Consider the following 72089-nt stretch of genomic DNA (forward strand, 5'->3'; position numbering starts at 1 on the left):
TTCAAAAAAAGCTAAGGAAGGTTGGTCCCTGTTCGGGTTTGTACAGTTAGTACAGGAAGTCCTGAACTGTTGCTAGATTGGGAATTTGAAAAAAAAAAAAAATTCCAAGAAAGCAATGACATACCACATCTATATCATTGCCGAGAAAATTACATGGATGTGTCCAGGTAATCACCAACATAAAGCTCAACTAAAGAGAGACTTTATTCTTGATGATGGTGGTGGTGGTGATGATGATGATGATTCTGCTTGTAGGAGTTTCTACCTCAGGTATCAATAAATTTTGGAAAAGTTTGAGTATTTTCCAGCTCAGACCCCAATTTTTTGAGGCTGACCATAATTCCTACAAATTGAGACAGAACCCAGCTTTGCTACCTCTTTGTCTTATGACAACAAGGAGTTGGTATTTAACAAACATTTAGTTACTGGAGAAAAAAAGGAAGAAAGAAATCCATGCCAAATACAGATCTGAAAGCTACCCTTATTACAAGCCATCATGACGATAATTAAAGCTCCTTTTAAATTTAGATGTTCTGATACTCTAATATTCACTAAATATAGTTTATGGCAGGAGATTACAGTTATAAACAGACTCTCTTTATGATTATAATTGTTAAACAATAAGTATTCTTTGACATCTTATCATCTGAAAAATAATAATTTATTAATTCTTGGTAGGTTCAAGATTATCCACCCCTTTCTAGTTTACTCTAAATGAATACCATCATTAAGTCATATCTCTTGGTTTTCTTATAGACGTATTCCTTTTAATCTTTCCTGCTCAGCTAGCTCAAGGTGACTTACAAAACACAGTCATATAATAATATAAGACCAGCAAGTTATCAGCAGTGAGTAATAAAGCAGCCACAGGAACTGTATTCAAATAATAGTCAGCCAAACATGTTTCTGAACAACCATGTTTTAATCAAGCTCTAGAAAAATAAAATGTTGGGATCTTTTTATCATTTCCAGTCCTCAAAATTGGGATTGACCATAAAAAAAGCCTGGTATTAAAACTTCTTAACTCCGCAGGTCTGATATCCGGAGCAATGCTGAGAATTTAAGCAAGGAGGAATATACAGAAGAAGGTGGTCCTGAAAATAGCCAGGTGACAAGCTGCTTAAGGCTTTTAAGGCCCAAACAATTATTCTGAAGTGAATATAGAATATTCCATTACAAATCAACCAAAATATGACTAGCTTGATCACAATGTAGTCTGACACCTCTTAGCCATTAATCAATACTCTCTCCTCTGATTGTTCCCAACAAAGTTGAAATTTTCCAGGCCAGACTTCAGGCTCCTTAGTCCCCCAATTAATTTAAAGGGAATGACCTGTTCATGTTATAGGAATAGATGCTCATTAACTGCAGGACTGGCCCAGATTCATTGCTGTTCCCTTTCCCCACTCCAGAAAATCAACATCTGCTCCTCCCTCCACATTTGTTCTATTCCCAAACAAGACAATAATCAGAATAAGAGTACTGTATTTCCCTGAACAATGCGATAACTGGCTCTGATCGGATGATCTGGAATTAAAGGCAAAATGATGACAGTGAATCAAATATATAAATGAAGTAGCTAATATAAAAACATGGGGGTTTTCTTCTTATTAACAATTATACAAAACAAATAGGGGTATTTATTTGAAAACAGATATAAATAATGAACTCCTTGTGCACCTAAATAAACAGGGACTAAGAAGGACAGTTTAATTCTCATTCAAAAGTGGTTGCACTCATAGCAGCGTGTTCTTCTTAATAATAACATGGAGTTGATGTGTAGTAATTTAGAGAATGCTCAAAATGCTTCACAGAAATGATCTTCCTATTCATTACAATCACCTCACTTGCTCTAGATTTTGAAGAATGCTGGCTTGTTGTAGGGCCTGCTTTCTCATCAGGAAGACTGGCTGTCAGAGACAAAGTAAATCCAAAGAGAAAGGGGCCATTTTACTATTGCTTCAAAAAGGAAGACGTTTTCTTCTGAAGGCAACTCTTCCACATGTTTCAACTCCTTGAACAGGAATGTTGGGGATTGAAGTGATTCTGCTCCAAATGATTTGTGTCAGTAGGCACTTCATGTCCTGTTGATCTGGTCTGATTAGAGTCTTCATCTCTAGGAAAAGATCCCCCTTCAGGAACTGATGAAATATCTGGATGAGTAACTGCTGCACAGCACAAACAAACAAAAATGAAATGAATATTATGGTCAGTGACCAATACACAAACATAAGTAAAAGAAAAGTTCTAATATATATAAGGGTTCATATACAGGGATGTGTTAAACTTTTTTAACTTGGAACATTTTGAGTTCAAAACTTTTTCTTTGTAATTTGAAAGGTCGTTTTGAATTTGAAAGAGTTGGCTATGACGATTCCAGAAATTTGTGTTTAACTCAGTATGGCTGAGTTTCAAGCTAAAACATTTCTTTTAAATTGAAATTGAGCTCTTTTGAGTTTTGAATGTTCCCAAAATGGTTGGAACCATTCATTTTTAACCCAAGAGGGAGTGTTTCAAACCCAAAACCAGGTGTTTCAGAACAACGTTTTGCACATTCCTACTTATGTATGAAACTGAAGCTGTGGGTATCATAAAGAGCTGATATTTCAAAAAAAAAATTGAGGTTCTAATTCACATTTGTTTACTGAGCAGAGATAGAATGTACATGGCTTTTTGAAAGCATGGATATTTATCTTCAGATCGCTATATAAGTGGCCTGTTTTAACACTAGGGATCAACTGTGCTAGAGAAGGGGCAGAACTGATTCAGTGCCCTATACCACTGAACAAAGGACTCACAGAAAAAATAATCCAGTTCTGGATACATCAAATACCATGTTCATGAATATGAGACAAATATAGATTCCTCTGGCTTTTATCACCCCATGCCATAAGCGATCTCTAGGTTGATGTAACCCTTGAGAAGAATCCAGTCCAGTAGATGCACTACTTCATTTAAGAGAGCTACCAGCTTCATTTTGTAACTTCTAGATTCACTCTCCATATATAGTATTTATCACAGGAGCCTATTTCAGTTACATATTTAATTCAGTTCCCTAAATTGAGGACAGAGAACCAGTTTGGTGTAGTGGTTAAGCACCAGGCTAGAGACCAAAGGTAAGTTCTAGTCCTGCCTTAGGCACGAATCCAGCTGGGTGACCTTGGCCAGTCCCTCTCTCGCAGCCCCAGGAAGCAGGCAATGACAAACCTCTTCCAAATCTTGCCAAGAAAACTACAGGGACTTGTCCAGGCAATCACCAGGAGTCAACATTGACTTGAAGGCATGAAAAAAAAATTGAGGACAGCAAATCTAATTTATAAACTGTAGCTAGTTCTATCAAGGCAGATATTTGTAAAACAATTTAAACCATATAGAGTCTGATTATATCCACAGTACAATTATCCTGAACTGAACAGGCTGTGAAATATGAGAACAGATTTAAACAAAGTGAGCTCCTCTATATATAGATTTCCTATACACATATGACACTGGGTTACCTAGAATGGATCTGGTCATTTTGCCAAACAGCCTTATGATCCATTTTGTTTTTGTTGTATTGATTGATTGATTTTTGATACTGATATTTCTTTTGTTTGTTAATTTTATATCCTGACTTTCTTCTACAAGCTCAGGGTGGTATATACAACTTGATTAACCACAGAATCGCATACAGTGTAAGATTTCGTATATGGAATGGCATACAGTCGAAGATCCTGCCTGCTAACATTTCGGTGCGCTCCAGAATAAGATATATCAGTCAGAGTGGGGCTTCCTTCAGAAGAGATAACTTTACGCTGTAAAATTATCAGCTCAACCTGGTGGTTATTCAGGTAGTCTCCAAAGGCAAAAAGAGAGAACTGTAAAGGAAATTATCTCATCTTGCTATCCATTAGCTTGCCTTGTTAATGATCTACTGTTAATCCGTTGCATTTTTTAACCTAATGGAATGCTTGAGTCTGCAAGTGCCTAAAAACAGGTTTAAGCCAGTTGATGATGTTCTCCTGTCTTCAAGGAACAGAGTACTTTTCTTTTAATAATAAGAGTTGAACATAAAACCACTGCTGTGGTTGTTTAGAAAACATACGGGTAAAGTCTTTTGCAATTCCACCGTCCCTTTCAAGGATTCTGTTAAGAGATCATAATCTGCTGGACAGTGTAACTTCCAAAAAGGAGGGACATGTCACACTGCAAGACAGAAAATATGTGGCCCCGAGGACCAGGATATAAAGTTTGAAGATGGGCTTGCTATTCGTGCCTTATGCCCTTCTCTAGCCAACAGGGAAATGTATATCATCACAAAAAGCAAATCCTCTTTGACATCCATACTGGCTCTTTGAAATTAGTCTTTATGTTAAAACCTGTATTTAACAAAGCATTTGGAGAAAACGGTGTTCCTCCAAATTTCTGTTAAATCCAAAGTTAACAAAAGTGATCTACATCAAATGACATAAATTGCATCATTTACATCAATGATGCATTATGCATGATGGCATTATGCAAATAACAGATCTAATATTAGTTAAGTGCCTACTTTGGGTTCTACAAGTTTGTTATTTCAGAAAGATGGCTGGATGGAAATTTTGTCCGTTGTGCATGAAGTCTGCTAAATGAGGGTCTATTCAATATACACTTGATCTTAGCTAAAAGGCCAAGAAACATTTTTATGTAGCTCTTAACTATGAGAATATAACGATTTCTTCTTGGACTGACAGCTGTTATTTTTTTCACCCTTAAAACTGCAAAACTATGTTTGGAAAGTTATAGGGGCAAGAATATGCCGAACAGAACTGCATCTAAATACTTCTTACTGGGACAATTTAATAACTCCTGCATTATCTGCTAAACATGCTTTTTAAAGTTCCCTCTGGAAACGTTAGGTTAGTCTTGGGTAGAACTGACTGTAGCTGTTGTGTATTTGACTGTTCTCATCTTCATGTTTATTGATTTCAGTGTACTGCTGAATTTTCTACTTAAACGCTTCTTTGGAAACATTCAAACTCTTTTACATCCTCAGAGAATACTGAAAAAGGAGCTTCTGCAGTAATCATGGTTTAAATTATACCTCTCTTTACAATGGCCTGTTTTAAAATTTCAGTGCATCAAATGATGTAGCCCTCTGAAACAGATGTATTTTTATATGGTGGCTTCAGATATAGCCACACTCAACAAGGCTTTTAGCAACCAAAGAGTCTGTGATGTCTGATGTATGCTCTGTTTTGTTTGATCATGTTAGGGTCTGTTAAATCAAGGTTTTACTATATTTAGTCTAAGATCTGATTAACATGTCACTGTTACGGCAAAGTCCTAATGGAGTTGATTTAGTTTTGCAAAGAAGCTTGTTGATTCCAGTCAGGCTGGTTTGTAAACCATGGCTTACTCCTGAGTAATGGATGTTTTATTCCACAAATCTTGACTTTTTGTCAATTTATTTAGTTCTCTTCCAATCTGATTTTTCTTCACTTAAAACAGAAGCCTCGAATTAGCTTTTCCCAAGTCATCTTTTCTAATTACTAAAACTAGTTTGAATTCTTTTTGCTAAACTTTAGATTGAATACTAACGTATGTAATGAAATATATGAAGTAAACCTTCTAATCTTTCAGACCTTTTTCCATTTGCATAGTGATACTAAATAATTACCTGATGGAGACCAGAAATGCTGAATGACAAAACCAAGCAACAAATAGGCAAATAAGGAGCCCAAGTAGTAAATCTGCAATGAAATAGAAGTTGGTATTAGAGCCACAAAAATCTCCAGCATTTACTCAAAAGAGAATGGATGTCTACGCACCAGATCAGACTGCAAAATGTTGTTCGACAAAATCCTCAGGCGTAGATAAAGCAAAGCTAACGTGCACGGACTAACCGATTCTTGGTTGCTGTAATTCCAGCACCTATGGAAAAATCATTAAACAAAGTCCAACCATTTGTAACATTTAGGCTTTATGTAATAAGGCTGCCCTGGGCTTTGGATAAAATGGCAAAAAGGCACTTTGGAGGATGTAGCAATTGTCAGCGACTCTTTAAGGCAGCTACGTCCTCTCCTGAATCTTCTCATGGTTGGTCTCTGCAGCTGCTGCCTGATAATAAAAAAAAATGCTAAAGGCAGCTTTGAATTTAACTGGGGTCATTTTAGCTGCCACATCAATGGTATGTCACTGTCTATGTTGGTGCCACTGGCAACAAAGGTCAGATGCTCTGCTACACAACAAGACCCAGCAGCAGGGCAACTGATGCCTTTCCAAAGGACACAACCCTTCATTAAACTTTCTTTTCCATATTATACTGCCCATTATATGTATTTGTACACCCAGATTTATAAAATGTATAAAATCCCTATTTAATTTTGAAATGTTTGCAATTAAATGATAATTTTCTGCATTTTTGAACCAGAGATCCCTCCCTCCCTCCCTCCTTCTCTCTCTCTCCTTCCTCCCTCCCTCCCTCCCTCTCTCTTTTTCTTTTTTTGGGGCCCCAATATAATCCTGGGACTTTGATCAAATCTGCTTTAGTATTTGTTGTAGCTTCTGCCATGTTGAAAAATAAAACAACAGCTTCTAGAGGCAAGTCTCTTTCAAGTGTTTGTGCAGAAGAAGAGTTGAAGGCTTCGTTCACACAACTCATTTGAGCTAATCAAGTTTGTGTGTTTGTGGGCTACAACACACAAAAATCATATGGCCTTGATTCACACACACACCCAATATTAGTCAGCTTAGTATGTTGCTCACATGCGATCCCTAGTCTTTAGCTGATCTAGTCATGTTGTATGGACACAGCCTTGCCTGCTGATTCCATTGCTGTGTGCCCAAGGTGGGGGAATGTTTGATTAGAGACTCAGAGACAGCTCTTTCTCTGAGTCTCTCAGAGAATTTAGAATTCTGCAGAAATCAGGTTCTAAATCAAAAAGAGGGTCAATATAATTGACATGTGTAGAATGTTCTCTTTGGATTCCCCACTGGCACCTGAAGTCAGGTAGGGAATGGCGGTTGGTGGTGATGGTAGCAGATACAATCCTATTCTTTTCCTTTGTGGAGAAGATCTTCCAAGAAGATCCAAACAAATGTTTGGAAATTCTTCAGGGAGGATGATTTTTTTTTCTCCAAGTCTGGGGTTTCGAAACCTTCTGCTTTTAGGGAACTATTCTGCACTGATTTGCCTGCTGATAAAATTCCATGCATAGCAAGGGAGCATTGCAGGAGCTTGCTAGTCATCAGATTGATGAAAACAGTGTTGCAGGGCAAGTTGCACCCCTTTTGCATTGTCATGTCTCCCGTGGGACCTGTTCTGAGGTTCTCAGTTCATAATGCAGAACAGGACAGCTTTCCTTCTTTTTGGGGAGCATGTTGGACTTAATTCCATTATTTTCTATGTAGCATCTAGAACAATGATTGGGAAACTCTCAGGAATTTCCAAGGTTGTGGGCTACACTAGGAAGGATAAAATATTGCAGAAGACAGCTTCCACACTGTTGCCAAAAACCCAACATGGACATGTCCACAGAATCACCAGGACACAAGCTCATTTTGAATAAAATGTGATCCCTAATTTTTCACCCTCTTTTATACACCACTATAAACTTTCTACTCTGACTTCAGCATCTGCAAAAAAGAAAAGAACAAGAAAAAAGAACAAGAACAGACCTACCTTTCATAAAGCTCTTGACGAAGGGACATATTTTTGGAGTGGATAGTGCTGTCAATTTCTAAATGATCTAAAATATGACCTGGGATAGAATAACCTTCTTCCAGAAGAAGAGCCAAATTAAAGAATCCCTGGAAGAGATAAAATGATGATTAACTGGACAGTCCTGCTGGCATGGTTCCCTTCATATCCTGGAACTAGATTGGGTGACTGAATCTACATTTGGCCTGCTTTTAAGGGAATGTCTGCTTTTTTAAGAAGAGGGTCTTGGGGGGGGGGGGCGCAAATCCACATTAGCTAAGTAGGAAATTGACAACCTCTGCATCTAAGCCAGAAGTGTGAAAAGGGGGGAGTCTGTGACAAGCATGTCTGTCTATAATCTGTGAAAAGCATGTGAAGAGTGACAGATGTTGATTCTCACTTTTGCCTGGTATGCAACAAAGAAAAGAACAATTCAAATCATGATCATTCCCTGGTTTGTCCAAGGTTCCTCCTATAAGCTTTGAAATTGGGCAATGAAATTAATAAATATTTCTCAAAGAAGTAAATGTTATTCATCACCCAGAAGGGGGCGTGTGAAAAGGCATGAAATGGAACCTTTTCCTCATGTTTCCTTTTAAAGAGGCAAAAAAGGTGCACTAATCATGAAACTTTAAAAAGTACAGAAGAAAAGGAAGCCCTAGATCAGCGTTCCTCAACTTTGACAACTTGAAGTTGTGTGGACTTCAACTCCCAGAAGTTCCCAGCTGGTGGCTGGGAATCCCTTAAGCAACTGGTGGCTTGAAGGTAGAACAAATGGTTTTTTCATTTATGACTTGTCAGTGTCCATAAAGATTTGTCTCTGCCTGGACTCTTATCTGAAAGCTGTTTCAGAACTAGGAAGGCATGACTGGGTTGATCCTCTAGGCTGTCATACTTCCTGGGATGGTAGGGACCTGCAGAATGCCTTCAGGGCCTTCAGATATTGAGCAGGGAGATTCCACTTGGAGCGAATGTCCTGATGGGAACAAGGGCCAATGCATCTGTTGGAATAGCTGTAATGAATACAATCAAAACGGGAAAAGATGACCTTTTAGGTTCAACCAAGGCTTGGGAAGTCTGAGAGTATGGCCCACGTGTGAGTCCAAAAGAAAGATGAGTGAGCAAACTCAAAACTTGTCTATGTGGCTGTACTAATGCTATACAGTATGGGAAATTCAGCTGTTTAACTCTTGAAAAGTTGAAGACATTTTGTAGCATTTCCTCTGGATTTGTGGATGGAGAGTTTTCCACTAGCAAGAACTCCTGCTTTCTCCTACTCCTCAAAGTGCCATCCTCTTTCATCAAGCTGTGGCACCACTGTCCTCAGTTACTCTGAATTTGACTCAGCCACCTGTCCTATCCAACAGTGTGAAACTGCTGCTGAGAATTGAAGAGCAGATCCAATGCCTGTCTGTAAGGCTCATGAGGAGTGTCCCCACACCCACTGTGCTTTTGGTGAAGATCTGCAGAAAGAAATATCTGAGCCAGAAACCGCACAAGACTCCAGACTTTCTTCTGTTATGTCAGGCAACTAACAAAATGGTCCTGCAGGCATATTTTTAGTCTGCACATGTCATCAAACCATCAATCTTAAATGGAACTGATTGTACAACAAATTAAATTTTTTCACTTACATTATTCTAAGCATCATTTATAGATTCAGGAAATACTGTAATGGGTTTAAGTTCAGTTGTAGGTTTAGTATTATAAATGTTTATAATACTAGTTTATACTAGTAAGACTATCAAACAGGCTACTGGCCTAAATTCTTTATTGAACCTGTGCACAGTGTATCAATCCAGTTCCTCACTATGCAATGCCCATTTCAGTGAGAAAGAATGCAGTTATCATTTAGTTTGCCCTTCCTTCCTTCCTTCCTTCCTTCCTTCCTTCCTTCCTTCCTTCCTTCCTTCCTTCCTTCCTTCCTTCCTTCCTTCCTTCCTTCCTTCCGCTAGCAAATTACTAATGGGCAGAAAAGATCAAACAGTTTACGAGGGTATATTTGGTTCAAATACCACTCTGTTAATGTCAAGTTATTTATTATTCTTGAACCATTCTTAATGGTGCAAATATCAGTTATTGTTCAGAATCTAATGAAGAATTAAATGTCTTGCAGCTCATTGATTTGAAGAGGGGATTCCAATCATTTTGGAGGTAACCTGTATTTTTCAATACTACTCAAATGGCACCCATGAACACATCAGTCCTGTCCCCTCTGGAAGCACCCACATCTGGTTCAGTTAGATGGGATCTGGGCAATTTTGCAGCACTCCAAGGGACTCCAAAGCCCCTGAATTTCATGCTTCATGTCCTGACAATCTGTTACCCACCTGCGCATCTCCATTCAATGCAGCTTGTGCATACATACGTGCTGACATATCCAAGTTTCTGGACTGGTTCTGATAGCCATAATAGTAAAAATCTCCTACTTTCAAGTAAGCTATGGAAAGAAAGACCTATGTTAAAGATTGAAAAATGGGGTGGGTTTTTTTTGGTTATATTTAACTCAGGTTATGATTTAAACACTAATGCCTAGAACTTGCAACCGGCAACAAACAATCAGCTTATTTTCCACAACCCCACAATAGTCACACAGCATTATTTTTAACAAGCTGCTATACATACCAAATGAGGGAGCGTTGCTTTGAGAAACGGAGAAATTATAGTACTTCCAAACACAGTCAGTAGTGAAGTATCTTTTTATCAAGTTCTGGGAAGTTTAAGGGGAAAATAATGACTCGCTGTGACTTACAAGAAAAAAAAAGAAGAAGAAAAAGCTTTGAGAATATGTACTTACCGGTTTCTCTTCACAGAGATGTGCTAGATTTGTTTGTGATACCTCTATTCCTGCCTCTGCAGAGAGAATGTAATACAGTAGAGCTTCATTCCTAAAATTGGAGAGAAGATCAGAAAAAGGATAATTAAACTGAAGGTAAGAAAACTTCAGAAAATGTTGGAAATGTTGGCTTTCCATGAAAGCAGATAGGGAGATCAGAAGATCCTCACATGGTTAAAATGTGTGCTATACAACATTCCCAAGGTCTACCTACAAAATGCAAGAAAGTCATCTACGTAGAACAAAACCCAGAAAAGTAAAAAGAAGAAAGAAGAAAGAAGAAAGAAGAAAAATGCTGCTTTGAATTGCCATAAAAAGGGGTCAGCCTAGACACTGACCACAAGAAACCAATTTTAGGTCATTCCAGCATCAAATAAACTTTGGGGAGAAAGTTCAAAGGGCAACGTGGTCTGTCAGAAGAAGATCAAAGTATCTGTCCCCAAGTCTACAGTATTCAGCTTTTTTTTGATCCTGAAAATTATTTCAGACTGGGCAGGGAAGTGGTTGCAGAGATGTCTTGGGAGAGAACACATAGATGGAAGAAGGTTCAGCTTTTATCTTATCTTTCCACCTCATTTTGTGAACATCCACAGGCATTTTTGGCACTGCTTTAGAAATAGATCCCTATTTGTGTAATCTCATGCTATTGTTGTGTCCAGGATCTGAGCTGATTTATTACCAGGTGTATTTCTGCAGAACTTGTAGGTGGGCTGTTCTCCCATTGCTAGGGCCTTTTCTTTTACTCCACCTTCTGGCTCTTAGCAGCTGTTTCTAACTCTTACTTCCCCAACATACTATCATTTCATTATCATAGCTTGTAAGGGGGTTTTAAAATGCAATACAGGAATGGCATCTTTGCAACCAGGTTCCCCTCCTAGCAACTGTTCAAATCATTTTTGTGTGTGTGTGTGCAAATGATCAGATAAATGCACATAACATATGCTGAAAACATGGGTGCAAGACACTCATAAATAATTTTAATTCCCTTTTGTGTAAACTTGGCTACTTCATATTCTGAAATAACTCAAGGATCAGGATATTGATTTGATGATGATGTTGATGATGATGATTTGCTGCTCTTATATGTTTTTGGTCAGCTAGGGAGAGAACCCTGATTGGTTGATGTTTTTCCCTGCTTTTTGAAGTCAGCAGAAATGAAGATGCTCATTGGAAGGTGGACATCAACTTGCTTTGGGAGAGATTAGGGTTAGGAAAACAGTACAATATGGAAGCTTCTGTAGGTTTACATCAGCAGTGTCCATAACAAGTCATGGCGATGTCAGAGGATGACCTGCATGTGATGACATCATGGTGCTGACATGCTTACGTAATAATGTCATGATGTCTGACCCAAGTACATAAATCATTCAAGTGATGGCATCATTACATACTTGATATTTGCTGTCCTTGCCCACTCTCTGTGGACACTTGTGACTTACATTGTGAACTTGATTACCTTAACATGATATTTGGGCCAGCCTCTATGATTGACAAATCTATGACAAATTGTTCAGGATGTTTAAGGTATCATTTGCCACTGTGTAGTCTTTTGAAAATGTGGTGTGCTGATGAGAATTAAGAACATGGGGATGCTGATAAGCTTTAAAAACAACACCTCTTTCTTGCTATAATGGAATCTCTCTTTCCCACATAATAATCTGTGGATTATTGTTGTGTATCAATAGCTACATCTGCTGGTCATTTTTTAAATAGAAGGAACAAATGGAAGCTGGTTTAGCTTTGGTTTATCTCTCTCCTGCATTAATATAGATTCTTCCTACAGGGGATTTATACAGCTTTATTCATAAATTATCCCCAAATTGTTTTAGGGACATACCTAGCTAGAGTAAGATACATTCAATTTGAGCTATTATTAAAAAGGCAAATTTTATTTGTTACATTTCTGCAACTGTGGAGGTAGAAATCCGGATTTTCTGAAAATATACAAATGACAGAAAGGATAAAAAGGTGATTTCTTCTCCTTAATTTTGACTAATAATGTTCCCAAGATACAGGTGATGACCTCTAATTTTGAATGGGATTTCAGTACTGAGGTGGGAGAAGAAGAGTTATGTCTTCCCTTCGCTTTTAAGCTAAACTTGCTTTTTGACACAGACTATCTGCTGCACTGAAGAAAAATATGCATTTACCCATCAGCATCTTGAATAGCTATTTGCTAAAAATTAAGAGAGATCTATGCCTCGTTTGGCCTTGAGATGCTACGTTTTATCAGATTTAATAATTTGCCATTAATGAAAAATGACAGGTCTGCTGGGAGTAATAGGGTTACGTTAAGAATAAATAAAAAATGATTCTAACTTAGCTGTCATTCAGTGGCTACTCCATGGCTTTCCATTCCATATTTCCCTTTTTTTCTCAGCTCTTATCAAATGAGGTACTGGGAACACAACTCACAATATTAAAACACATTTTCCATATACAAAAATCAGGAACAACAAACCTACCAAGACAATTCCAGATATGCATTGAGTGCTTTTTGGATGACATGGCCTAAATAGCCGTTCTTTTCTGCCACGTATTTTGCCCAGCTGTAAATCAAAGGAGTAACATTAAAACTAGAGATAGGGAAGTACCATTATGGCTGTACAGAATCTGTCCTCCTCTAGTCTTGAACATCCCAATGGGTAGACATGGGAAAATCATCTCAGGAGCAAGCAATGCCTCTCTCTGGTGGGGATGGGTGGCTGAAGTGTGCTCTCTCTTCCACTATACTCTACCCTGTGTGTGTGTGTGTGTGTGTGCGCGCATATCAGTGATGCCCAACCAAGGTTTGACTTCACCAACTTTTTTCATTTCCCCCCCCCAACATAGTATTGGAAGGGAGAAACTGCTGGTGACATTGTGGAAAAGATGCCAATTCAACTGTTCTTGTTGGGAAATGAAATGGAGGATAGATGTGGTAGTGTGATAGTGTGAGAATGATGACTGACAGGCAGAAAAGTGAGATACTGTTGAAGAAAGACTAATCCCGGAGGAGAAGGAGGAGGAGGAATATTGGGACTCTTTTTCTGCCTCCAAAGCATTCTCCACAAATGAAATTTCTCCAAAACAATGAGGAGACACTAAGGCAGCCTGTTTCAACCTTTTTACCCTGGAGGAACCCTTGAAATAAGTTTCAGGTCTCAGGGAACCCCTGCATAAAAATTGTAAAAAAATATAACAAGTTCACAATCCAATTCCCTTTAACCTACACAATCCACATTTTACAATATTTACAACAGCAGCAAAGCAGCGAGCCGGCAGCTGAGTCATGACACATAAGAATTCCCACCTCTACGAGTGCTAGCATCGCATGGAGCGTGAAGTTCAGAAGTGGGATGTTTATTTATTTATTTATTTATTTACTTACTTACTTACTATCAAGACCTCTTGCAGAACTCCTAATGATCTCTAAGTTCCACGGAACCCCAATTAGAAAGGCTACACGAAAGCATAGTATACTAACCACCTAATACAGATTAAGGTCAACCAAGCGGTATTTTTTGCAATCGTTTGCTCCTTTAGTATTACTCACATGACTGCTTTTTCTGGATCCCTGGGAAAGCTTTGTAGATTTCCTGTAATGTAAAACTGAGAGCAACGCAAGGTCCCTTCCATATGACCCTTTTCTGCTGCTTTATAGAAATAGCCAGCAGCAGTCGTCTGCCGAGGGGAAAAAAAAAGATGTTGAACAGGTATGCATAACTTCCAGCTAAATTAAAAAAAAAAAAATTAAAATAGTTTAACAAAGGTTACTAGCTGCAATTTGCACATTTATAGTTTAAGTGCATATCTGAGAAGCCAGAGAGGAAAATATTGTTTAATATTGAATCAAGGCTATGATCGCACCAATAATAAGGGAAGCCCGCTTGTGATCCTTTGCTTACAAGACAGTCTTGTCCAAGGCTGGAGATTAAGAATAGATTTTAAGAAAATCAGAAGTGTTTCTCCATCATTTCCAATATTTCATTTCTTTGCGCCATTATCTCCTTTGCTTAAACGGATCCTGCAGGCTGTTTCAACAATGCAAATCCTTCCCTAACCTAATTGGATCAAAGGTAGGGATGAGTTAATTCTATCTAGAAAATCTTAGGAGTCCTTTCAGGAAAATAAATAAATACAAGCAATTGACATCCCCTAGGCTTAAAACCTTGCCTTTCTTTTTGATAACTGCAGCAAATGCCCTCAGAAGGAGAATACAGTTTCCAAAGGCCACTTTCTGGACACAAGGACTCTGCCATTCTAAGATAAGCATTGTGCCCCTTTGTCCCCATGACGTTGCATGGCTTGTGAAAAATCTGTGCAAGTTCAGCTGACTAACTCTCGACTCAGCTGCCTCTATCTTGCACCTGGAAATGCAGAGTGGACTGTTTTGGGTGGGTCAGGAGCTCCTGCTTTGTCCTGCTTCCTCCACCTCAAATCTCCCCGCTCCAGAGAGGAACCCTGATGCCTCCCTGATGCTGCTTCTGTGGCTTTGGGGGGCACTTTTCCTGCTGTCCTGCACAGAACATTCTGGTGTTTCTTACCATGAAAAGAAAATGCTGCAAGAGAAAGTCACCCTCTTCAACACAACCTGCCTTGCAGAATTGTGGTTGGAGAAGGAAAAAATGGGTGGAAGGGGCACTGTGTCTGGTGCCTTGAGCTCCTGAGGGAATCTAAGCAGCAAACAAATAAATACGATGGAGCGCAAGGGGTGCAAACATGCTGTAGAGGGTATGAAGGTTAAAACTGGTGTCTCTGTAGGAATGGCTCAATTTTCTCTTATCTGGATTGATATCTGAAGGTTCGCTGATTAACTGAATTTGATGATGGGCTGAAAGCAAATAATACTAACAATGCAAGTTCCAAAGTAAGAACAGATGAGAAGATGAAAGAAAAGAAAGAAATCATATAAGTCAAGTCAGTTAAATTGAAATAAGTTCTCCTGTCTGTGCTCCTGCACTCTGAAGATGCCGGTCACAGGTGCTGGTGAAACATTAGGAAACAAAACTTCCAGAACACGGCCACACAGCCCGGAAGACCCACACCAGCCATCGTATGCTGGCCGTGAAAGCCTTCGACAATACATTGAAATAAGATATCTAATACAGTGATAAAACATCAAGATCTGTAGACAGCAGGTTAAAGAATATGGCTAACATCATCATCATCATCATCATCATCATCATCATCATCATTGCAGCATCTGAAGCTTAAGAATTACAACTGGAGGTCTTCCTGGAGTCTCTACAGTTTTGACAAAGGAATCAAAGCAATCAGAAAACCCATCATTTGGTACTAGGCCTTTCCATTTCATTGCCCAGAGTGTAGGATCTTCTCCATGGGAAGAAGGCAATGTGAGCTAACCCCCGCATTTTTTTTTTCATACTACATTTTACTTTTATTTCTTCTCCTCTTTGGTTATTTCATTCTAGCTTTAGCACCGTTTTACAGACGGCCTCTTGTTAAAGTCTGGCTGTGAATTGTTTATGGGACAATTAAAAGTTTACACTCACCTGATTTCTACCAGTAATTCCTGGATACACTCCATCTAAATGCAGAATACCAAGATTGAAGGAGGCTTCTGGATTATCCATGGCTTCAGCTTTCAGCCAATATTTGGCTGCTTTTGCATAATCTCTTTTAAAGTTATGATAATACCAGCCAAGGCCATTCACTGCCTGGGGGAGTCCCTGTTGGGGGAAAAAAAAAAAGGAGTGTAAAGGACAAACTGTCACGCAGGTTATTCCTGTTCCAACATCTGCTCCACCAGCATCCAAGCCTTATAAGAGTTCATCTCAGGGAATTGTGGACAAGATAGATTTTAGGACAGTTCAGAGCACAAAGCTAGTCATAGTCAAGCCAAAAAGACAGTGAAAAGGATTTTAAAGCATGCCTTTTTGGGAGAAGAATGAAACCGGTTTGCATGGACCTTCCAGATATTGCATCTACTTGCAACACTTTTGCAGAGAAGCATCTTGGTTAGTCCACTACGATGGAAACAAAGAGACTTTTGGCAGTTCAACAGCAGGGTAGTTTTTACTCCTAAAGAGCTGTGTCGTTTTGATAACACAAGAATCCCCACCACAAGATGAAAAGGAAAGAGAGAGGTCTGAATTTGACCAGACACAGTCTCTGATAGAACAATCAACAGATGTCGCCTTTAGTTTTTACCTTTGAAGCGGCTTTTTTCATCAGCTGTAGAGCAAGACGTCTGTTTCTTTTCACCCCTTGGCCCTAAACAATGGGAAAAATAGTTTCCAAATGTCTTAGGCCTCTTTTTCACACAGGAAAGTGATATAAGCACTTTCATTTATCAAAAACGGAAATATTCTGTTTATAAGAGTAGGATGTAAAAGGTACTCAGACTACAAGACTATTTGTTTTAAATACATCCAGAAGAGAAATTAATTAGGAGTGACTCTGAAGTGGATGATGGAAGAAGATGGTCTTGGTCAGGTGCCTGTCACTTTTCATCCAACCACGATTCATCCTGTAGGAGATGTTAGTTTTCCACTGCAAAACCGTTAGTTTTACTGAACACAAACACAGCTTGATTCATTTGTTGATGAGTAAGTTGTTTTTGCATGATGGAGCACACACCCTCAAAGTATCTTTGTAGTTAATGGCATGACTCACATGATTAGAAGCCAACATGAGTAGTGTGCCAACACCCTGAAGATGACAAGAGACATGCTAAATGATACGGATGATGCAACTAGCATTCTTATGGCACTGAAAACTGCATTTACCACCAGTGAAATTTCTTTGTAGGCCGTCAACAGAAAGGACTTAAGGACATACATGGGGTTCAGCCCAACTTAGCAGGAAACGCCTTGAAAGAACATAATTTTAATATATTCCAGACGCAGAACTGTTGCAGAACACGTATAAAGTCACTTAAGAAATAGATGGAGGTAATTCCAGCAGCTATTTAATGGTGAGAAAGAATGCAGGAAATCACATAAATAGATATAAAATGGACATCAAGAGCTGTGGTTGAAGCAAAAGCCTGCCTGCCTGCCTGCCTGCCTTCCTTCCTTCCCCTCATTCCTACCCTCCCTTATAATATCATTATACAATTAAAAAAAAAAAAAGGAAAACACCCCAAAGATATTCATTTTTAAAAGTTAACCTTACCTTGAATAACACAATTGAATAATCAAATAAAGAGACTGGATCTTCATTTTCCAAAGCGCCTTTTGCATACCATTCTACAGCTGCCTTTACATTTTTTTCCACTCCTTGTTGGCCCCAGAAAAGCATCTGTCCTAGACGTTGCTAAAGCAAGACAAAATGTTCCAATAGGACATTGTTAGCCTTGCGAGGTAGTCCAGACAAGAAGCATCACCAGGAGTACTAGTTCTGTCTTTATTGTAAGGTGACATTAACAAAATCTTGCAAGTCTGAAAGTATTTCTCCCCTCCTTTCCTTTTACTCTCTGGATAACTAGGGAGGGTCTCTTCTGAAATGTTTCCCACAACCTCCCTCCTTCTGGGGGCTGAGACATCTTTTTCATGCCGGTTACCCATCTGCGGCTCTCCCTCCTGTCTCCCAAGGTCATTCCCACATATCACTACAAAAATGTATAGGTCAATTATGGATGTTTCACAAGTATACACATGATTTAATAGGACCAAGAGAGGTATTTCAAGTAAGCATGCAATTAAATTAAATTAATAATCAACTTAATTTTAATTATTTACATGGCTGCCCATTTCACAGCGGTGACTCTATGTCATTAGAACTGGCAATTTAGATCAATGCAAGAAGCCAACCAACATTCAGCTGTCATCTGCCTTCCTATTATGTCAATCCATGTACTCTGGGATGATAGACAACAAGTTTTGGTCTTCTTCTGTGTGATATCTTACCTCTTCCTTCAGTTTTCTCTTCTCAAGCCTAAACATTCTCAGTTCCTTCAAACTCTCTTCATAGGACTCAACTTTCTAATCCTTTAATTTATCCTCGCTGCCCTTTTCTGAACCTGTTCCAGTTTCTCTGAATCTTTCTGAATCCTTGTGCATAGCTGATTTCTGTTTTCTAAGCCAGTTTTCCCAATTGAGAGTGACTTTGTTCTTGCAAGTGTGTAGAGTACTGCAGCCTAAACATTCTTCCAGAAGCTGGCAATCCTGCATTTTGGCTAGCCTTCTGTATGTTGATGGCTCAGCCAAATACGTGCGCTGGAAGAATACTCCTGTTTTGGTCTAAATTCGCTCAATTTTGGCCAGTGAAAGTAAGTACCATTGAATTCAGGCCAAATGGGAAAAAAAATGCTATTTTAAAATGTATGGATTCAGTTTCACCTGTGCAGCTGAATTTCCTCTTACTGCTTCATGTTTCAACCACATGAAAAGATCCCCATTTTCTTTGGTCTGTGCTTTTAATAACTCATCATTCTGAAGCCTGATTACTTCAACAAATGCCTAAAACAAAAGAGACAAAGAGAGAAGACATTAAACCAGTGTTTCTCAACCTCAGCAGCTTTAAGATGTGTGGACTTCAACTCCCAGAATTCCCCAGCCAGCCTAGCTAACATTTATAACATAAAAAATATTCTTCTTTCCACTGAAGTTGAAGCTACTAATTCTGCAAGCTCGTTGCTCCAGTGGAAATGAGACAGGTCCCACTGCAGAAGAAATCTTGCAACCAAAGTTTTGCAGTCCTTCCTCTTGATCTCTACCACATGACTTCCCACTCCAGGAAGTCCCCCCTTATCCCAGACACAGAAGGCCACTATACTGTGGGGTCTTTGTTTCTTCCCACCATCTTTCCTTGTTGAATAGTCGTTCTACTTCTCCAAGAGTGGCTAGCTAGAGAGAGTAAGGAGGATGACCCTGATGGAGACAGGCACGAACTGTTAACTAGGCAAAAGGAGCTGAAAACTTTTTAAAGTCCAGAGCAATGGGAAAACATTTGGAAGCGACTCAGGAAGATGCCTCCCTAATTCACTGAACTGAAAGAAGGAGCAGGAGGTCCTGCTCAGACTTGGAAGATTCTATCATTATAGCCAATCTCAATAGAAGTAGTTTTAGCCTTCTGGTGGAGTTGATTTCCTGGTCTGGTCAATCTAGTGGGGTTGACACTGGCCTTGGCTAATTTTCTCTTTCTTCCCTTGCAGCAAAAAGCTAACACAATGAGGTGAAGAGGAAGGACAGGGATGGGTGTTAGCTGCTTCCTCGTTTGGGCACTTTCCCATCGGCGAGCTGGAGGAGGTCTTGCTTCTCACAGGGAGGGTGAGGTTACAACAGTTTGCTGGGCGTTGTGCAGCAGAGCAAAAATGGTGATCCCAGCTATGGTGGGCAAGGCCACTCCCCGTTTTTCTCAGTCTGTTCTCAGCTAACCCCAAGGAGCATCTACTTGCTGTTGCAGTGCTGTGTTGCACAGACCAAGTTCAATCTCATGTTACCCTTTAGTAGCCAAGGATCACAAGAGATGAGAGAGCTCCAACCAAAGATGTGGTTGCTGCTGCAAGCCAGCACTGGAGGACCATTCTTAGATCTAGGCGCATGTTTTCCATCAATCCACTCTTTCATATTTTTAATACAAAGGCAAAGTCTCCCTTAAGCCAACTCAATTTTTGGTAACTGACTACACTGATTGATTGATTGATTATGTGCCATCAAGTTGGTGTTGATTCTTAGCAACCACATAGATTTTCTCCATATGATCTGTCCCTAACTTGGTCCTTCAAGTCCTCAAATGGTGCACCCTTTGCCAGTGTAGCTGAGTCCCTGCCCCTTGCTGCTGACCATTCTCTTCTTCTCTTTCCTTCCACCTTTCCCAGCATTAGAGCCTCCTCCCAGAGTCAGGTCTTCACATGTGTCCCTAACCCTAACCCTAACCCTGGTCACTTGTGCCTCAAGTGAGATCTCTGGGTTGATTTGTTTGATGATGCATTTGTTTGTTCTTGTGGCTATCCGTGGTATTCCCAGGACTTTTCTCCAACGCTGAAGTTCAAAAGGGTCAATACACTTTCTTCCTACTTCTTCGAAGTCCAACTTTCACTTCCATTGAGTATCACAGGGAAAGCCATTGCCTAGACACATTGCAGCATCTGAATATCCTTTCCAAGGTCTTCATGGCTACTCTAACAAGGATAATATGCAGCCCGTTTCTTGACTGAACTAACTATAAGGACTCTTGTGTATTATTCCCTTGGCATGAATACAAAAGTGGCTTGTTATGGAATGTTTCTTTGACTTTTCAGTCTGGCCTAAATCCCTGGGATTTCCTAATACAGTGGTACCTCGGGATACGAACGTAATCCGTTCCGTGACTCTGGGCGTATCCCGAGTTGGTCGTAACCCGATGCAAATTTCCCCATGGGGTTCAATGTAAATCCGGTTAATCCGTTCCGCCCTCCAAATTTGGTCGCACCCCGAAGCAAATTTTCCCATAAGGTTCAATGTAATTACTGTTAATCTGTTCTGGCATCCGCGGACCACACGTCAGGGGTGGGAAAACGGCCGGGCGCCGCACAGCGCGGCGGGAAAACGGCCGGGCGTGGCGCGGTGCGGCGCGGCGCGGTGGGAAAACAGCTACGGACCACGTGTCAGGGGCGGGAAAATGGCCGCGGACCACGTGTTAGGGCGGAAAAATGGCCGTACCCCGAGGCGGAGTTTGCACATCGAGGTAAATTTTTGCGGCCGGAGCTGGTCATAACCCGAAAAGTTCGTTAGTAGAGGCGTTCGTATCCCGAGGTACCACTGTAGTCTCCCATCCAAATACTAACCAGGTCCAAACCTGCTTAGCTTTTCAAAATCAACCACAGATGGTTTGGTGCTGCCATCTAGCCAGGTGAAATAATAAGGCATCCTTTAAAAGAAAGAAAAGGCATTTGTCTTTGACAATCCATGCCTCCTGCATAGGATACCATTTAATTCTTTACAACAACAGCCTTTCAGTGTATAAAACCAGTGAATTGGCCAGAGCTTCAATGTTTCTCAAGAATAATAACTGTAGTCTGAAACAGACCTGCCTCCTTCTCCTTTCTGACTGGCATCACTCACTGAAGTTGTTACATGTCTTTTATGAACAGAATGAGACACATTTAAATAGTAGTTGGACTTCGATAACTCCTAGAGTGGATGAATATTTTGTAAGTTATATCAACTGCAATAACTTAATCTAAAGAGGAGTACAACATTTTAGCAATGCATTAAAACAGTCAGGCAGGAGAAAATTTCTGACAGAGGCAATTCTTTTACCTGATCTCCTTCTCCAGTATGTTGATCACGTGATGTCTTTAGAGCCACATCGCTATAGTAAGCATATGAGACCTCAAGATCCTGTGGATAATTATTAATGCCTTGGTAGTGCTTATAGCCAAGGTTCATCAAAGCCAGCCGGTCACCTTGTTGAGCTGCAACCAAACTGTAGAGCAATCCCTGGAAGTAATGAACCAATTGGAACATAAACTTACTCATCACTAGTGACGCTTGCAGGTGAAACCCAGAAAAATAACATAATGTTATATTGCAAGTAGCAAACTCAGAAGCATAGAAGTAGGACTCTTCACTATTGCCTTGGTAGGTAGGACTGCCGAGAGTTACAATTCAATACTATCTGGAAGACCCCTGGTCCTTCACCCCTGTTGTAAACGCTGCCTAAAATCTTGACTGCAGACCTTTGGAAACGGAGTATCAAGACTGATTGTGTCAGAGTCTGCACACTCAATCCCAAAATTCAGTAAATCCTCTGGAGACCAAAAGTTCCATCAGAGATTTCTTTATTCAGGAGAAGCATACAGCATCATAGTTTGTTGAGTCTAATTCTACATAGCAAAGCCTTGTCCTTTTAAGCCCAACTTCCCCCACTTCTAGGTTTCTATTCCCGCTTGCAGCTCCTCGCGCCTTGCCCCGGTTCTCACACCTCCTGGCCTTGGATGTCTGGTTCAAGATAGAGATAATGGCACCTGGTCTCCTCTTCCCCCCTTTTTATGGCAGGTCAAGCAAACGGTTAGAATAACATTCCCAGTATTTCACTATTGATCTATGGTTAGCAATAAAAGCAAAAGTATGGTTAGCAATAAAAGCAAAGTAAAAACAATTGAAGGTTCTGGTTTGCGTAGATCCTGACAGATTGTTCTGAAGGCCAGCCTCTTAAGATCTGCCAGAAAAGGTACTGAGTGCTACAGCGATGCTTCAAGAAGACCTGGGCCGTTTTTATTTACTTTGGGCTTGGAAAGGAGTGAGAGATGGACATTGTTTCTCTAAAACAAATCTTATGGTCATCCCCCTATTGATCAGATTGGGCCATATCAGACGGAATGGAAATATTAAGGTCTAAGGCCACCTTATAAAGAAAGGAAATTCAAGACAAATGCCTCCTTTCCTGAAAATGCTCAGCACCTAGAAGTGAGATGCCCATTTATATATCTATACCTATACCTATACTTACAGCTATATCTATATCTACAGTATGTCATCCATCTCTGTACCTCTCTCTCTCTATAACCACCACTACAACAACATTCTTTTGCTCTTCTGTCACTTCAGGTCAAAGGGTAAAAAACTGTGAAACTTGATTATGTAAAGACTCCTTCAGGTTCAGCTCAACTCCTGGTGTGTTTTCTCAGCAACAACATGAAAGGGTTTGCTGCCATTGCTTTCTGGGATAAGTTTCAATTCCCTTTGGATTTTCTGGTAGTCTCTCCCATCCAAATGTTAACCAGAACTGGCCCCACTTAGCTTTTTTGAAGTCAGCCAAGGTCATCTGCTCCCTGCAGTGGCAAAACTGATAGTCAGGGGCAAAAATAAGACAAAGGCGCAGCAATTGGTCTTGCAGTTCAGTTCAAAACTCTGAAATGTTGTGTCACCAGACTAAGAATGAGATAAAGCTGGTGAATTGTCAGATTTTGCCAGTACCCTTGTGCAAGGGCATCTGGGGCAGGGGGGAGCAAATGATGAAAGCCGTATTGAATTACTGAGACACAAGCTCCGCCCCTTTTGTACACGTCATGATGTTGCATGCATGGACTAACAGTACAGCATCATAACAGTGGTTCAGTCATGTTGATGAAAGCAATGGATTGCTCAGATGCCTCTAATCCTGGAGCAAAATGCAAGCGTCCAACATCTTACCTGAACTGGGCGTGGAGATATGCCTAGTCCGATTTCGAAGATGACACCAAGAGCATAAGAAGCTCTAGAATATCCACAACAGCTGGAATCCATCAGGGCCAAGATGGAAGAATTGATATAAAGCAAACCATCCACTCTTGATAAGTTTTGAGCAGCTGCTTCAAATAACCTGCGTCCAATTTTGAATGCTATATCCTTCTTGTGTTCAGATACTAAAAAGGTAAGATAGAACATATTACTAAACCTGTGAGCTGTGAAAATAAATGATGATTGGCAAAGTCTCCTTAGAGTCACCTGCATACGGTTACAGTGTTGTTTATCCTGAGATGAACTCCTAGCTGGTGCATTGAAAGGTCATGTTTGCTTCAAATCAAGCTTGACTCCTGGTGTTTGCATGCACACATCACTGTAAGTTTTATAAGTGACAATAAGAAAGTAGTTTGCTATGCTATCCTAGGGAATATTTTTTCAACAGACCTGGCTCTTCCTGGTTGTCTACCATCTAAATACTAATGAGGTCTACCTCTGCTAAGCTCTTGGAGATCAGCCAAGATCAGTTGGTGATGCCACCTCGCTGGGTGCAAGATCTAGTTAACTTTAATTTTCTTCAGTCTTCCTCTTAAACAGCACCAGGGCCTATTCAAGAGAGAGACTGATTAAGAACTAGAGAAATTGTTCTAGACTTACGCCTAGATCTAGACCTAGACCCAGTTCTACTTAGCATTGTGAAGTGGTTGTGAGCAGATAACAAGTTCTGCCTCTGGGTATTAAAGACAGAGAAGCATTTGAGAATATTTGGCAAGGGACTCCAAGTATGCTATCAAATATTTGTTTCGGAGTCAGGTTTGGGGACAGAACTCCCCACCCCAATAAAAAGATTATAAATAACAGCTGCAGAATGCTCAAGTGATCAGGGAGGGAAGGGTCTCCTTGTCAATGAAGTGGGAATAACAGTCAATAGAACTTTATAGAAAAGGAGAAGATAAAATCCATTTGACAGAGGAAAATGGGAGAGGAAGGAACAAGAAAAGAACATTCAAAAACTGTAGTGTGTGTTATATCAATGTCCTGTTTTCTCCCCTCTTCATCAGTACAACATCCAACATTTCGGACATTGTCATTGCTGGTTCCACTCCTAATGGTAGGATTGTGGCTTCAATGTGATAGAGTCTCATGTCAAGCCAGTAAGACCACAAGGAGACCACTGGGGATCAAAGCATACAGGCTGTCCCACAGAGAGGTAAGCCCTGGCTTATATAAAATCAGCAAAGAGTCCCAAGAAAGGCAGACAACATTTTTACTCGTGTACATGATATGCCATCCAACGTGCACAAGAATGGCACCTTTGCATAATCCAAGGCTGTACCATAATTCTCTTGGAGCTGCTGGGAGACAGGCTGTATTTATGACAGTAAACATCAACATGCACCCTTGTTTCTAACCCCGGGTTTCTTAAAATATGGCCCGCTGACAATTGGAGATCCTTCGTGCATGCAAGTGGCCCTTGAGATCACATAAGAATGACAAAGCTAATACTGAGCAGACTGAGATTTGATGCAAAAGTCAAATCAGTGATGGCACTGGTAATGGAAAGGAAGGAAGCCAATAAATAGGTAAATTAAATGTCCAGTCAAGAACATAAAGACAGCATAGGTTCAGACCAAAAGATAATCTAGTTCCTCAGGGGTTATCTAGATGCCTCTGAGAAGTCAACAAGCTGGATATGGAATCTAAAGCACTCTAGTGGGGTCTACAGGGCAGGGCAAGGAGAGCAAATAATGAAACCTGCATTGCAACATCAAACATAATTCAAACCACATGCACATGTTTGGCCTTTTTTTTTTTTTTGGGTCATCCTGGTCTGTATCAGAGGTCTCTGCAAAACCCCTTCTTGCTTCTTCTACTACCACTGATGACCTCATCCTCCAAGAATGTCTGCAATCAATCAATCCACTTTCAAAACTGTGTGTGTTGGTGGCCATGTTTGGAAATGTTGCAATTGTGACCACCATCTTGAGTACGTGGCATATTGAAGAAGTACATTACCTTCTGGAAAATGTAGACTTGTGTCCTCCATGCTGTGATATTTTTCTCTTAGTTCTTTCCCCCAGTCAAAAGCAGCACACTTCAGAGTGCTTCCATATTTCTTGCTCAGTTCCAAATAATAGTTGTCAAGAAGGCCTGAAGTAAATTACCATAAAAAAGAAGAAGAAATGGTTTTCTTCAATATGTGATGCCCCAAAATAGCACTGCCTGAATAAGAGTGTAGGCAAGCCCTATGTTAGCTGGCAAATGTCAGAAAATAAAACCACACAGATTTCAGAATGGCCTCTAGCCAGGGTAAAAACATAATCTTGAAAATTGTAAAAATAAATTCCCAGGCAAACTTATAGCAAACCAAGTAAGACAGAGTCCCTGAATTAAATATACCTAACTGTCCTTATATAACTAACTGTCCTTGAGCTGATTTAAAAATAATTCCATCTTCCTGTAAGCTGTTGTAAAGTACTCTCATAGAATTCTCAATATCTTTTTGAGATTCTTCATGGAAACCATAACAACTAACATTGCACAAACAAGCAACATTGGTAAGTGAAGGTAATATAAATGTTTACCATTCATCTTTCTGCAAAAGAAAACACAGCAATGCCTGGTCCATATATAATGAATGGGGCATTTGGCAAGTGAGAAAAGAGGAAAAGACCAAATCATAGGTGTGTTGTATATTTTCCCTAGTGGAGCAAACAGGAATTTCAGGGAAGGCAACCGATTTAAACCAGGAAAATGAAAAGGGGAGAAGAATTGACCCCTATCACTGGATCACATCTCCCATCTGATTTTTGCTTTTAGGTGAAGCAATTCTCTTTTGCATCAAACCTAGTTGTAAAATCAAGTGTTATTACTTACATTGTTGATTTTCTTCAAAATATTTCAGTGAGAATCCATACTGGGATACTCCCCTCTGGATATCAGCACACCTCTGATAGTACAGCTCAATTCTTTCTGAAATTTCTTTGTTGGAGAATGGGTTAGAAAACTGGAGGGAAAAAAATAGTGTGTTCATTTGATAATATTGGCAATTTAAGAAAATAGTAATTATAAGCATTGTCTAGCAAATACTTTCACTTTTAAGAAAAAAGTTCAAGTATGAAAGATAAATCAAATGGTTCAGATTATCAATAGATAAACCCATCATGAATTATGTTAAAAAAGGGAAGAGATCTTTGATCACATGGCTGGGACTATCATGTTACTTATGGAACCCTTCCCTGCAGACATCCCTGGTCTTTAGGGATACTAGAAATACTGACAATGTTGACCTAGGTGTTGAGTTTACACCAGAGAGATTATTTATTTCTGCTACTAGGAGGAAAGTATTGGAGAAGATGTCATTCCATCTGAGAGAATAAGCAATTGTTTGGATGGGTGGTCCAGCCATAGACCTAAATGCAAGGAGAGGTTTTGCCTGGCCATAGACCTCAACATGGAGGAAGAAATTATATATATATATATATTCTGTTTTATTCTGCTTAGTGAAGAAGCCATAATGTCCATTAAAGTCATCAGCAGTTCCAGCTATAAATTATGCTTGTCAAGCAGAGACTGGTGTCCATCTGTCTCTACATGTTTTCATCTTTCATATACTCACCCTTTTGGTCTCTAAGTTGTTAAGACGGTAGTATTTCACTGATCCAAAGTATCCTTTGATTCCTGGTATGTATCCACTGCCACCAAAAACCAAATACCCATCAGTGTCATCAAAATAGAAATCTTCCTGAATACTAGAAAAGGAGATAAATTGATCTTTTAAATTTCCAAACTTAGAAACAGCCAACTACGGAGTTTAAAAGGAAGGGCAGAGGAGTCCCATGCAGTGATGCATCTGTAGAGTGCAGGATTGCACAATAAAATATTGGCAGCTTTCTGTAAAAAGAAAGTACAGGCAAAAGTTCTGTAACATCATAATTTGTTAATGCTGCAATAATACGGTGGACCACGTGTCCCAACCTTAGCTAAATAGTAAGTTGGAAATTATATAAAGAAGAAATGGTCTAACAACTAACATGGAATTGTAATAAATCAAAGTAATGTATGGGCTGCTGTCTGTCTGGTCTCTCAAAGGTCTAGTAATACTTGTAAGAAGACCCTTTGTGGGTTGGCACTATGACATGGGTTCTTCTCAAGCCAGCCATCTTCACTCAGGCCCCATGGACAGAAGGTGACATTAGCAAGATCAACATTTACTGATCTCCATGATTCCTTCCTGTAGATTACTGGATAGTGTAATACTGGATCAGAAAGAACTTGGCTTCTACCAGGGGCATTTATCCAAAGTACTTTTTGATTTTTTTTTTAATACATCAAAATGATCAGATGTGCACCCTGACATCATCCCACAAACACAATTACATATTTACATCATGTTATTTGACACAAGTCCAAAAAATACGATGTCATCACTCAGGTGTACATACCTGAGTGTTATGTGACAATATAAATAAAATCTAATACATTATCAGATTGGCTATATTTAACCAAAATTGAAGGGTTGTAATATTTTTCCTGGTGAAATCATTCCAAGACAGCTGAATGTAGAGGTTCATCAACAAAGACTGTCAACATAGGGACAATTATTATGAAGGCATGATACAAAACTATACTATTGCTCTGTAATTCTCCATAATCAAAGAAATGTAAAATGTAAATAGGTCAGTGATCTGAAAAAGAAAATCCAGTTATAAAAAAATACATGGTACTTATATGAATGGAATTGAAATTGGTCTTACTTAAAAGTTTGATGTTGATAGTTATTCATATTCTTCCCAACAGTGGTTATGTCTATCTGAAAGAAAAGGAGTTAAATATTAGTTCTGAAAATGTCCATGTTACAATAAACTAAATAAATACAAGTCAAGTTTTGGCCTCCAAATTCTTGTTATAGTGTTTAGCTGATATTTCAGGACAAAAATTAAACATTCACAATCCTATAGATAGATAAGATGTCCTCCTTACATTTTTAGAGGTCATCTCAAATTTACGCCCTCTCTATGAACATTGTAAAATCTGTGCCAATGCAGTGTATTACAAGCACACTATAGATTCATGGTCTTGCTTGCTGGTGGGAATAAATAAATATCTATTAAGCCCTTCAAGACTTGAGAAGCCATCATCTAAAGCAGGGGTATTGACAGGCTGTGGTCAAGAAAGTCAAGATGGTGGCCACAATGGTGCAATTGAAGCTGTTTCTATTTTTTATGCATAGTTCAGGTGGAACTTCAATTGGACCATTGTGGCCACCATCTTGACTAACACCCTGTATATATCTCTGATCTAAAGGAATGCGTCTTCTTGGTACAAAGAGAATGACAATCCCACAAGACAAGAGATAAAGCTAGCTGTTGTGGAATATTGAGATTTTGTGTGGAAGGGCTGGCACCAGAAAACATTAAATAAAAAAGAAAGAAAGAAAACACTAATAATAGAGAACCTGGAGCATTTCCATTTTATCTGGCAGTCCACTCAGATGTTAATTTTTAAAAAAATGGTGATGTGGGTTGTGTAGAAACCAAGCCTTTCCCAGCACAGATGTTATGGATTCTTTTCAGACTGCATATATTTTTCACTGTTTACAAAACTGAGGCAGATGGCAATAGGATGTGTGTGGATTTGATAGTGGCTCCCAGTCTCACTGATTTTTTGAGAGAACTCAAAAAGCAAACCTGCTCTTGATTCAAACTCAACTCTTGGTCATTAGAAGGCCATAGTCAAACATTTTTCTTGGAAGCAAGTTGTCATGGCTTCATTCCAGGTTGCATTTTTTAACTTCTCAGTCTAACCTAGGCCCTGGGATCCTCAGGTGGTCTCCCATCCAAATACTTAACAGGCCTGACCTGGTGCTGTCACCTTTGAAAGAATTGCATAGCCTCAAAATAAAGATATTCCTACAAAGAGATGATGGGACCAGCACTGACACCAGGTAGCTCAGTATCTCAGCCTTGTGGCCAATGGTAGATATACAGTCTTGACTCAAATGTGCAACAAATATAAGCAGGATCTAAAAACAGATAGAAAGTGATAGTGCATCTCACTCTACAGTACATGGGAAATCCAAGAGATTTAATTCACTGATATACTACTGTTTTGCATTTTCAGTTGAAGACAGGGCAATAAATGGCTAGACCAAGGTCAATAAGCCCATTTACAGTGTGCTAAATTTCAAGAAGCAAGAAATAATGTGACTTTGAACATACGCAGACTGCTTTTCTTTCACCATTGAGCAGTTTCCTCACCTCTCTCATAGAAAAAACAGTCCGCAGTTCAGTTTCCTACAATTCCCAGAATTCTTTGGGGAAGACAAGACAATGGTGCCAGTATGAAACCAACATAAGCTATAATATAGCTGCCTGTTGTTTTCTTGTAAGATGACATTATTTTAAATGTAGATGTACTGTATGTAAGGTTTATCCTAAGTCAAGAACAGCTCGGGCATTCCCTTCCTCCATACCCACCACCCACATTCTCCAGAAGAAGACTTTTTGTGTTCTCTAGAGAGAGAGAGAGAGATACCTCTTTTCCATTAAGGGAGAGATCAAGTCGAAACCACTGCTTCAGAGGAAGGCGGAAGGTGGTCTTCACTGCAATGTCTCCTCCTTTGACAAGGTGCCCTTGGATGTGAAGATAACCTGAAACATGGTCCCCAACACATGAAGATACTGAGGTTCAAAGTAGATTTCTTATTTATAAACAGTTGGTCATTTCACACACAGAGTCTCTTTCCAGCTGAGTTGGATTCCTGGTAACTTTGTGAACACATGTAGTTTTCTCAGCTGCATGTCCCAAAGTAGATGTACTGCTTTCTTCAATGTCCCAGTCTAGCCCTCAGTTGGAATTCCCTGGTAGTCTCCCATCCAAAAACTAACCCTCTCCAACCCTTCCTTAGCTTTTGAGGCAGATAAGGTCAGCCAGGTGTTACCACCTGCTGATGCATATAAATACACAAACATGCACACATGCACACATACACATAAATCAAAGCAGTACACGTGCACAGATACAAATTATATACTTATATGCATGCAAACCCAGCTACACCCATAGATGTACCCACATATACATATATGCACACTGTTCCCATCCAAGGGGCTAATCTGGGCCCCCCGCTTAATGTGCTGCAACCTTAAAATAACCAGCTGCTTCCATGTTGACTACCAAGTCAGCCTCATATCTAAAGCTACATAAGGACAATTTGGGGGTGGAGGTACTTGGCAAGCCATGACCTCAGGGACTCTTGAAAGGCTTGGTCAAGGTGTGAAAGAGTCTTTCTGCAGGGGTGTCTATCAGCAACTACACTATTTGCCATGACTGCTGGCGGCCACCAAAGATCTCTCACGATGATGCCCTTCTCCCCATAAAATGCATGTCAAAGTGAGTCCATGCATTTTGGGCAGGTTATGTGAAACCCTCCATCTACAATGTCCCAAAGATACTGGTTTCAGTCGTCTGGATGACTGTTTCTCCATTGATATTATAAACCTCTTGAACAGAAATGGGATTCTGTTGTCTGAGAGAGTTCTTAAGAGGTTTGGAACATTCTTTCACCTACACAGTGGCACGTGATTTCTTTTCTTACTTTCTGCCCTTTGACTGAACCATTTACACCAGGAGTTCTTAATCTTTCCATGTCAGGGACCCCTTTGAGAGTCTGGTGCAATCTACAAACTCCAATTATGTTCAAATACAGTCATCAAAAGTTTGGAAAATAACTAATATGTAATATAATAATATGTATAAAAATAAATTTGTATTTTTTCCCATCCAAGTTCATGGGCCCCTGAAATCTATCCACAATCCCCCAAGGGGTCCCTGGATCCCAAGTTAAGATCCCCTGATTAACACTGTCTACCCAACCAGTGCAAAACTCATGCCTTGTGCCCCAAATTCTTTGCATTCATTTCAGTGCACAGAAAGATACTGTAAAAGAATCAGTATCTTTTGCACCTATTATATTCCCCATCCATATCAAATCCATGCTAGTTCCTTCCACCAGACTGACTTTCTTAGGAAGTGTTTTAGGAAAAAAATTGAATTACATTTGCTTTGTATCTAAGACAGCATTAATTCAGTCCACCTGGCATTTTCTGCCTCTTACCTTCATTAGTTAGAAATACAGCAGGGGTGCCATACATTTCTCCCGAATCAATGAAATACAGTATGCCGCACAACGATCTCTCACAGTAACGCAGTAAATAAAGCCAGACCAACAGAGTAAAGCTGTACAAGCACAAAACACTGTGAGAAACAGCTTACTAACTACTGAGACTACCTGAATATTATCCAATCAATTCAAAGCAGGGGTAATGTTATTTTTGTCTCTTCGATTAAAGTGAACAATGCCCACTGAGATGTTTCCATTGAAGGACATCTGTAGATAGAAAAGCAAGGACTAAGGCTGAAATGGAAAAGGCAATGGTTCTTCACAAGCAGTGCAGTGAATAGCAATGTCCAAGACATGTTAGGGACAACAGAGAGAGTCTTAGCACCTTAGTGGCTAGAGCAGAGAAGGAGCCAAGCAAGGAGACACAGGGCTGCCTACATGGGAAACAGACACAGGAAGTAACATATGCCTAGGACTGTTCTGGAAGGAGATGGCTAGCTAGAAGTTCTGAAATCCAGGAGCACATGCCAAGTTGCCCCTTATACAGGAAGTGAAATAGGGATGAATGTAGTAAGCGACAGCATGATGCCAGCTTTACTACTAAAGCCCCATAGAAAGGAAGAGATAAGCATCCTTGGCTGTTTTCAGGAATGGCCTTTCTTTTGGCTGCATTCACACAACACAGTTCATCAGGTCAGGAAAGGTCACTAAGACAACACGCAAAGTTTGTTTTTATTGTTAACCTTAAATTAACGGTTAACTAGTTTAGCTCGTTTGATGTAACCAGGTTAAGTGCGTCATGGGGAGAATTGTATGCCTTCCTTCTCTTTGGATCTATGCCTCTTGAATATGGAGATACATATGTGTTTTAATGCTCTCCCTAGATTTTTCTGGAGTAGAGCAGAAAAAGGTAATTTGGAAGAAGGCTATGCTGAGATCTTGACCTGCTAGATCTTCATTGACAAGAAACTAAGGACATGAAGGAATCTCAAACCATCAGATCTGCCTTCAGCGCTGTGCAGCAGTATGGTCACCTAACATTTCTGGCTATTTGATTTTTCTGAGGGTGGCCCAGATGAATTTCAGTGCTCATGGACTGAGCAAGGGAACCCTTGACCTATGCAGTCTGCCAGACCAAATGGTCAACAGAACAATGAGGAATCCTACACTCAACTTAGCCAACTTCCCAGCCTGGAAATTATTGTGCTTTCTTCAAAAAACTTCTTTTCACACCTGACATAAAATCTGATATAAAATATAATTTAAATGGGAAACCATTCCTACTCTACAACTGAATTCATGGATTTGTACACATCCAAAATTACGGTTTTTATTTATTTATTCGATTTTATAAGCCCCCCAACTCCAATGGACACTTTTCTATCTCTAGAATCTATATTTCAATTTTACAGGATAACCAAATCAGAACAAATTCTTAGTAATAAGGATGGGATTTACTATGGTTTATAATTCTACTCAGTAACGTATGCTGTATTGTATTATCGAAGGCTTTCACGGCCGGAATACGATGGCTGGTGTGGGTCTTCCGGGCTGTGTGGCCGTGTTCTGGAAGTTTTGTTTCCTAACGTTTCGCCAGCACAGCTTCAATAAAAAAGAGGAGAGTCTAAAAATCAACAAAACCTGGCTACCAATCCTGAAAAATACAGCCTGCAAAAGGTCAACGAACTCAGCTCAGCCACCAGGACATGTGAACAGTTCACACAATGAACATACTAATCACCCCCAGCAGCCACTCGTTAACAACTCAATAGAAGAAAAAACCCTGCCTAATCCCCAGGAAGATACACACGTATTCTGACACCAAAACAAGCAGCCACTCGTTAAGCCAAACCCCCCACCCCCTACCCCCCCACACACACTCCCTAATCCCCCCCTTCAGATCTCTATAAATACCCACAAAAGGGCCACATCACCCTGGGCACAGAGAGAGCTGCTCCTGTCTGTGCTCCTGTCCTCTGAAGATGCCGGTCACAGATGCTGGCAAAACGAAACGTTAGGAAACAAAACTTCCAGAACACGGCCACACAGCCCGGAAGACCCACACCAGCCATCGTATGCTGTGTTGATTATGGTTCTTGATATGCATTCTTGATTTATTGCTTAACAGTGCTTTTTAGTCTTTTGAAGCAAAGTAATATACAGTATTCAGGTATTCATAACTAGCTGATAATATACTGGAAAAGTATAACCTCCATAACATTTTTAAATCCCTTCTTTATTCATCTGTATTTCACTTTTTCATTCCTGCTTCCTACCTTTATTTTCAGGGTTGTTTATTCATCTTCTTTAATGGCTAATAAAGATACACAGACATATTCAAAGAAATGGATTAAGAGATGATGAAATGATAAAGACACGCCTGGACTCAATCGCAGCACCTTGGCTGCTTCTGGGCAACATTATGAAAGTAGTTGGCACTGCTTTTATCCAGATGTTTCCAGTTTCCCAGTCTAGCCTACAAGCCTAGGATGAATCTCCCAGCCAAGCACTAACCAGACCTAATTCTGCTTAACTTTTTGGGGAGATGAGCTAAGGTTGGATAGGCACTGCCACCTACTGTAGATACTCTTCTGAATTTTTTTTAATTACTTCTTGAAATCACAAAGGCAGACATTTTGATTCTCAGAGATATGAATGGGGTTCTTTCCCCAAATCTTGATTCATCTGGTTCCTATCAAAGGAATTTGGGTAAACTTCCAAAAAATCTTGACGCTGTTTGTCACTATTTCTCTCTCTGAGACATGGAGACACAAATGTCCTTTAGAGAAAGAATGTTTCTGTTCACGAAAACTTACTCAAGAACAGACATGTCCTACTAGTTCATTATTAACTAAAAATACAGATATAGAAGTTGTAGCTCTTTACTTATGTGTAAGATTGCACAGAGGAACCTTTGGCTCAAAAAGATGGAGATCGAATGATCTTGCAAGAAATATTAAATTGAAATTTCAATATGAATAAGAGAGCTTCTTCCACACTATTTTAATTACTGATGTTTCTTCATCCACAGTATGGAATTCCAGTAAAATCTTTATCAGATGATTGTTGAATTCTTGGCATTGTATTAAAAAAAAGTATACAAAAATAAAGGAATATATATTGTTGAATGGCCTGAAGGAACTTGAATTAAGACCCAAGCAGAAGCCACTGTTGGATCTACAACAAAAGATGATTTATCATGAGCTAGATTTAATGGAAGTAAATGAAATCTGCAAGATCAATTTTGTCAAAAATATTTTGAGAAAGGTAGTAAGCCAGACAAAATGTTGGTCTATTAATTGCAAAAAGAGCAAGAAAAAAGAATTTTTACCTCAGTTTCTGCAGAGGAGGTGATGAACCAACTTGTAAGACATTATTCTCATTTATATGGAAAGCAGAGTATTTCAATAAAACACAGGTCATGACATTTACAGAGCGACAAAAAGAAGCACTGAATAAGCCAATCGTGGAAGACAAAATTGGTTTACCGTTACCTTGTTCTGGGACATTTTTCAATAGCTTGGAGTATCCAAGTGGCCTCCCATCCAAATATTAACCAGTTCCAACCCAGCTTAGTGTCATAGTAAGACTTTATGAGTTATAAGATGAAGGGCATTTTTTCCCCAAAAAACTGCGGGGAGTAATATCTTCAGAAGTTACAGTTTTTTTAAAAAAATCTGGTTGGAATCGCCTATTTGGTAAGACAGAATTAATGCTCCCAGAAAAGCAATCAAGTTTCTTACTAAATAAACATCCTCCCTACCATACCTCTCTCTATATTTGCAAGAAGCCCTAAAAAGGTAGGCATTAAAAAGAAAAACAGCTTCGCTATTGCCACATCACCCAGTTCTGTGCTCTTAGGTCTGAAATCTTGAGAAGAGATACAGTTGAAAGCAGATGAAAAAGCACTATTTTTCAAACATTCATAATTTGTTATTGTTCAAATTATGACAGCAAATGCTTTATGGCTTGTGCCAAAGCAGAAAAAGATGCCAGTTGGTGTATTCCTAAACGTAATTAAAGCAGAATATTTTTACTTTGTTTGTTTTACAGCTCTATCAGTAGGGGAGGGCTGGTCATAAAAAACTCCAATTAAATTCTTAGTCCTTTTCCTCCCCCTCTGAATACAAAACACCACCTTGATACCCTTTCTTTTCAAATCAAGCAAGGGGGTTGGATTTCTCACAACAGCCATGCCTGATTAAACTCCTGTAAGATGGCCATTTCTAAATCAGCTCCATCAAGTTGGCTAAGCATACACGTCACAGGATAAATAAGGGTGCAGCTTGTACACATTACAGAAAAGAATAAAAAAGAACATTAGAGGCTTATCTCTGCTCCTCTGTGCTTAATGGTTTCCAGAATACAAGATCTGGGGATGGGGAAGGCCCAAAGAAGTGTTCAGTTGATGGGGTTGATTGGGTTAAGTCCAATCCCATGTTTATAACAACAAGGATTAACCTACAAAAAGACAGGTGGACTTTTTCTCAAACTTATGTTGCTGGAGAGAAAAAGCAAGTGAATCATGGAGTAAGAGGGGCGAATGAGGAGAAGACAGGTCCAGTTCAGGTTCAACTTTCCACCCAACCACAGGACTTCCTGGGTCTTCCTGAGGCCAGATGTTGTTCTAACTCCAACCTACCTTACAGGGCTGTTCTCTTGGCGATAAAATGAGAGAAAACCCTCATATAAGCCATGTCAAGGTTTCAACGAAATGGTGGGATGCAAAGGAGGTCACCATCATCATCTTTGGTTTGATGCAGCAATTTTATTGCTATTTATCCTGATGAATGAAGGGGCATGGCTTGTACATGTATTCAACCAACATGCTGATGTTTAGCAGGTAGACATTGAATGCTGCTGAATTGCATTTTTTTTCCCAGTTGCATGGCTATAGATGCATTGAGGTCCCTATCCAAGCCCTCTCCAGCCTGCCTCCAGATCTTTGATTTCAGTTCCCACAGCTCCCTGACCAAAGCAGCCCCCCTCCCACAGCCCCCAAGCTCAAGTCCAGCATGAATTGAAATCCACCAGTGCTTGGTTTGGTAAAGTGGACACGTGTACCAATTCCAGCCCAGCACCACAGAGATGGAAGAGGCCATTTTAGAGGAGAACTTGCCAAGGTCAAGGAACTAATTCAGAACATCCCTGACAAATTGCTGATGGATGCTTCAGGGTTAGGCTTATCCAGAAAGAGAGCAGTTAGCTGTTCAATTGCGCTATCTGGGAAAAAGAGGTTCAAAAAAGTCACAGAGACCCCATCTTGATAAATTCACATATGCATCAGGGTGGGAATCTTGCTTATTCAGTTTCCAAGACTCTATATCCTAACCCAAAGTTTCTCAACCTTGGCAACTTTAAGATATATGGACTTCAACTCCCAGAATTCCCCAGCCAGCATTCTGGCTGGGGAATTCTGGGAGTTGAAGTCCATATATCTTAAAGTTGCCAAGGTTGAGAAACACTGTCCTAACCCCTTAGTCCATGACCTTGAACCTAATTAAAGACCTTAATTAAAGACTCCCTCAAGTTGAGTTCAACTCTCAGTGACTTTATAAATACATCCAGGCTTGTTTGTCATAATCTTCTTCTAGGATGTTTTTCAATTCCCCAGTTTAGCCTCAGCCCCTAGATTTCCTCATGGTCTCTCATCCAAATACTAACCAAGTACAACTGTGTTCAAGATTTCAAGAAGTCCAGCTAGCTATATCTGTCCAAAGATCCAGATTGAAGGATCTTCAGCAATGCCTCCATTTGAAGAACTGGGAATTATCAGTCATTGAAATATGACCTGCAAATACTACAGGAACCTTGAGAAGACTACTGTTAAGCAAATCTACAATGGGTTTCTAATCTATTAACTGCTTCTAAAATGGAATCAGACTCAGCTAAGCTGAGTGATAGTGAGCAAGAAAAAGAGAGTGAGAAAGAAAGAGAAGAGAAATCAGCAGAGGAATTATACTTTAATAGGTAAACATAATTAAGTTCAGAATGCTTTAATTATTGGAATTTGCTTACGATGGATAATGAATGTGATGCTCCCGGATTGCTTCAAGTTCTCGGTTTTCAAATTTCTGAAATTTCTTCACAATTCCTGTCGCCTCTCCACTGGATGCATATGGGAGGTTGAGGATTTCAACTACATCTGTAAATTATGACCATTCTGAATTAGCCAGAAATTGCAAAGGATCATATATATCCTCTGTCACTTTGACTGGTTTCCCTGAAAAACTTCCAACAATTCTTTTGCTAATATTCTTATTAAATTCTTTGGTAGATATGAGGATGTATAGGGGAGAAAACCATATCCCTCTAAATGAGAAGATTCCCCAAGATTGGAATGGGTTATTAGAAGATGGTGAGTAAAATCTGAGTTTCCAAAATTGTGAATCTATTTATGCTTAGGAAAAGTAAGAATCCCAGACTGAGTGGGCTGAAGATTCTAGCCCTGGGCAGGGCGGGTTGCAGGGTTGGGGGTGTCAAAAAAGTCAAGATGGTAGCCACATTTGAAGCCCCATCCCTTTTTTACATGTGTGGGTTACTTGGCACGGAATTGCACATTTTAGCTTATAACTATCCACATTCAGCAGTCAAATGCCTGTGAGGGTTTCGATGAGATATATGCTGTTCTATGATCTGGTATAGCTACCGACATTTCTACAAAATCTGGGCTCCAATGTGAATTTTGTTTTTGACAGTGTAGTTTAATAGAAAAGTGTAAGGTTAGTTCACCGTGCACAGAGTGAAGGGCACTGCTGCCTTTTCATCGGTTTTATAAGTTTGGAATCTGAACTCACAGTCTGATCCCAGCTTGTTCTAACAAACCACAGCATAGAAAGGCTACTGTTTCCCAACTTTAGACATAACAGAAAACTTTGGTTTGTTTAAAAGAAGAAGTAAAAATTCCAATATTTCCCTTCTGGCTGTGAAAAAGGGGAGGGGAATACCCAGACATCTGAAGCTTATGCTGTTCTTGTTATTCAGTTAATGTCCCAACATGCCAGATCTAAACTAGTGGCAACAGGATAAATCTGTAGGGAAATGTGGCAACTTTTATTGAGTGGATTTATCTGTGATGTAGTCCTCTTTCCCTATTTTATATGAACAGGAGAAGTATATTGAGAAAGATCAGACTGTTTTGGCCAGCCTGTGTATACTATTTCTCTCATTTAGAAGAGATGTGATCATTGCACTAGGAAAAATGTCAGATAAATGCTGTAAATTAGTTCCCCTACGCCCTGCCCCATCTATATGCTTGCAAACCCCATATTCAAGATTTCAAATAATCTGAATATTCAAAGGGGTGAATATTTCAATACTATTTTTCTCATTTAGAAGAGATGTGATCACTGCACTAGAAAAAATGTCAGATAAATGCTGTAAATTAGTTCCCCTACACCAATAGCTGCAAACTCACAATGTGGTTGCCGGCAAAAAGAAACCGATTCACCCATACCGTTCTCGTGGGGACACCGAGGTATCCTGTTCGCCTGGAGTTTCCACGTATGTTCCATGCTCCATGTCAAGCATACTTTATGCTCCTTGTACGGACGTTCAAAAGGTGGAACTGGGTCCAAAAAACTGTAGTCCCGTGCAATTGCATGCCAGTAGCTTTCTGCTTGCGAAGCACGGGGAAGCGTTGCCTCCTTATGAGTAATCCAGGCATATAATATCACCCAGTGTACAATTACGGAGCGTTTGATAAGATAATCGTCTCTGAAAACCATACTACTTGGAAACGTCAAGCTGACTGTTCGATTCTGACTGATGTGGAAGAGGTGATCCCCTTCCCACTTTTTCTTGTACACTGACACGGTACTCTTGGATTCCAACGAAGCTACAGCTTCTAGGGTAATTATGCAAGGCTTTGAGCAAAAATACGCAACTGAAATCCCAGCACCATCGCACAATCTTTTGTTCCAAACATTCAGATGAATAAAATCCTCAGAAACCGTCTCGTGCTTCGTTTCAGGGGCTACTGGCGTGGTCAGCAACGTTTCCCTGCCCAAAGTTACCCCACTTTTCTAGGGAAGAAAGAGAGATGAAAGATTGGCTATTGCTTTAACACTCCAGAACTGCTCATACAGGAGTTAATTTTAATGATCTGTATAGAAACCATCCTCGCTTTGATTTTTTGCAAAGTTATAGGGTGCTTCCAGGCTAGGCGTTTAAGTATTTATTGATACTTTATTGATAGAACTGGATGTTACTGTCCTGTGTTCTCTAATCACTCCATCTGTTCTTTTTTGTAGCATCAGTTACAATGGGAACCAAATGTAAAATGTCTTTGGACTGGTGGCACTAAACGCCCTTTGAAAAACACCAGCAAAAACAAACAGATATGGATTCTATCTAATAAACTTTAAAAAAGTAGAGTTGAGCTCAGAACCTAATGATTACAGTGCTTTCTTCCAGAATGTTTCTTCCAGTCTAGCCTATAAGTTGGAATTTCCTTGTGGTCCCCCATCCAATTATTTACCTTGCCTGAGTCTACATAACTTTCTAAAATTAGCCAGTGCAACTAGGTGTTCCCTCCTGCTGTACTTCAATGCAACTTAAATTAAATTAATATCTTCCAGGGGTTCTTTTCCAAATGCTTTGCTATGGAGGGCAGCGGGGGAGAGGGGGTTTGTCTGAATCTTGTCAGTTTCAATATCTTTAAAAAGCAACATTTCTTGCCTTCAAGGTGGCAAAAGTAGATCCGGGAAAGGATGATATGGATTCTGAAATGAAGAGAGAGCTAAAGGAAATCCAAAACTACTGTCCTTCTGAAATGTCACTATTCCAACTTTAACATATACACTCTGGGGTTTCAGAAGCTGAATCATCTGGCTGCAATGTTTAATTTTCTAACTGACGTATAACAAGCATGCATACAGTGACTGTAGCTTGCAACTCTCTGAATGAAATAAGTGCTTTGCATCACAGAAACGATGATCCGATGAGTATGTAGTTTAAGTGCTAGCTTAAATTTATATTCCAATATGTATTTGTTTATTACCTTAATTTACATATCTCCACCTCCTAGTACCCTAGGCATCTCACAGAACAATTGACCTGAAAACCTTTAGAACAGCATAAACAACCAATAAAATAATAAAAATACTTCCCCCAGAATTTAGCTGCTTCCACTGCACCACTGCACCCTCCATCCCTTTAGAATGGCATCACCTTGGCTACCTTTCAGAAGGACAAACAGGGAAGGCTCTGGACCGTAAAGGTCGTAACCAACACTCTGCATTGGACTTAGAAGATCCTCCAGAATTGGTGTGATTCTACTGTACCTAGATGGGCCCATGGCAAATACGCAGCCACATCCTGAACCCAACTGAAGGTTCTGAATTGTCTTCAAGGGCAGCCCCAGGTAGAGTAATTTGCAGTAATCAGGCATGAGATGAAGCTCTGGATCTAGAAAAAGGCAAAGGCCCTCTTGTCCATGGCGTCCACCTGCTTTTCCAACAGCAGCTGCGAGGACAGGAGGATCCTCAACATGTGCCCCTGCTCATTCAGGATTAGTGCCACCCCATCCAAAGCTAAAGAAGAAACCACAGTTCTTTTGAGCAACACCATGTTGCTCGGATTCATCCTAAGCCTTTTCTGTTCCATCCAGCCTCTCACAACCTCCATGCAACAGGTCAGGATTTCCATCACATCTCCTGCTCAGCCTGAGATGAAGATATGCAACTGATATCATCAGCAAATTAATGGTGCCTCACAAGGAACCAGCAGATGTTTCTCCCAGCAGTTTTCTGTAGGTTTTAAAGAAATTGAGGGAGAAAGCTGAATCCTGGGTCACCTGTACTACATTTCTGCTCCCATTAATACCATCTGGAACTGCCCACTCAGAAAGGAGTGGTACCCTTGTAGCACTGTGTCCCCAACTCCCAATCCTTGCAGGTGGTCCGTGGTTGATGGTACCAAATGCCATCAAGAGATCAAGCAGGACAAGGAGGGGGGCACCTCCCATCTAAGTCCCATGTCTCATCCTGGACCTGGACTGGAAGAGGTCCAGATAACCCACTTCATCCAAGGTCCATATTATCTGCCCCACCACTTCTCAGCAACTCTTCCTAAAGGAAAATTGGAGACTGGCCAATAGCTGGGGGCCGTTCCCCCAAAGCAAACCTCTAGCTCACTGGTGCCACTCAAGGGTCAGCTGAAGAGTTCACATATAGGCTTGGACAATGGTAGCCCTTGGCCTTCCCAGCACCTGAGGATTTCTGAAACTGATGTGGAATTGACCCAGAACCCAATTCAATAGAATGATGGGTTCCCTCAGTTTATAATCTGCAATTCCACTGCCATGTTCCCTGAATCTTACAGGGCTCCCAATGTCACTGTCTTCCACCATAGTCCTGTCTGTATGTGGGTGTGGGTGGGTTTCCTTTGCTTCCAGTTGGGGGCTTCTGCATGATCCAAGCCAAGATGGCAAGGACAGTCTGCTTTGAGTTCCGTTTGACTCCTGGCAACTTCACACCGATGCTCCTATCGTTTTCTTGACAACTAGACGGAAGTACTTTGACACTGCCTTCTCCTGGCATGTCTTCTGAATTTCCCTGTCAGACCAGATCAGCTGGGTGCTGCCACCTAGCCGGGCAAGCTAAAGACCTTTCTTCTCAGAAAGAAAGAAAAAAGGGTGCTACCCCACGGAGAACCTGAGAACAAAGGCCCGAAATCAAAGACAGTGTCCCTGTTCTGGGAAGGAGCCGGAAGACTGAGCTGTGAATGACGCTGACAAAATAAAACTCTTGCCTGGGAACTTTGTCTTTGTACATGATCACCACAGCGAGATCATTGTATGCGCGAAGATGGAAAGATTCGGCATCACCCCCAGTGGAGGAATCGATGGTGAGAAGATGGAACTTGCTGAGATGGCCACATGGACTTATTTGAGCAGAGGAAAGACAAAAATCTACGTTGATTGCTGACTGGAAACCCCTAATGGACTTTTTGCATAAAACAGATAAAAAAGAACTTATGATTTATGGTTCTGATGACTAGAAAAAACAGACTATAGGACAACAAGAGTCATGTTGTAACCATAGAGCAAGAGGTAAATTTATATTCCTGCTGATAACTGCTGTGAAGAATATCGGAAACTGCTTCTTTGTATCTTTTTCTTTCTTTGCTTTCCCACTTTTAGTTCTTTCTTTTATTTCTTTTTTCTTTTTCTTACTCTAATATATTAGTTTCTATCATTTTTACCTTCTTTTTTAAAAATTTTAATAAAATTATATAGAAAAGAAAAGAAAAGAAAAGAAAAGAAAAGAAAAGAAAAGAAAAGAAAAGAAAAGAAAAGAAAAGTCTTGCCTGGAAGCAGCACCCCCACCCCCCGCCCCCAGCCCCGGTAAGGGGGAGTTAGTAGTCCAGGGAGAAGGAGGTGGATTCTGCAGCCAGAATTCACAGAATGGACCGAACCGGAGGGGACAGGACGGGCGAGAGCAGCGTGGTGCCCAGCTGAGCTTGGCTGCCGGCGGGGTCCGCTCCGCGCACTTCGTGGGGCTCGGAGAAAGCCCGGGGTCCGCATTCGCACGACCCACGAAGTCCGCGCTGAGGGTTTCTGGCGCCCCTCGGCGGAGCGGCTCGGGCGGAGGCAGCCGGCTCTCCCCGGCTGGGGTCGGCAGCGGGCGGAAAAGGCACCGGGGCGCCGCGGGGCGACTCACCCAGAGCAGCAGGCAAAGGCGGAGGAGGGAGAGGGGGCCGGCGGCGGCGGCGGCGGCGGCGCGGTCCATGGCGATGCCCGCTGCTCGGTGACTTGGCACGGCCGGCCGGGAAAGCTTGCCCGGGAGGAGAAGGAGATCCTGCTTCCTGGACATGGGGAGGAGGAAGCTGGGAGGGAGGGGCGCAGCAGGTGCGCAGCCTGGCTCAGGGCCGGCCCGTCTGGTCCTCGCCCTTCCGCCCGCGGCCCTTGAGCAGATGCCCTCTGAGCTTGTGCAGAGTGGCCGTCCTCTCCTAGGGCAGAGGCTGGCGTCAATTTCTCTTGGGGGGCAGTGCCTTGGCGTGGAAAAGCGGGGTCCCAGGAGAAGCTAGTCTCCCCACCCCCAGTTAGCATCTGAATATTTGGGGGGGGTTGCTCCCTCCCTCTCCACCAGTTCTCCCTCCGGCCCATTCATCTGCCTGCTGCAAACCGTTTGCAATTGACTGGCCTGCTCTGAAACGGAGGTTGGACGGAGGGCACGCCTGACTACCTCTTTGGGTTAATTGAAACAAGTTGCCTCCTGGCACTGCATTCTTACAACACAATCCTCCTATTTCTTCATCAAGGAACAATATTTATTCCCTACCCTAATCAGCTGACTCTGCCCAATGCACAACTTTTTTTTTTTTTAAGCAAAGGTCCTATCCTCTGAACCTCGAAAGGAGGAGAAACTTAACTGGATTGGCAGAGTCTTAACTGGATTGGCATGTGAAAATGCTATTCTGATTTTTTTGCTACCATAGATTAGCATGAATTTCTTCCTGCAAGGTCCAAAAAGGAGACTGCTTTACTGAGTCTAGCTGACCTTGGGTGACCGTGAAAAGATTAAGCATGGCTGGGCCTGGTTAATACTAGGATGGAGACCACCAGGAGATCCTGGGGATATAGGCTAAAGTGAAAAGTATATTCTGGAAGAAAGCAGTGGCAAACCACGCACATACTGTTGCCATGAAAATGATGAAGTTGCTAAGAGTCAGGCTGGACTTGAAGGAATCTTGATGCTGGCTGGCATCAGAGCACAGGATAAGCAAAGAGACAGAATGTTATCCTCGTGAGAAACTTGTACATGGATCAGGAAGTCCCAGTATGGACAGAACATGGCCCACGGACTGGCTCCCGGTTGGCAAAGGAGTGAGACAAGGCTGTATACGCTCCCCTTATTTATTCAGCCTATACAGTATGCTGAATATGTGTTAAGAGCCGCTGGATTGGAAGAAGATGAGCAAGGATTTAAAACTGGAGAAACAAACATCAGTAACCTGCGTTGTGCTGATGACACTATCCTGATAGCCACAAATGCAAAGGATCTGCAAGGTCTACTAATAAAAGTCAAGAAGCATAGTGACAAAAATGGGACTAAAATTATATATAAAGAAGTCCAAACTGATGACAAAGAGCCAGTTTGCTGAGGTGGTTAAGGCATCAGGCTAGAAACTAGGAGACCGTGAATTCTAGTCCCTCTCTCTCAGCCCTGGGAAGGAGGCAATGGCAAGCCACTTCTGAAATCTTGCCAAGAAAACTGCACGGACTTGTCCAGGCAGTTGCCAGGAGTCGAGACAGATTTGAAGGCACATGTGGACAAGCTAATGACAATAGGTAGAACAACCAGCCTTAGGATCGACAATGAAGATATCAAACTGGTGGAGAGCTTCTGCCTTTTAGGATCAGCCATCAACAATAAAGGAACCAGAAGTCAAGAAATATGCCACAGATTAGCATCTGGCAGAGCAGCCATGAAGGCCTTGGAAAAGATATTCAGATGCCGTGATGTGTCTCTACCTACAAAGATCAGAATTGTGCAAGCCATGCTATTCCCTGTGACACTCCGTGGAAGCAAAAGTTGGACTTTAAAGAAGCAGGATAGGAAGTCTGTGTGTGTGTGTGTGTGTGTGTGTGAGTGAGTACACACACACAATAAAATATAATTTTTATTAAAGACGTTTTTCCACAAAGTAAAAACAATACAAATTTTAAGTCAAAGATAAAAGAAATAGAGAACAGTAGTAGAACAATGAAAAGAAATAAAGAAAAAGTGATTGAAAAGAAAGGGGGGGGGAAGAATAATAAAGAAGTGGCTTCCAATCTTCTTAACAGCAGTTATTAATACATTTATATTTTACCCCCTCTCTCTAAGGTTGCATCAAAGTTTCCTTCCTTCCATAATCTACCCTTTCTAATCATCAGATCCATAAACCATCAGTTCATTTTTTTTCTTTTTTCAGCAAAAAGTCCGTAAGGGGTTTCCAGTCACTAATAAATGTAGTTGTAGATTTTTCTCTAAGCAAACAAGTTAATTTTGCCATCTCTGCATCTCCTTCACCAAGCAGGATAGGAAGAACTTTGGCGTTGGAGAAGACTCCTGAGAACACTGTGGATAGAAACAAACAGATTGTTGAACAGATCAACCCAGAATTCTCACTTGATGTACAAATGACCAAGCTCAAATGATCGTATTTTGGAAACCTTATGTGAAAATCCAATTCCCTTGAAAAATCCATCATCCTGGGAAAAGTGAAGGGAAAGACCAAAAGAGGACATCCAGCAGCAAGGTGGATGGACTCAATTACAATGGCGATGGGGGCACCATTGGAAGACCTGAAGGGTGAGATTGGAGACAGAGTCTCCTGGAGAAGGTCAGTTTACGTGGTCCCTAAGAGCTGACACCAGCTTGATGGTACATAAGCAAGTAATCAGGAACAAACTGGATTCTACTGGAATTCTACAAAAGGCATAAAAGGAGCAAGATAATATGAAATATTATTTTGCTCTCAGTATCAGTCTGGGTATAATTATTATAGGCAATTGACAACATGAAGGACAAGCACTGACAGACCATTGACAGAAAAGGGAAAAACATGCCAACCCCTTTGGAACCACTTGTGTACAATAACTGAAGCATTTTGACAGAAGTGAAGTAATACACATGACTGCGTAAAAAGTTTATCTGTCCCTCCACTCCACTTCACTTACAGATTGGAAAGTGGTATCTTAACTTTTAGCTTTTAACCTGAAGATTTAATATAAAAATATCTTGCCCCTATTTTCTTTCAGATTAGACCCAAGTTGAAGACCAAAAAAAGCTTCCTCGCAGTCATAGAGAAGATGTTGTAAGATTTGTGTGCAGCCACAAAGTGTTTTGCTACTCATTAAGAAGTGTATGAGAAATCCGAAATGAAGAGATCTTCCTTATGATGGCCACACAGACTGTTTTCCATTTATGTAGGAAGGGTAAATCTCATTTGAACTAATTCGCCCATGTAGACTTACTGTTAGCTTCTAAGGTGAAAGGTTCTGTTTGGACATATTTGGGCTCCCTTCCTGAAAATAACGTTTGAAAAATTTCCCATTGAAAGGAATATTGCATAATTGTAGTTAGTTTTTTTAAATTCTTCTGTTCATTCTTGTGACTGAATTGAAGACCAGTCTCAAACTGAAAGCGAGTAAGGTAAAGGAAAAAGAAAACAAAATGACAACAATCACTTTCCAGGGATTTCATAATTTCTGCACTGACTTTATGAGATGTGTGTTCTAGGAGAACAGGACGAACAACAATCTTTTCATATCTATGAAGTTCCAACAGGCCAGTGGCATGCAACTGTCTGTGATCAATGCTACTAAAATATTTCAAGTAAAATATAAATCTAAAGCATTAAAAAAGCATAGAAAATTGATTGTTCAGGTTTGTTCCTCAGGACTTTTCACTCAGGAGATGATTAATAATGGCAGAGACTCTTCGGCCAAAGATAACTTGTTTTCCCTTGCAACACGCTGAGTCTGAATATTTGGTGCATCCTGTGTAAGCGAAAGCCGATGACAGAGCAGAAGGTGCTGCAGATCTGTTGTTCATGTCCAATAGTTTTAACACACGTCCCCAAGGAGCTTGCTAGCAAATGCAGAAGGAGGAGACTCCACCCACCGACCAGTGTGGTGTTGTGTTGTGTTGTGTTGCTGAGAAAGGCTCCATTTTTCCTGCATTCTCTTTGGTCAATATTGTCTCAACACTCCCCATTTGATGATGAGTGTTTGGGTTGCTGGAGGAGAAGGTTATTGTTTTGATGGCATTTATGTCAACCTAGGAATATTCCTAAATTCTTCTCAGTCCTTAATGGTCAATTAAGGAGGCTCCATATCTTCTGTCTGTCTGTCTGTCTGTCTATCTCAGATGCTCTCTTTTGAACTGGGATTTGGATTAGAGACGTAACACCAGATGCATTGACTCTAATACAGAATGTGGTAGCACAGCAGCTGGTGAGTGCCAACTGTTTCAACAGACTGATGCCAGTGTGGTGGGCACCACACTAGCTGCTTCTGTGTACCTGAGTCCAGTTCAGAGTTCTGATAATTATCTACAACGCCTTCTATAGCTTATCTCTAAGACCTCCTGCTCCATGTAAAATCTGCCTGTCCTATGTTGTCAAAAGCAGGAAGGGATGCTCTGCATTCCTGCCCCCCAGGAAGTCAGGAGGCGGGGGTGAAGAAGCAGGCCTTTTCTGTCACTGCCGTAGACCCATGGAACCGTCTGCCACCTGACGCTCGGTTGGGTCTCCCTACCTTCTGGAAAGGCATGAAGATCGTATTTTTTCATTGCACCTTTAGAGTGAAAAGTTTCTGCTGCCCTTTTTAATTTAATGCTGTGTTTTAATCATTTTCCCCATTTGTTTTTATTATTTATTTACGCTGGTCTTTGGCTGTAACGAAGATTTGATTTATTTATTGTTTCATACTGTTGTGAGCCACCTAAAGTTTTTTGATTTGACAGATTAGGAACGAAATAGACCAGTGTTTTGACACTGGCAATGAAAAACACTGAAACAGACTTTCCCCAAGAGGCTTTCTCTTCTCTTCTCTTCTCTTCTCTTCTCTTCTCTTCTCTTCTCTTCTCTTCTCTTCTCTTCTCTTCTCTTCTCTTCTCTTCTCTTCTCTTCTCCCCTCCCCTCCCCTCCCCTCCCCTCCTCTCTCCTCCCTTCCCTTCCCTTCTTTCCCTTCCCTTTTTTCTTTTCTTTTCTTCTTTAAGCTTCCCCAAATGCAAATTTTAATGCACTGTTTGAGCCGAGTGCTATTTCAAGAGAGACATCAGCAGGCTCTGGGAATTATCACAGCAGATATCATTTTGGCACATCATGCCATGTTGCATTTCCTTCCCCTTCCTTCTCTGCCTCCTTGTTTGTTTGGTCAGAAGTAGCAGATGTATGGGGAAAAACAAGGAGGAGAAGCAGGAACCTGAGATTAGTAGCGGGGCCCATTCAGAATCAATCAGTGCTCATCAATGCCAGCCTTGACACCATCCAAGAAAAAAGTCTTGTAAAAAGCCACTGCTCCAGCTTCCCAATACTATCACCGTGTTTCTTAAACTTTTTGCTCTCGGGACCCCTCCCCCCTTTTAAAAATTATGGAGGACCCCAAAAGTGCTTTTGTGTGTAGGGGTTCTATTGATCGGTATTTCCTGTATTAAAAATGGGAATCGATGCATCTGTAGAATCTTCTCTTATTGAATCATGTCAAAATAACAACATTAAATCCACTAGATATTATCATAAATATTGTTCGTGAAAAAAACCGTTTTTTTTTTTTTTTACAAAAAATGAGAAGTTTAAAAATACAAAAAATAATGAGAAGTTTAAATTTTTGCAGATTATCTTTGGTTGGTTTGATCAAGGTTAAAATAAGACGTTTGTATCAATCTGGATCCCTTTATGGACTTTTTGCTGACACTAGGACTGAAATGCTAATGATTTATGGATTTGCTTATGGATAAGGGACGGGTTATGGGAAGAAGAGATACTTGCATGTAATGTTAAAGGGGGTGACGCAAAGCGCAGACTATTTTAAAAGCTAGCATGTACTGTACAATCGCACAGTACATGCTCGCTTTTAAAAGTCTGCGCTTTGGCAATCACCTCCCTTCTCGCATGTAATATGGGATGTTTTTCTTTCCAGAAACAATTTTTAAAGGTTCTCCTATCTGATACAAGCAGATGCCAACAAGCATCATTTGCCCTTAGTTGTGTCTGGTGTTGTGGATGGCATTTGTTCCTGAAATAACCTTCAAACACTCCAGTGGAGCCTTTGGAGATCCGGTTAGAGTCTGCCCTTTAGCAAATATGGATTGCAAAAATCCGGATGAGCCCGCTTCTCGTTTCCCCTTGCAGCGCCGCCACGCGCCGCTCTCCCAAGCTCAGCCTCGCTAGTTCCCGGCAGCCGCCACTAGGGGTCGGTCGCGGACGCTCTGGGCGCAGCACGCGCGGTCGCATTGGCTTCGGGCGCCGTCTCGCTGGAAACCCACGCAGGAACCGGAAGTGGAAGGAGGTAGGCTTCCTGTTCCGGTGCTGCTTGTCCCTCACGGTTCTGATGGGGCGCTTGGCTCGTTACATCCTCGTCTTCGGCGGCTTCGCCAGCGCGGTGGGGCTGGCCCTCTACCCCATCTACTTCTACCCCCTCACCCACCTGGGGGACTACAGTAAGGGAGAGGACGCGGCCACCTTCCCCGGGGCACCGGCGCCCCCGTCGGCTCCGACCTTGCCGGGGGGGGGGGGAAGCTGGGGGGGTCGAGGCCTTGAGGGAGGTTATCTGGCCTGCTGGGCTGTCACAGCCTTAACTGCAGGGAGTGGGCCGCATATCAATTTAATAAACAATTATAATAAATAATAGTCATCCCATAATTACCCCCCCACCCCATTTAAAATCTACTTTAAAAATGCAGCTAATTGGCAGGGTGACCCAGCTGCAGCAAGAATGGCGGTAATTATTCCCGGGTAGAGAGCAGTTTCCCTCTGCATAGCTCCTCCAAAGTCAGTTGAGATTGCTACCTCGGGACACGTTCTTATTTTTTAAAAAATGAAATAATATTTTTTATCGAGTATTATACTATTAAGGGAATACATAGGGGCATGGGTTTGTGTATATGTAAGTATGTATAGGTAAAACCTTAGACTGGCCAGTGACAAAATATGATGGGAGATAAGACCCAGATGCAGTGCAGGAAACATGGGAGAATGAAGCAAAATTGTACATAGGTAAATTCAGAAAATTAAGAAAATCATTCCCTGCGTGGAGCAATGGCAACTGGGAGAAATGTTGTGACTCTTCTGGTGGTGTTGGGGTTCTGGTCTGGCAGCAGGGAACAGATACCGTTTTGTTTTATTGACTTTTAATCTTTTAAGAGGTGAATGTTTCTTTACCATCCTATAGTAGCTGAAAACACTGCAGTTTAGGAAGCTTTTCCTTTGTTCTTTCTGTGGTATTTCCACAGGGTTTATTTTTTTAAAAAAAAAAGAACCCTTGGTTTGGGTTTAACTTTCTAAGCCATATTTTTTGCTTGCTGAGTTATGTGAATCCAGTCAGTATCTTAATTACCAATAAATAAAGTTAGGCAGCAAGGAAGGAAAAATAGGGTTTCCTACTACATCTGTTTCTCCAGAGGGTAACCCTGATAATGGACTTAGATAGGCACCTTTGCATAGTACTAAGCAGTCCATCCTGCCACAGGTTAGCTACTTTTTTTTTTTTCTCATACTGTGTGAACCCAGCCAATATAATTAATGGTTCATTGTTTCCTCAGTTAGATTCAGAAACGCCTGCATTAGCCTGTTTGGTGGATATGGCTGCTGCTTTTTTTAAAAAATGTCTTGTGAACTCAGCCCAAGTCTGAGTGACTTATCATTGTGACCTAGCATTTTTTTTTCATTTGGCTTCCATTAGATTCAAGCTATTCTATGGTGTACTGAATGTAATTTTGCTTTGAATCTAGAGTATCCAGGTGTGACTGGCAGGTTGGGTTTGTACAACATGCTGAACTCTAAATCCAGATTAATTACTGTGTGTGTATCATATACCATCCCTAAACAAATGAACTACATTATATCTTAATGCATTGGTTGGGTTCACACAATGTTATAAGACAATGGCTGAATTCCCACAACACAGTGAACCACAAATTGCCCAACCCTGTTTCATCTTAGACTAGCATGTTGTGCAGATCTAGTCTGCAGAAGCATAAGAAACAGCTGCTGTGAAACTTAACACTCACATTTTAACATGTTCATGGACATTGACCAATAAGTCAGTTAAGTGTGCATTTTACCTACTTACGTATTTTGTATTTATTAGAAAAGACACAAACAATAAATCGAGCCGGCATTGTCCAAGAAGATGTACAGCCTCCAGGTATATCTCTAAATTTCTAATTGAGGTGTGTCTGTTCAATTATGTTTTGGTTTAAACGAGTATCCCAAAAGTTGATAAGCAATGGGGTTTAATTTCGATGCCAGCCTGAGGATGTGAGATACATTTTTAAATTGATAATTTCTACTTGGTTGAGTCATGTCTGCTGCTGCTGCTTAGAAAATTGTTCCAGAGTATGCATTATTTGTGACCTGAATATATTTTACTCTTGTTCAGTTTTAGAAATGTAAATTGGAAAATAGATGCAGATTGGACCTTAGCTTATGTCTGTTTGTATGAAAAGGAGGAAAAACGTGCAAATATTCTCATATTAAAAGATCTCCTTCAAGATATGACCATTAATTTGGTATCTCTCAAAAACTATCAGAAATACATAGTTTATCTTCAATGAGATTGTCTCAGACAGCTTAACAGCTGGCGTGGCTGTTCTCTAAGAAGGCCTCCAATGGTGATAGTAACAACCATCACCCCCTTGCAAATATTTCTTTTGGAGATGAAGTCCTCAAACAGGTGGCAACTATTTAAATTCAGGTTCTCTTGGGTGGGACAGGTTAGTTGTATTCTCATGAAACATTTGCCCATAATTAACTATTCTTTACTCAACCCAATTTTCTGTCTTTGCACAATACATTGAACCTTAATGATTAGCTTTGTACAACCCACTAGCCTAAAACATAGCTAGTTTATAGTTGAGCACATTCCATAGTCACAACTGTTAATTTGAATCAATTTTGATTGGAGCAACACATAAGCTCTAGTAAGCTAATCAATTATAAAAACACATTTTAGCATGGATCAAGGTCTGATTTTAGTGCATAAATCACTTATGCTTTTTGAAATAACTGAAAGGTTTCTAAAGGTTTTAGGGGGATTCAAAGAAAACGCACATCCTGAGTGATTGTCAGTACACTGCATACCTCTTGGATGATAGGATGCAGGCAATGCTATGTTAGCTAGCAAAGCAGTCACTAGAGATCCTAGCTTGCACTTTGTGTGTGTACATGCACACCTTTGAGTAATTATTGACTCCTGCTTACTCCCCTGATGACTGCCCTGCTATGTTCTCGGCAACATTTTTGGAAGTGGTTTGCCCTTGCCTTCTTCCTGGGGCTGAGGGAGAGGGAATGGTCCAAGGTCACCCAGCTGGCTTCACGCCCAAGGCAGGACTTGAACTTATAGTCTCCAAATTTCTTGTGCTTTAAACCATTACAACAAACTGGCTTTCCCTAGCTCGCATAGGGTAATGAGGTAAAAATTGACTGTGGTTTGTGTTCAAGAAAAAATTACAAGAGGTAGTTTATAAATGTGAGAACGTGGGAAATTGGTAAGGCTGGAGTGATACATGGTGTAACTGGAGAAATATTAAAATAAGGATCTCATTTGCTTTCGGAATGGCTTTAGTGGTTGTCTGATGTTTGTGTGAAGGCTGCATCTGTGGCTGATAATTTGAAGATTGCTGTTCTTGGCCTGTAAGAATAGAAAAGTAGCAAGAGTGAATGCAAAAGCTGGAGGAGGATTACTTTGTTAAGGATGTCTGGGAAAGAGGTGATAGTGACCAAAATAGGAAAAGTGCAGTGTGGCAGAACAGATTTTTGTTGTATGACTAAATCAGCTCAAAGTTGTTCATTTTTTACCAGGTCAGTTATTTTGGTATTTAGTGCAGAGTTACTGAGATTTTAGTTTGCAGAGGTTTGGTTATATGGAAAGAGTGGGGAACGAATTGCAAAACATAAATGAAGGAAGAGTAAATAGGTGGAGAGAAAGAGCAAGATTGAGAAAGTCATGGTTGATGGAATCGCCAAATGAAACAAGTGAGAAGTTTAAAGAGCAAAATGATGTGGGGTGTGGCTATGAGGAAAGCTAGGATGGTTTGTGAGCATAGAAAGGTATGGAGAGAGTTGCAAACGGTGTTAATAAAAACTAGATTTAGGTGTATTTCCTTTTTTATCCAATGCTTTTAATTTCTTTTGCTATTTCTTATTCCCTTTCTATACTTCCCATAGGGTATGTATGGGGGAAAATCCTGCCAGTATCCTGATGTTATCCAGCTCTTTTCCTTGTCAACCTTAGTTACTGAAATTGTGTTTGCACAGCCAACCACATTTTTCTTTGTATGTTGTGCAAGGTCAGCCTATCTGATCAGTTTTATGGCTTGCGAGGCTATGCAAATCCAGAAAATTTGGGTTAATTAAGTAAACTTATTAAATTAACTGTTGGTGAGGATGGTTGGTGAACTCAGCTGCTCTGCTAAAATGAAGTCTATTTTTTAGTGGATTGGATGAAGGCCAGTAAGTAAAACAATTCCAAGAAAGCGGAGGTGCTCTGATTGAATGGTTTCCCTGTTTGAAGAATTAGCATTCATCCAGACAGACAGTGGTTTGCACTAATCTAAAAAGCGGATTTCCAATTTGTTTTTTCTCTTGCTTTTAACTTTGGCATAGACTCCCAAGGGTAGTTATTGTAGACTGAACTATACTGGCTTGTCAATATTCCTAGACAGGGATAACCTGGTCATAGTTATCTATGCTCTGGTTATGTCCTGACTAGATTGACAACACTTTGAAGCAATCAACTGGCTTTGTAAGTTGTTTGGCGCTTGAATTATGAGTGCAACATATTTGGATTGGATCTTGCCATTTTTAAAAGAACTCTACTGGCTACCTATTTGATTCTGAGTCTGTTTAAAGTACTAATTTAGATACTTGCAGAAGTATGTACTCTTATTCCAAAGTGCCTTCTCTGAAATATGATCTACTGATATTCTTTATGCCTTCTCTTTCTGAGATGCGATAGAAGGGGAAAAAAGGGTTTTTTGTTACTCTAACCACCTAATTGTGAAATACCCGGCTCAAAAGGCTTATCAGTGTTGTTATTGATTAGACACTTTTTCTACAAACCAACATTGTAAGGATTCAACTTTAAGTAATACAAAAAAGTAGGAATTTATCTGTTCCTCCACTGTCACTGCCACCCTTTTATAAAGCAAATATCTAAGAAACCAGTACTTTCATTAGCGTTCCAACTCACTGATTATTTGTTGCTAATTTTTTTCCTACTACAATCCTAAACACATTTATTGAAGAATGAGTTTGATAGGTTTATTTATTGGAGAATGGCATTTTATATTTTAGCTTTTAGCTTTGGGGGGTGTGTGTGCGTATGTTTGTTAGATTTTTTTATTGTTGTTGGATAATTATGTTGTACACCAGAGTCACACTGTCTGAGTTGGGTGGCCTTATAAATCTTGAAATAAAATAAATAAACAAATAAAATGAGTTAGATTTAAGAGCGGAATTTCTTTCTGAGAAAATCTGCTTAAATTACTAAGTGAATAGTTATGTCATTTCCTCCAACTTTCTTTTCCCTCAGCATTTTCTCTCACAGACAGTTCTGTCCCCAGCCCTTCTCCCTGTATTTGATGCTCATTTCTAAAAAGAAAAAGAAAGTTAAATCTAGCCTGAGTTACACAGTGTGTGATTGTAAGTGCTGCAGTTCTGCTGCTCCAGCTGTGTTCCATAAAAGCTCTCACAAGAGCATGCTGTACTGATAGATTTGTTTAGAAGCTGAGCTGCTGGGGAATGCTGGGAGAATTGTGGACAGTCTCACCTGAAAGTAGAGGAAAATTCCACATTGAGGAAGGGTAACCAAAGAGTGTTAGATTACCTTTATGTGTAGAGTAGCTACATGTTCTGATGTACACATAGGAATATCACTTCTCATTCCTTCTCACCTCAGTCCAATTTTAAATAAGAGATCTGACTGTTTTTTGGGGGGGAGGGGGCAGATTACTTGTTTCATTATTTAAATTATATGGGTTATGGGGTTTCTCTGTGTGTATGTTTACCACTGGGAATTAACTATCTCCTTGCACTCTTACTGATATATAAAAGGGATAATTCTAAAACATCCCAATCATGTCTTTACCTGTAGGATTAAAAGTGTGGTCTGATCCATTTGGAAGAAAATAAAACCTCTCTGGGTGAGATCTTGAAGATGTGTGGATTCTCCCTTTTTCCATCCATGATACTCCAAGTTCTTTCTGTCAGCTGAAATAATGTAAAAAAGGGGTTTGTTGTGTTGGTTTGCATCCATGTATATAGACTCATAGTCGTTGCTAATTTTCAAATGTTCTCTCTGAGTGATCTAGACATGACAAAGAGAATGTTTTCTGTTAAATAAATGGAATAATTGTGTTTTCCTTTATTGAAAGAATGAATAATTGTTTTGATCTATACAGATTATGTAACTGATGTCTCTCTAAAATATGCCCTGAATAATAAAATATATTATTTATTATAAAAAAAGAGAAACTTGATTCTAAAATTGTAAGAAATTGTGCCTTTTTATAATGTCCTACTACAAATAGGATATGGTGTTCAGTATTTTAGCTCTTTAAATGAAAACATGGACCTGATGAAAAGAGTGCTTACTTCTGAAAAAGAAGCATATTGTAATTTTAGGCTTCAAGAAGGGGATAGATTTTCACTTATTTTTCTCTTTAGGAGGAGAAAAATGGATTCAGTTTCTAATTAAAACAATACCATTTTGGGCTTAGGCTTTTTAAAATTAATTTTTGAATTAAGAGAACATGAATTTGTACATTTTCTGTTAAAAATAAAAATAACATGTGCAATACTTGTTACTCATTTTCTAATCTTTTTTGTGAATGTATATAATCTTTTTTTCTTTACTTGAAACTTTTGAATAATTCTGTATTTAAAATTTCACTAAGCTGGCTTTGAGACCCAAGTGCAGAAACTGCTTGTATACTGACAGGCACTTTCTAGCATCCGTGGTCTTGTTTTCCTGCACAAACTGACATTGACACTGGCCAGGTAGAACCAGGCAGCTATATAGCCATTGAGATAACATTTTTCAAATATCACATGCATATAAAATGTGTACAGCAGTCATTTTACAAACGTTCAAACATTAAGTGGTATTGAAGTATGGAAAACCTCTTTTCCTTAGCATGTTAAATTTCCTAAATCTCAAATAATATTTAATAGGTTGCTTTACCTCTCTAGAATTGCTGTGGGGAAGATTCACTAATTGATTGTGTCTAAACAGTGTTATATAAGTCTTTTAAAACAGGAATGGAAGAAGCTATAATTTGTTTGCAAATGCCATTTCTGTCTGAGATTATTCATCCAATTTTCCCAGTAATGATAAAATGTACTAAGGTTGAACATCTGAGAAAGAATAGAAATCAAGACATCTACTCTGTATAAGTATCTTTGCTATATCCTCTGACCTTGAGAGATGGAAATGCTGATTTGCTGAAGGTGAAAGCTGATGAATGATAAAAAAGGTATCACATAAAATGTTTACCATTTTGTATACATTTCTTGATTAAAACAGCAAGATGTTTTTTCCCTGTATGATTGAGTGTCACAAGAACACAGAGTTTAGGTAACCTTCCGTTAATCAGGTTTCAGAGGAAATATGATTCCGTGGAGAGAGGCAAGCCCAGCTATTTGAGAGTGTTTATAAAACTTCAGTGTTCAGTTGCTGAGTCAAGAAAGAATCATTTCCTAGTTGTCTGTCCAAGGGATAAAACAAACATGTTTGGCCTCTACCTATTCTGTTTAACAGAAAATGAACTTGCTCACTTAGTTTGTGTCTGTTTTGATCCCAGAATGGCTTGTAGTTTTTTCTCCCATTGTACTCCAGCAATGATTAACCACCTACTCTTCCTGGAACTGTGTACCATCAGGCTGACATCAATTACACCGCTATCCAGGCAGAGGCAAAGTAAAAGCAGCTGGTTTCAGCCTCTCCTGGGCTGTGCCAGAGAGCAATGACTTTTGGGTTAAAACAGGGTGACAAGTCATTGGGACACTGGTGCTCCTGGGCTTTTTAGGAACTAAAGCAGATTATGAGTGTGTATGCAGTGGTTTGAGGTCATACAAAATAGTTTGCCTTTCAGGGTTTAAGGCAGTGTTTCTCAACCTCAACAACTTTAAGACAAATTATACAAATATAATCCTTTATATTGGCTGGCTGGGGAATTCTGGGAGTTGAAGTCCATGCATCTTAAAGTTGCTGAGGTTGAGAAACATTGGTTTAAGGTATGTTAAGGATTCCTTGCTTTGACTTGCTAAGTAACCTTAACCTCAACAGTAGCCAGATGTTTATACCTGTATATATCTTTGCCCATCCATTTCAGGACTCCCCAGAATTACCAGATTTAAATACATGAATCTCTTCCTACTTCCTGCAGCAATATTTTGATCACAGTGTACAGGGTTTTCGTATCCTGGTTGTAAGCAGTAAATTTGCCTCAGTTAATATAACTGGCCAAAAGTAAGTTTAATTGGCTTTTTTCCCCTAATGTTTTCAGAAAGCTGAATGCTCTTCATACTGGTAATTTAGTGTTAGGATGGTCGTGCAGTAAAGTGGCATTCCTACTGAATGTTATTCTTTTTTTGTCCACTAGATAGAGTGCTCAGACTTTTCTCAGATTAATTTTATTTGAGTTGGGTATCAAAATATAATGTATTTCTGCTGTGCCAAAGTATAGGGATTTTCCTCTTGGGCACAAATGTACCCATCATCTAGACTGACTCAATGGCAGAGTGCTCCAACAGCTCTGTAAACAAAGAAACTGCTACAAATATTCAGAAATGTAATCTGTGTGTCTGCAAACCAGCAAGCTAGACTTCCTCTGCTAGTTGTGATGCCACTTAACAGTCCAGATTTGGACACAACTGACTCTCAAGTTCAGTATAAATTAAGTATTGAAATAATTCCTTCCATCTCCGCCCTGTTTGGTTTTCCCCTTTCTGCCTAGCTAAAGGGATATCTGCTGTTGCTTTACAAATGCATGGGTGTGTGTAACCTCCTACTCACATTTTCTCCCCACCCAGTGCAAACAACACATGCCATGTTTGAAGGACACATGTTTTCCCACCCTTTATCATAAAGTGGCATTTTCTTATCCGGCGTTTTGCTTGTTAGCCTGGCCATGCAGGTAGGTGATAACGCTCCGTCTTTTATGGCCTGATGGAAACTTTTTTTTGTGTGGCTGCATGAAGACTTTTGCACACAGTAGTTGGATCCCAGGAGATGCATGCCTGAATTGATTTAAAGACGTGCCCTAGCACTGGCCCTGTTCTTGGTTGCAGCCCACACAACGTTACCATTATTTCCAACGTCATCAGTTTTTGTGTTTTGGTTGCTGAGACAAATTGACTCGTGTTTGATTATATTATACATAGCTGCATTTGCACAGCTTGTTAAGTAAACAATGGTTTATTAAAATGATCCACTTGCCTAACTTTATACTTGACATAAATTAATTACTCTAGCTGAGTTGACAACCCATTTGCGCTGTTACTTGACACTCTGGATCACAAAGTAGCTAATGTTTTAGCTTAGCATGTTGTGCTAACTTATCCCATGTGGTTAGGTTATGGTTCAGTGTGTTTTGCCAGTCCAAAAAATTGGGATGCACCTATGGGTAAATTCAACAGTTCTTCCCCCCCCCCCCAATATTTGGAATACTGCAAAAAGCCTTTAACTGTATCAGTGGGTGAGTGTGAATATCATGGTGAAACCGTGCTCATCTCATACTAGTTTCTCAGTTCTTCAGAATCTTAGCCACCTCCTCAGCCTTCCCAGGGCATGTTAAAATCTCTGGATGAGAAGACGGCATCTGTGGAAGATTTATTGTCATCTTGCTTGAGATATTTTTCATTTACTTTGCCCTCCTACGACTCTGACCTCACTGGTTGTCCCAGCTTACTGATGCCTACCCTATTCCCTTCCATTTTGCAAATACTAAGCTATAGGGTAGTGTGTTTGATTTGGACTTAGTGCAGTGTGCATTTAGTTTTGTGATAAAAAGCCATGGTTTAGGATCAGGGGTAAATAAGGCTGCTCTAGTGGTTGGTTCAACAAATTTATATCTTACATTTATCCTCTGCTTCTCCACCAGGAGATGGTAGCATAGATAGCACCATTTTTCCCACCACAACCTCATAGAGTAGACTGACAGCTACAAGAGAATGATTGGCCCCGATTCACAACCTCTACCCTCAATGTTTACAACTATTGGATGAGCAGGAATTGATGAAAGTTCAGTCGTTTTATTCTTCCCAGTCCAAAGGAAGGCTGGAAATAAATTATGTAGATGGGTCAGGATTCTGTCTGTCCATCAATGGGGATAAAAGCAAAAGAAAAATCAGTTTTGGACCTGTTGGGGCTGCAGAGAAATATATTTCAGAAAGAATTGGGCAATGGCTTGTAAGTTGTTAACTCCTCCCCCCCAATCACGTGACACACAGAGATGCATCCCAGGAGAGCAAAAATGCACACAGACGGAGCACAATACTTGCTCTGCAGAAGGAAACACAAACACCACCTATGGCCAGGCCTGGTAAAGGGGTTGGAAAGAATTCCAGAAGCCAGGTTCTGATATTTTCCTTCCTTTGATTCTGCTGCGGTGCACAGATATTTTTATCATAGTTCAGAACAGTGTTTCTCAGCCTCAGCAACTTCAAGACGTGTGGACTTCAACTCCCAGAATTCCCCAGCCACCATACTGGTTGGGGAATTCTGGGAGTTGAAGTCCACACATCTTACTGAGGTTGAGAAACACTGGTTCAAAACATCAAAACCAGAGCAAAATAGAAACTAACCTAAATACATAAATGTACATAGAAGGCTAAATCTGGATGGAGCTGGTTTAATTTTGACAAAAAAATTAAACATGCCAGCTCATATCCTACCCTCCATCGGCTAACTGAACAAAACTATACTGTTAAAGAGCCATAAGGCTGCAAACATATTTGGGTACCTCTAATTGGGGGGGGGGGGGGGAGATAAATACTTGGCATCTTCTTCTTGAGCTCCAGAATGATGAAAAACACTGTCCCACCCTAAGCTATTTGAAGCTTTGGATCTAGTTAGTTCCTACCCTGTCCCTAGACCAGCAATGGTTTTTAGGTCTCTCTGCAACAACAAGGACTTTTGATGATTGATCATCTCACTATCCATGCAGCTCTGTGCAAGAAGGCTGCCCTCAAACCAATTTCTCTCCCCCAACAGTTGGCAACAATATCCAGCTAGAATAAGACTGACTGATGCTTATGAGAAATGTTAGAAGAGTGGAAATCCTGCCCTGCTTCTTTCTCTATTAATGATTTAATGTAAAAAAGAAAAGAAAAAAGATGGATAATGGGGCCTACATGCACCCTTGTTTTGCTCCTGTCTAGGTGGGGATAGGAGCCATAATTTGTCTGCTAATTCTAAGGAAGGTTAAAGGATTCCCCCCAGTCTCTCCCCCCACTTTTATTTTTTTCTTCTGGAGATTCAGATTCAGTTTTAAAATCAGTCAATAAAACATCTTTGGAAGCATATCTTGCAATTTGGTGCTGAAGAATCAAATAGTCATCAGTGGGGGATCACTGAGAGATCCTGCTTGCTTATCTGCCATTTATTTCTGCCCAGTTCCACAGTTTCTGTAATAGATGTTTCATGCTATTTATTATTAATATCCAAAAGGTTACAAGGACGATAGTAGTTTATTACCTTTCTTAAACATGCATAAGTGTCCTTCCCCAGGCTCTTCAGATTTGCATTGTGCTATCTGTATTACAAAACAGAGATGCCAGCATGAGAACCCACCACCTAAAATACTGATATGGGTTATAATCCTGACCTGGTCCCTTCTTGTTGTAAGCTGTAAAATCAAATTGCCGCTCTCTTTTCGTTAAAGCTAACAGAAGCACATAGCAGCCACACTGATGGGCTGGATTCATTTCCATGCACAGCCAGGTTTATTTGCTTAGGTCTACTTTTATTTGCTTTTGGATGATTCAGTTCGGAGCGTTGTGGTCCTTTCCAAAGCAGCCTGCACGTTTTGTATATTTTGGGGCTTCTGGCTTAGCCAAATGCAGAAAGACTTGGCTGCTGACTTGTATTTTCCTATCCAGGGTATTTTTATAAACTTTCAGAAGGAACTGAAAGAATGCTACTTCTGAGCCAGGTTATTTTTCAAAGCAGCCATTCTCGGTTGCCTGCAATTATTGTAAAACTTCAGAGGATCAGAAAGAAAAGAAAGGAAAAGCTGTATTGTGCAATTGTCACAAATTGTTTTCATTAATTGCTTTGCCATCCTTAAGTTCTCCCTGATGTTCTTCGCAATATGCAGTCCCTGATCCTTTATTCTGAGTAAATATAACACAACATATTCCAAAACTGTTGTATATCTAGCATCTGATTCAGGATTGTGAACATAGGAGCAATTGAGGGTTGCTCATATGAATGAAATGTATTGTCACTGTTTGTCCTCTGAGTATGTAGTTGGCATTGTTTATAAGGAGTTTGCACCAGTGCCTTCAGGAGGTGGCATAATCTGGCCAACTTTGTCTGCACTCCAAAGCTAAGCAAGGTCAGACCCAGTTAGATCTTGGATGGGAAACCACAGGAGATTCCAGGGTTGTGGCTACACCAAAGAGTTGGAAGAAATACACTGGAAGAAGGCAACAGCAAACCACTTCCCTATTGTTACCAGAAAAATACTTGAAACGTCCATGAAACCCCAGAAGTGAAATTTGACTTGAGATCTCCTTCAATTTGCACACTTACATAGGGCTGCACTCTTGAACTCCGTGGCATTTCTTTCTGAATAAGCTGGCACAGAAGTAGGTAACAGCTGAATGATAGATTAAGACTTAGGCTGCACATAATTGGGTTTTTGGTTAAGTGTTCTTTTAGCCTCTGAACCAATGTGTAGCACTGGAATCATGGTTCTGATGCATTACTATCTAGTCTAACTTTAACTGACTTAAATAAAGAGAAAGTGAATCTTCTCAATATCAGTGAGAAGTGAAAAATCTAGGTAGATGTCTACCTATCTACCTGTCCAGCAATCTATATTAGGGCATAAAAGGCTTTAAAATGTTCTTACTCTTCTGAGAAATCTCTAAAATGATGAAAAATTCCACATAGATCATTTATTAGCATTCATGTGAAATGGCAAAAGTGTCAAAGTTCAGATTTTTATCTTCTTTGCTGGCTGCCAAGCACTTTTTTCCTCCTGGCTCCCCATCAAGGAGGTAGAGAATGGTGTTTCAGATGGCCTCATCTTCACGCTCTACAAGAGGTTCTGCCTTTCCATCAATAGAGGATTTTATTTTGTTTTTTGACTTAGAAAAAAATGGAGATCCTGGAGGCTTACAAGCGGAAAAGCCCAAGTTTTCCTCACCCTGTCTGGAAATGTCCAACCTTAAGCCAGTTGTCACCATCACAGTCTTTCCTGTTACTGTATGTTCACGCAGATGGGATATCTCATTTATACCCTTTCTGTTCCAATTGCAAATATGCTATAGTGGCAAAAGGAAGTAGAATGAGATTTGCCAACAGTGTCACAAGCCATATTATTGCTTTGCATAACACTATTAAAAATTGCCACCAGCATTTCCAGTCATTGAAAAGCTTTTAGGTCTTCAAAGAAACATCACAAATCTGTTGAGATAACTGAATTAATACCTAAATACACTAACTCTCCACTTGGAAAGACTGATTGATCAAGTAATTCATATTTCAAAAAAAACAAGCCAGAGCATTTTTGATGTATTTCCTATATTCCAGTAGAAGAGGATATCTGTAGCTCAGGGTTGAGCTGTGGAGTCCTTGGTGCTCTCTGAGCTTGGTTGTTTGCTTGCAGACATTTCATTACCTAACTAGGTAACACCCCTATTTTCTCCACATTGTCCCAGAATAATATGGTATCTGGGACAGAGCATCTATGTGTAAAACTGTAGCAGGCTTGTTGATATGAAAGCTGTTAGCAGTGTTTCTTAACCTCGGCAACTTTAAGATGTGTGGACTTCAACTCCCAGCATTCTCCCAGCCAGCCTGCTATACAGTGTTGATTAAGAAAAAGCACCAGCCAGCCTTGCTGTTCCTAAAGATGTGTGAGAATCAGAGATAGTGGAGTGTTTTGAATGCATTAGTTATGTTCTGTAATTCACGTGCAATTCTCATTGTACACAGGTATTCAAGTGAAAGTAATTAAGTCAAAGTAAGGGATGATGAGAGCTAGGATTAGGGGTGTGGTCATGGATTATGACAGAGTGTACACCAACATATCGAGAGAAGGCTGAAGATAGACATGCATGAGCTCCTCAATGGAAACCTAATGATAGATCTGAAACTGCCCTTGTGGCAATTCAGTAACATTGATTTTGGTATAAAGGATCTTGCCAAGGTCATGAACTGGATAGTCCTAGTCATTCATTCAAGGTGAAGGGTATATGTCTTAACAGTTGCAAAGAAAGAACCATTAACAAGTCTTGGGTCTACATTTATCAATGGAAAAATACTTCAATAAGTGTACGATCCATGGGCTTTGGACACCATCGGATTCCTGGTAAACCTTAGTCAACTGTCAAAATGGATTACAATCAGATTTATTGTGCTGAATCCCCTTGGCATTGTGAACACTTTTGAATGAATTGCAGAATCTTTAAAGCTATTAATAGGGTGGGACTGCCACCCTACCCACAAGTTCCTCTTTCAAACGCCTCGTTCTCCTTTTTCCATGGCCAAATGAAATGAGTTAGTGGCTACCAGGGGGAAAAAAAAATATCTTTTTACTCCTTTTAACATCCCAGTTCTGAAAAGCTGTCTGTACAAGGTTTGCCTGGTGTCACTTTTGGTACATATTGATTCCAGATGAAAAACTTCTACTCTCCAGTTTAAAATCCTGGATTTTGAAAGCTGCAGGTTTTCATTAGCCCTTCTCATTTGCTGATTTTTTTTTTTTTAATAACAATCTGATTTTGGTTACATGAAAACTGTTTTATGCTTTGTGATCTGCCTAGGAAGAAATGCTTTTGCAGGTAATACCACACAGAGTAGAGTTTGAACCTGGGCCTCCATATTCCTAACTGAACATTGTCAATATGTATAAGATTGTACAGTTATTGTTTATTATTCTATAACACTGTTTCTCAATCTTAGCCACTTTAAGCTGTGTGGACGTCAACTCCCAGAATTCCCCAGCCAGCATGGGGAATGCTGGGATACCATGTCCAAATAACCCCAAAATTGCAGTTAGAAGCTGGGCTGCTTCCACATGGATAGCCCCTATGCTACCTGTCACACCTACTTCATCTTCCTCTCCTCAATATACTTTTTGTAGTTAAAAACATGTTAGATAAAGTAAATAGAATGTGACCTCTGGAATTCTTCCCAGTCCCTTTATCAGCAGTAGCTAAGACACTGTCCAATTACCTCTCCCATAACATTAGGGGAATTTTTCAGGGTTTTTTTCTCCACAACCCCCAGCTCGACTTGGTCCATTTTCAAATTCAGTCCTTCTTTTGATGGCCTCTCCTGCCACACCTTGTTTGTATCATAATCTCTTTCCAACATTCGTCTGGGTTGGGAAGAATAATGCAGACAATATAGTTCTGGCATTGATGGTGATGGTTTCAAACGGGGGACATTGTCCTCTAGACCCCATAATTCCTCTGAACGAAGCAACATGAATGCCTAATAAAAAAAAAACTTACTTGGAAGGAGCCAGGTCAGTGAATGTGGCTGTAAGGACTATAAAAACAGCTGGTACAACACAGGATCAGATATTCTTAACAGTGTGTTGTTGGGTCCACTGACTGGGAGCAGGGATGAGTGGGGTTATATTGTGAGAAAAAAGTTAGAGTTGCTATTTCTGAGTTTGAATGTCACACCCAGCATAGGAAGTTTAGTGTAACACTTCTTTTCATCTCTATTTCTGTTAATGCAGATGCATTTTGTCCAAAAGAGAATGTAAAACAATAGTAAACAGTAAGTGTAAGTAAGTAAGTATCAGTCCATGACTAAAAGCATATTAATAGCTAACATTAAATGCTAGTAGCCATGTGTAGGTCTGTGTACAAACCTAAACTGGTTTTTCTAACCTCGGGTGGGGAGGTGGATTCTGTTCTCAAGACCGGTTAGTGAAGTGGGAACAATCAACAGTTTACATAGCAAAATTAGAATAATTTGTCTCAGAAGAAGCATCAATTATGTGGCACCGAGATATAGTACACCAGGTAGATGTGTGCCTTTATGTACAAAATTCAGATGAATGTTAATATTCACAACTTGGTGATTTCCAACTATGTTGGGAATAGATTTCTCAGCATTCTCATGGTAGCTGAGAATATTAGGAAATTACTCTTCACATAGTTGGAGGGCATCAACTTGGAGAAGATTCATTAATGGATTAGGAGGTAGGTCTGTATTTCTTGACCCTTGAAAACATTTCAGGTAAGATCTCCAGAAGTTAGGACAACTAACAACAAGGAAAGGGAATAATCAGTTTAATGGTTGGTGAGCCATCTTGGCAAAAAGGGTGAAAACCATTTTATGAATTAAAATTATATGTAACACTTGTAAAATTATTTTCAGGTTTCCTCTAATAAAGCTGTTTGTAAATTATTTGCAGACTGCTTCCTATTTATTACTGACTAGAACTCTACGTGATACTATGAATTAACACCATTTGGAGTATGTCTAACTATAAAGTCCATGGATGGTATTTTTCATTACCAAGTTATATTCCAAATTAAAATACTGGAAATTAAAGCATATGATTCAAATGTCCATTCCAGCTGTGGAAAATTTGGATCCAGATTTTTATTCAACAACAGTTTATATTTCATAGTACTGAATTTTGGAGAAGGTTCTCTTTCATAGACTCATACAGTTGGAAGGTGCTAGTTAGGTCATCTCAGTGCACAAATTCAACCAGATGTTATGTTGCCTGTTTGAGCACATCCAGTGAAGGACAGTCTGCTAGATAAGAATTCCACTGTTAAATTTCTCTTACTCCTTGGAAGATTATTTTGGGAAGCCATCTTCCTATCACTTAAATCTTTTTATTCCATATCTTCTCTGTGCCACAACAGAGTACAGGTCTGGACCTTCCAGGTAACTTCTTTTCAGATTCTTGAAAAATACCTCATACTCCTCTGAACCTGCTCCAGTTTGTCTGAATCTTTCTTAAAATGCAGTGCCTAGAACAGGACTTGTAGTGGGGACTGACCAATGAAGTATGAAGTGGCTCTATTGCTTCCCATGATTTGGAAACTGTACTTCACTGGATCAGGTCTAAAACTCTGTTTGCCTTTTTTTCTTCTTTTTTGCTGCCACTCAAGACTGTTGTTTTGTATTTAGCTGGCAACCATCTACCACTCCAAGATGCTGTCCCAAAATACTATCACCCTATCCTATTTTTATGTGTTTGATTCAGTTTTCTAAGTGAAGAATTTTGCCTTTTTTCCTATTACATTTCATTCTACTATTTCCCCCCATTTCTCTATCCTGTCAAGGGAATTTTGAATTGAATGTTAACTTTGTGTTCTGGAATATTAGCTATGCCTAGTTCTGTATCACTTGCAAATTTTGTAAGTATTTCCTCCATGTCTTTATCCAAGTAATTGATGAACATGTTGAAAGCAGAAAAGTCAGAACTGACTGTTGTGAGACCACGCTCGAAGCCTCTCTTCAATCTGAATCATTTATGAGAAATTTTTGAATGTAATTTTTTAGCCGCTATGTGCCTTTCTTAGTCCTTTATCAAATGCTTTGCTGAGTCAAGATATATTAAGTTTACAGCATCCCTACAATCTACTGAGGAAACTACCCAATCAAAAAACTGAGATAAGATTGGTCCAGCAGGATTAGTTCTTGACAAATCCATCCCGACTGCTGGTGATGACTGTGGTATTTTCAAAATCCTTACAGACTGATATCTTTATGACCTCCTGTAGAATATTTCCAGGTATTGATGTGTAGTTTCCTTGGTCTTTCCCATGGATTAAAGATGGCAGTCCCTCGTAAATATTGGCAGTCTGTATTAGCATTTCTCAAACTTGGCAACTTTAAGAAGTGTGGACTCCCATGCTGGCTGGGGAATTCTGGGAGTTGAAGTCCACACATCTAAAAATTGCTAAGTTTGAAAAGTGATCTATATCAATGAATTCATTATAGATGGATCAGGCATAGGCTTCACAAATACTGTATATAGGTTGTGCTTAAGTTTTATTCATTAAGACTTTCTGTTAATAAAACTTAAGTGCTACCTATATATAGTATTTGTGAAGCCTATGCCTGATCCATCCACAACATGCCTTTTTTTTTCTTATAAACCTATTTACAGAATTTTCAGTGCTTTCTCATAGCTTGGTGGTGTGAGTCCAATAACACATGGCTTTTATTTCTAACTTTGCATCTTTAAGTACTGGAATGATTTTTTTTTCCGTTCTCTCTAAACTGCTTTCATTTTCACAGACAGTTTATGCAGATTCTTTACACAATACAGTCTTTTCTTAGCGTATTGGTTTATGTTGTAGGAGTTCTGTTTCCCTTGAAGGATTTCGGATGGGTGAGTGACTAAGAAGTAAACTTTACCATAGACTGTAGACCGTTTTACTTTTGCTTGCATGTAGCACTCAGCTGAGTCTGCTTTCCTCTCTCAGTCCCACAACGATTCAGTTCTCTTCCTGAAATTGTGCTTTCTGTCTTCTTTGGACAAACTGAACTCTTCTAGGTTCAAATATGTCAGCTCCTTCTTCATCACATTCCAGTCATTTAGCAGCACAGTAGATCTATCCTCCAACCATCCTGGCCTCTATGTTCTGTTTACCAGTTCACATCTGTCAAGTGGAGAACATTCAGAAATACTTGTTTCTTCGAGAACAGTTAAGATTCTACTGCACAGGGAAGGACATCTCTCTCTCAAAATGCCAGTTTGTGGGGAAAATGCATATTTCCAGTTGGATACAACTGTCTTCCTTTCAGTACATACATATGCATAAGTGTTTATATTTTCTAGCTTTTTTCCATGAGATTTTCCTTCCATGATCTAAAATATTTCTTGCTTTTTCCCCCCTAGCAAACCTCTAGAAGCTCAGTAATTACCAAACATTCTAAAAGGTACACAACAACGGAATAAATCGGTGGAATCAAATTGTGAAAGTCCTTAGCAGATTCTCATACAATTGCAGATTGAAATGGCCATGTACAGACCTTCTAACTGGGGGCATTTAGCCATATGGAAACCATTTCCATCTCTATTTTTCCTCAGGCAACTTCGAGTGCTATAAATTACAGGAAAGGATTGCCTTTTTTATGAGTTGGTTTTTTCCTTTCTCTCCAGCTTGGCCCACGTTCATGCTTCATGACTAATAGGGAGGCGCTTTTTTGGAAAATCAACAGGGAAAATCCCATATAAAGCTAGGAAATCTGTAGATTTGCTAAATTTATAGTTCACCCTTCCTCCAAGCAGTTCAAGAAAACATAGCAGGAGACTTCACCCTTGCAGCTACCTACAAAGATTGATTAAACTAAGGAATTTTTCAGCAAATGAAGCAATCACCTGGATCTAGTCTGACACCAAACTGCGCTGGCTAAATTAGATAAATTAGGAGTTCTGAACTTCCATCTCACTTATTTTGAATGCAATAGGGGTACAACCTGGTGGCTCCAGATCTTTCAGACTTCAACACCTATCATTCCCAATAAAGAATTATGGATTGATCAAAACTGAGAAAAGGGTGGGGGGGGTTACTGAAAGCAACATCTGTAGAGCAATCAGGAACTGACATCCAGAGCTGAGGGTAGTGATAAGTAACACGGTTTCTCCAGATGTTTTAGACTTCGACTCTCCCCAATCCTAGAAAAGTTATAAGGGATTCAGATCAAAACATATAGAAGGTCTCAGTTGTCTACCTCAGAACATCCAAACATCTGTCTTTCAATATCCTCTGGTCCCTTTGGGGATGACATGACTAACACAACATTGGCCTGTATGTTTCAGATGAAATTGGTGCGATTTATAAAAGGTGATCCTGGTAATTGCACAAATGTCCCATTATCATCTGAACAAAAAAATGGGAGCAGTTGTTATTGACTATTTGGGCAAAGATGCCTGGCATCACTAATAGAGCTGGAAGAAGAGGAATTTCAGTTGTCCTCTTTACTTGCCACGTACTGGATAATTATTAACAGAGGAGTTGAAAAGAAATGCTGCGGCCTCCTTAGCTGATTAGGATGATATAGAATCCATCACACTGGGGGATCCTAGAAACATAGGATCGATTGGAAACATTGCATTTTTAGAGACTGCAAAGTCAGAACGAAATGCCAGTTATTCTTTTCAAATAAAAATCAGCCAGCTGGCAGCTCTGTGAAGCTTAACATAAACAAGAAATTATTCCTTTGTAAAGCTCTGTAATATATCCCATACTGTCTGGGTTTGTGTGATGGGGACTTTCAAAGAATTGTGGTGAAAAAGCTGGCACTGTTATTTCCACTGCTCTTTGTTGAAAGACTGAATATGTACTTACTTCACATAAAAAGTTAATTACAGTCCTGTCACTATAATGGGCCCGGGCTTATACCATTATTTGAAGACCTCCCTTCCCTTGTCGGAAGGTGAAGAGACAAGAAGAAAAGGAACTGCAGAAGTAAAACCACCCCTTCTGGTATCCACTGGAAAAGATCTACGTATGACATTTTCCTCTTTCTCACTGCTTGTGCATCTCTATAATGAACGCTGTTGCTTTGGATGGCAGGCGCCGTTCTAGCATTCATTTTTGAACTGGAAAGAGAACAACTGTAACGCCGTAGAATGACATTAAGCCAACGTTCTTGCTTATTTTCTTCCTCCACGTGGAACCCTTTCTCTGATTAAGTAGGAAAGAAAGGTCAGTGATCATAAAGACTGCCAGAGGTTTAAAATTAGGCCTTCTGCCATTTACTTCTTGTGGATAATATCCCACTGTATAAAATTAGGTTCAATTGACGTTATGCCCCTAAGGAATTTTGATATTATGCCCTTAATGCTCATAAGGAATTCCGATACGGCACAATTAGGGAACAGAAGCATATCGATGTTTTAGTGCTTATTTTGTAAAATAATAATATACTTTTGTTAAAAAAAGGGGGGGTATGCTGCTCTTTTAGGTTTAAACTTATTTCAGGTCCTATGATCTTATTATATTAGATGGAGATACACCATCGCAACACTGTCCACACTCAGAGCGGGGGAAGCACACTGCCATAAAATATACAAATGAAGTAAAAATGGCGTCACACTTTGGAAATCAACGCCGGTGACCACAGGTCAAAGACCGTGCTGGCAGTGGGAGACCGGGAGCCAATCAATATATGACAATGAAGTTCAGGGTCACCTCTGCATCATAACTTACACTCAAAATGGTCAACCACGAACCTGCTACAGCCAGTCCCTAGCCATCCCCTTATGTTCCTCCAAATGCTATTGTGGAACACAATACACAAAAGGGGAGAACAGGGAGCCTACGCAGCACATCGGTATTGGATATGTGGGGTGGGGAAAACAGTGGCTTGAGACCAGGATCCAGGTGATGATAACGGATATAGCCAAAAGGCCCACCCCTGGTAGATGTTACCAATCAGAAAATACTATATCATGAGATTTTTCCCTGGCCTCTTCTTCAAGTCTATCGCTTAGCTTTATCTTTTTTTTCTTTCTTTTTCCCCAAACAAGTGGGCACATTGTCAAGTAACAAAACCGCTGCTATTGTCTAAGACTGCCTTTGGAGCCGAAGGCAAAACCAGAAATACCTTTGGAAATACAGATGGTGCCAGAAGCTGCAACCTAGTTTTATAGTATCCTTGTTTCACATTTAATTAAAAAAAAAAATAATTACATGCTTCTGAAAAGGGAATTAAAGTTAGTTGGAGGAGAGTTTGGCGGGGTCCTATTGTTAAAATACACATTTATTATGGTGTAAATTTTTATGGACCAAAATCTGGGATGAAGTTGGCTTTAGACCACAGTTTATTGTGGCAGAGTAAATTAATCATCTCCCACAAAAGCTTATACCAGAATCTTTTGGTCTTTAAACAGCCACCACACTCTTATTTTTTGTTTTTCCTTCATAATAAATAAGTTTGTTTTCAGTATCTTAGTTCGCACAACACACTTAGCCTCCTTCTGAGTCACAAACAACTAAAACTAACCAACTTACCTGTTCTGCAAATAAAGCTGTTGCATCTTTAACTGATTGGATTAAGCCTTTGAACTGGTTGGTTGCAGAATCATAGCCTAAATCATAACTAGGAAACTCCAGTGATCTTTTTATAATAATTGGAGTAATTTGCACAGGCTCAAGGGGAAAAAAAATTGGTCAAAGAAAAATCTGTTTTTACCATTTGTGTGTGATTATCCTCCCCTTTTACAAGAATATCCTTTTTCCCCATAAAAATATCATACATTTGGTATTATAAATTATTCCAGAACATGTGAATAGCCACAGAAAAACCCTGATTTCATTTTCTTCCATCTCTGTTATTTGTACTTTATTCAATGTGACTTTTGTATACACAATCTGTTTGAACTTGACAAAATGGGTGTGACTCCCCCACTTAAAGGCAGAGAGAATCTGTTAAGAATGATGCATTTCTCTTTTCATTTTAATCTTTCTAATGAAAGATACTAGAAGACAAAA

General features: G+C 40.0%; 2 protein-coding genes across 3 annotated transcripts; one reads left to right on the forward strand and one right to left on the reverse strand.

Annotated features, from left to right (window-relative positions):
* Positions 1-652: 652 nt before the first annotated feature.
* Positions 653-43550, reverse strand: SEL1L3 (SEL1L family member 3). Of its 2 annotated transcripts, none has more exons than XM_088131445.1 (24): positions 43379-43550; positions 39172-39739; positions 37734-37860; positions 31710-31831; positions 30128-30243; positions 28348-28403; positions 27210-27285; positions 26468-26597; positions 25607-25741; positions 23561-23772; positions 21686-21865; positions 18782-18901; positions 17616-17756; positions 16650-16712; positions 15992-16168; positions 14032-14159; positions 12962-13045; positions 10458-10548; positions 10286-10370; positions 9991-10100; positions 7643-7770; positions 5790-5892; positions 5639-5711; positions 653-2168 (listed from the first exon to the last, which is right to left on the reverse strand). In XM_088131445.1, exons 1-24 carry the CDS (start codon positions 43529-43531, stop codon positions 2008-2010), a joined length of 3339 nt encoding a protein of 1112 aa, XP_087987571.1. In that variant the 5' UTR covers positions 43532-43550; the 3' UTR covers positions 653-2007. The 2 variants fall into 2 exon arrangements, with proteins under 2 accessions (XP_087987571.1, XP_087987570.1); XM_088131444.1 differs by having other exon boundaries at positions 27210-27342.
* Positions 43551-49712: 6162 nt separating this feature from the next.
* SMIM20 (small integral membrane protein 20) lies at positions 49713-56229 on the forward strand. The gene is made up of 3 exons (XM_007426856.4): positions 49713-49870; positions 51520-51576; positions 55525-56229. Exons 1-3 carry the CDS (start codon positions 49762-49764, stop codon positions 55560-55562), a joined length of 204 nt encoding a protein of 67 aa, XP_007426918.1. The 5' UTR covers positions 49713-49761; the 3' UTR covers positions 55563-56229.
* Positions 56230-72089: the final 15860 nt, after the last annotated feature.

Source organism: Python bivittatus, unplaced genomic scaffold, assembly GCF_059951505.1.
Source record: "Python bivittatus isolate LINGU-HERP-01145 unplaced genomic scaffold, Pbiv_v1 ctg000960_np1212, whole genome shotgun sequence".
NCBI lineage: Eukaryota > Metazoa > Chordata > Lepidosauria > Squamata > Pythonidae > Python > Python bivittatus.

Coding starts and splice junctions, on each gene's coding strand:
- SEL1L3 (XM_088131444.1), bottom strand. CDS start 43,531: ATGTCCAGGAAGCAGGATCTCCTTCTCCTCCCGGGCAAGCTTTCCCGG. Junction 16,169..16,649: donor TGAAAAAAGCCGCTTCAAAG/GTAAAAACTAAA, acceptor TTCCCCCAACAG/GGACTCCCCCAGGCAGTGAA. Junction 13,046..14,031: donor GATCCAGAAAAAGCAGTCAT/GTGAGTAATACT, acceptor TTTGATTTACAG/CTGGGCAAAATACGTGGCAG.
- SMIM20 (XM_007426856.4), top strand. CDS start 49,762: ATGGGGCGCTTGGCTCGTTACATCCTCGTCTTCGGCGGCTTCGCCAGC. Junction 49,871..51,519: donor CACCCACCTGGGGGACTACA/GTAAGGGAGAGG, acceptor TGTATTTATTAG/AAAAGACACAAACAATAAAT. Junction 51,577..55,524: donor AGAAGATGTACAGCCTCCAG/GTATATCTCTAA, acceptor CTTTACCTGTAG/GATTAAAAGTGTGGTCTGAT.